Here is a 71,569-nt window from a genome sequence, read left to right as displayed (position 1 = left end):
CAAACTGAGATGGAGCAGGGACCCCCGACTATACATATTGTGTAAAATTGTGTTTTATATTAAATGGGCCTAGTACCGTGTATACCTCTTTATTGTGCATTCAATACGAAGCTATTCAAATAATACACAGGTTGATATATTCATGTTTTTAAACATGTGCAAGGTACAGTGAGTAGGGAGGCCGTGCCACTGACATTCATAAACCTTGTCAGCTGATACCAATGCCAATATCAACATTGTCAATTGCATGATAATCATGCATACAAGCTATTCACATTTATGTTTTTATTTTAAACATAAATGTGGAAATGAAAATGAGTGATGGCCTATTAGTGCCACTGCCATGCAAAATGATTGCACAAGGATTCGTGGGTGAAGCAAATGTCGTTTTTTCTTTCCTTTTTTTTTTTGACGGTATCTTCTTTTCAAATAATATCCTTGTGTCTGGGATTCACTTCTGTGAATGGGACATGCATTTACAGTTTGGAGTAACAGGTGCACACAAGAGATACTCCAAACCGTAAATGCGTGTCCCATCCACAGAACTTTCCTTAAGAACTTCTGGATTATTGTACATCTATAATACCTTATTACTTAATAATACCTTATTATTATTGTTGGAATGCTGTTAAGCATCCTCCCCCCCCCCCCCCCCCCCACACACACACACACACCCCATTTTAAAATAAAAGCCGCACACACATGATTTGTTGCAGCTGTTACGTGTTGCATCTCGGCCAATCAGATATGAGGATTCTGATAAGTTTCCTGATTCGAGTGACATTTACACACACCGCGACACAAGAGGGAGAGACGAGGAAAGACATGTCAGAGCAGGACAACAGTCATGTAAGCTGTAAAAGATAAAACATCGGACAATCTCCAAATGAGAAAGTTTGCCTGCTCTCCCTCTCTCTCATACAGTCATTCAGGTCTTAGGGATCTTTAGAGGTCTTTCCCTCCTCCTCCCCCACACACACACACACACACACACACACACACACACACACACACACACACACACACACACACACACACACACACACACACACACACACACACACACACACACACACACACACACACACACACACACACACGCCATTTTAAAATAAAAGCCCCAGAGAGTGAATTCTAACTGAACTGCCTGTGATGAGCCTGTCATTTAATAACTGGTTTGTGTTTATCTAACATTATGATTATGTCTCCTCTCCCCTTCTCCCCCACACCCCATTTCAAAATACAGTATTTCTCAATTGCTAAAACACTGAAACCCATTGGCTGAACAAAGTTCTCAGTTGCCTGAACTCATTTAGCTAATTGTGTAGTCTGTTGTCAATACCTTAAACTGTGTCACATGGTAAAACACAATTTTCAGATCTCACTTCGACTTTTCAGCAAAACTCTAAACACATTCTCAGTCTCAAAACACATTCTGCACTCTCATGCACATGTCATCCACACTGGTAAACACAAGTGGCAACAATCAAATATAAATAGAGAACACATGTCATTGATTAAACACAATCACTCAAAATTGATTTCACTTGTAGCAAATGATGTGACACAACCAATATAAGCCAGTTCAGAGAGCAAACAGGTGGTTGAAGGTGGGAAGGAGAAAGTCTGAGAATGGATCGAAGAAACAATGTGAGAGGACGAGGACGAGGACGAGGACAAGTGCGTATGCGAGGTGGGCGATGAGGAGGAAGAGGAGGAGGGCAAGAAAGAGGAAGAGGAAGACAAAGAGTGGAAATATCTGATGAAATTCGAGCAACAGTCATCGACCATGTTATAGTCCACGGACTGACAATGAGGGAAGCAGGACTTAGACTGCACCCCAATTTGAGCCGATTTTCTGTGTCCACCACAGTAAGGACATTCAGAGAAGAGAACAGGTACAGTATGCTACTGTATTTTTGTAATTGAAAATGTACTGTACTACACTACAAATGTCTATTGAAACAGCTGCATATAAAGTTCATCACTGTATGTATTGTACTGCATGAATATTATTTGTAACTGCACATCTACTTTTTGTAGAACTGCAAGGCTGCCACATGCAGGTGGAAGGAGAGCTATATTCACTCAGGAGCAAGAGACCGTTATAGTGGGCATGCTCCTTCAAGATAATTTAATACGACTCAGAGAAATCCAGGAACGAGTGATACAAGACAACACACACTTCCAGGGAATCGACAGTGTGAGCATTTCCACAATTGACCGTGTCCTCCAGCGTAACAGGATACGAATGAAACAAGTATACAGAGTACCTTTTGAGCGCAACTCACCAAGGGTGAAAGAAGTGCGAGCTCAGTATGTGCAAGTAAGTGTACATTCAGACACATTTACTGTAATCCAGATTGTCTACAGTACTGCCACATACTATGTGAATGACATTACTCTTCAGTACATACAATGTATGTGAATCAGAAGTGCATACAGTAGGCCTAATTGAACTCTGCAATACAGCACTGTCTCTGTACTACTTACTAAATTCTACATACATTATATTGTATTCCTACACAGACAATATTTGACTTGGAATCCTTGGACAGACCCCATGAGTTCATCTTTGTCGATGAAGCAGGCTTCAATCTGACAAAGAGGAGAAGGAGAGGCTTACTAGAGGCCGAAACGTGATTGGACAGCGGGCCATTGTTGACGTCCCTGGTCAACGAGGTGGCAATGTCACAATCTGTGCTGCTATCAGCAACCATGGTGTTCTACATCACCATGTTACACTCGGGCCATATAACACCCAGCATCTTCTAAGATTTCTGGACAATCTAAGAGATATTTTATTTGAGCAGCAGGGTCAGGCGCTAAATGAGAATCCCATTCCCACCTATGTGATAGTGCTGGACAATGTCAGTTTCCACCGATCTGCTCTGGTAAGGGAATGGTTTAACATCAATGGTCAGTTTATCACCTTGTACCTCCCTCCATACACTCCTTTCCTGAATGCGATTGAGGAGTTTTTCTCCTCATGGAGATGGAAAGTGCATGATAGACAACCCTACACCAGAGTCAATCTGCTGCAAGCCATGGAATTAGCCTGTGGTGATATCGGTGAGGAATCATGTCAGGGCTGGATACGGCACACAAGAGGCTTCTTCCCCCGTTGCCTCAGGAGAGAAAATATTGCTTGTGATGTCGACGAAGTGCTCTGGCCTGACCCAGCCCAAAGACAAGAAGAAGCACATTGATGACATGTTGACTCCTTAGATGTTTGTCCTGTATTGAGTATTGTGTACTGTAGTAGGCCTACAGTGCATTGTAGGCTGTATAATGTACAATAAACTAATTGTATGGCCTTGAACATCGTGCTTTCTATTTATTGGTGTATTGTTTACTGACTGCTTGATAGTGTATATTATTTTGATCACTTTGTTTATGATCTGAGAGCAGTGTTTGATTTTGAGCACAGGTAAAACTGTTTTGAGGCGAAAGTTGCATTTTGCAAGAGGATTCAGAGGTTTTGTAAATAGTGCTTGAAGATGAGGTTTTGTGTTTACAGTTTTGAGAGAATCGGTGACCGTTTCAAGAAATGTGTCTTAGCAATTGTGAAAAACTGTAAAAGCCCCACAGAATGAATCCTAACTGAAATGCTTGTGATGAGCCTGTCATTTAATAACTGGTTTGTGTTTATCTAACATTATGATTCTGTCTCCTCTCCCCTTCTCCCCCACACCCCATTTCAAAATAAAAGCCCCAGAGAGTGAATTCTAACTGAACTGCTTGTGATGAAGCCTGTCATTTAATAACCTCTGTTTATGTGTCAAACATGATGATTATGTCTCCTCTCCCCCTCCCTCCCCCACCCAGTCCCACCCTTTCAAAATAAAAGCCTCATGGATTAACTGTATTTAAACGTTTTGCTCAAAATTAGGCTTTTTTGTTGAAATAATGAATGCTCTTAATAATACTGCGACAACTACTACTACTGCTAATATTTCTAGTATTACCACTACTACTACAACTTTTGCTGTTGCTACTATTACTACTACTGCTACTGCTATTACTGCTACCATAAATATTATTACTACCACTACTGCTGTTACTACCACTACCACTACTGCTATTACTACCACTACCACTACTATTATTACTGATACCACAACTGTTAATACTGCTATTCCTGCTACTACCAGTACTAATAACCAGTACTAATACTACTACAGCTATTAGTACGACTGCTGATACTACTACTTCTACTACTTCTTCTAATTACAAATACTTCGATGACAACTTCTACTACTACTGCTACTACAAATATCACTACTGCTACAACTAGTACTTATTCAAATGCTACTCATACTTATACTGCAAATAATACTTCTACTACTACTACAACAAATATCACTACTGCTGGAATTTTTAAGCTACAGAAACCGTTCGAATATCAAAATGTTCAGCTCTTTCAGGAGAGGGGTGACAACTTCATATTTGTAATCTTTCAACTTTTTGAATTATTCAGCTTTTTGCAATTTTTTTTTAATTGGATATCTATTTTCAGCAATGTTTTGAGATTAATTTCAGCTTTCAGCATTCCAACACATTTTCAGCAGGAAATGCATTTTCTAGTTATTATAGTTATTCTCGAGGTTAACCATGTAAACCATAACCCTGAATGACCTCGACGAATAAAAAATAAAAAAGGGACCCAAATTTGGATTTTAGGTGAAAACAAAATTTGAACCAAGAAGGAAGTGAAGGTGTTTTGACTCTCCGAAGAATGGCGACACATCCTTGAGTCAGTTTAAACTGTGGATTGTGTGGTTAGGACTTAAGTGGAAAGAGGTGGTGACTGTAATGCACGGATGTGACACACACACACACACACACCACAAGTGCACTGCATGCAAGCTTTGCTCTGCATGATGCTCACCACATCGCGCACGCTGACAGGATGCCGTTTACCCCGGATGTACTGAGCACCGGGAGTGTGTTTTTTTTTTGGGGCATACGACACCATTAATGCACATGCACTTATGAAGTTCTTGGTCATCCCACTGGCGACAGGGACTGAGAAACACTGTAGCCATGGTGACTGTAAAGATATCTTAAAGCCTGCGGTATTGATCAGCGGCTCCTTCTTGGCTGAGGCATTTTCACACAGTTCTTCTCGATGCGAGCCATACTTCTGGACTGTGTGACTCGCTAATCGCGACTGGCTGTGTTGGATGTTATCTACCCACTTGTAGATAACATCCATGTTCATTAACATGCTAAAGTTTCAGCTGTAAAACAGAGTGCTCTTTGCATTTTCTAGTTTTGTGAATATTGCAACTCAAATACGTAAAAGGAGTTGGTTTGGGGCTGTTTTTATGGTTTGGTCGAGGCCCCTTAGTGCCAGTTAAAGGAAATGTTAATCCTACAAACAAAGAAACATATTTTAGGCAACTTCCAACTTAGTGGCAATAGTTTGGAGAAGGCCCCTTCCTGTCTCATCCAAAGACTGTATGTAAGAAGTGGACGTAGTCATCATGTGTTACCCATTGGTTTGTGTTCTGCCGTTCTGAAGCAACGAATTTGGCGATTTCGCCATCCCCATCTTTATGGCTGTCGCCATGTTGTTCTTTTGCAACCAATGAACAGAAGTTACCATATTTGGACTGAGGAGTGACGTAGAGACGCCGTATACGTCTCTATTTGACTCTAAATGGATCATAACTTAATAAATGAACATCATGCTGTCTTTTCTCATAGACTTCCATACAATCTAATTTATTTTTGCAACCGGAGGAGTCACACTCTGCTGGTCAGAATGCAAGTTTTAAAACCCTTCCGCATCGGCTTAACTCGGCAGAACCGGAGGTTACCACCTGGTTACTCCACAAACCAGGTGCACAAACCAACCCCAGCAAGAAATACCGGTGGTCTTGCAGTCGGGAAAAACTTGACTGCACGGAGCCCTGACCTCATCCAACACCTCTGGGATGAACTGGAATGCCGACTGCGACCTAAATAAAAACAAGCAAATCCATGACTCTAGGTTTCAAATCTTGTGGAAAGCCTTCCTGGAGGAACGGAGGCTGTTACAGCAGCAGATTAATGCTAATGGTTGTGAAATTAGATGTTCAGCAACTACATATGGGTGTTATTTGCTCTCATCACATACTTTGTTTGGAACTCCACATACATTTGGCCATGTAGTGTACGTAAACACAGCCAAGCCGAACCGAATCATCCGATGATGTTGCGATGTTCAGAGAGGGTCATTCTTTAGACCGAGACTGGTGATAGAAGCGTGCAAACTTTCTACCCAAAATTAAATTTTTTTAAAGTTTGTCCAAGAATTTCTTTTGCTGGAAGAAATCAAACCAGGAACTCTCTGCTGACTTAAATGTAAATACTCCTATTCCTGCAACACCTACTAGCAGCAACGTGTAGCATTCATGCATCCTTGAGTAGTGCACTCTTCAGTATAAAATGTAACGACCGTAATCAAACTGCATCCGTTTCCCCCTTTACACCTGGCATTAAAGTTTGTTTTGGGCAATCGGATCGCACTCGACCACATGAGGTATGCACCCACAATACATTGTGGACAGATTGTTATCTGATCGACCAGAACACCTCTGTCTGTGTTAGTCCGTCATGAATACCTTGAGAGCTTTGGTGGCCACCGTGGCGGCAGTCTTCATCATGCCGTCAGCAATGCCCATCCTGTCGGTGTTCTGGAGGAACGGTGTGACAAGGGTGACAAACTTGGCGCCACACCAAGGCTTTAGCAGATTCATCGCCCAGAGCTCCGTGTCCCCCCCAACGTTATCCAGGATCAGGTCGAATCTTGAGATGGAGAGGGTTTGTGAAAACAAGAGACACATACGTGTGGAGTCACTGGGCATTAAAGACACAGGTAGGTGAGGTAATAATTGGTGATTGATAGGGAGATTGAGTCCGAATGTGATTAAGTTTGTTAGAAAATTGAAGAGCTCCCACACTAATGAGCCACAGCTAGAGGGACTGGGTTGCCTTGGCAACAAGGGCTTTTCGTTGATACATACACACACCGAGTCCAATTAAACACCAACATGAACCAAAAGCGACTGCATGTGTGTGGTCATCTCACTTCTCCAGTGCCCTGAGCGGCTCCTCGACAGCCCCGGCGGTGTAGTCCACCACGTGGTCCGCCCCCAGGCCCCTCACAAACCGCTCTGCATTCTGGGAGCAGGTAACGGTCACGTGGGCTCCCCAAGCCTTCAGCATCTGGACACAAATGATAGTATCAGCCGTTTTGTTGTTGCATCATTTGATGTACGTATGAAACACATTTGGGGTTATTTGTGGCGAACAGAGTGTTACCTAATTGTTTGAGAAGCACACAGAATGTATAAATAATGAGATCAAGTGTTACGCAGTGTCTGTGTAATGGGAGCGACAGTATTCGGGTCACCAGGCAAAGTGTGTGGCACAGTCAGAAACCCAACGGGCCAAACAGACTTTTCATTACACCTCTGTATATTTCATGATCCGTGTATGATTACATGTTTGTATCTAAAGCAGGCTCTTCTGAGCTTGATGCAGTTAATAATTAGCTGGGCATCATCCTCCTCTTCATCCCCTACCTGTATAGCAAATGTTCCCACTCCCCCGGACCCTCCGAGGATCAAAATCCTGCGGAGAAGAGGAAAAAAATAAATAAAAAAAATGCATGATATACATGTGATGACTTTTTTTCTCCACCATTGCTGCACAGACGCTCCCCTCATTAGGGTTTCGTCTCAAATGCGCCTGCGGGCTTTAGCGCCTCAAGTTGTGCTGCCAGAAAGCTGCAGCACATCGCCCACAGGCTCATTACAGGAGGCAGGCTAACGGGGGCTAGGCTTAGAGGGAGCAGAGTAATTGGTTAGATCAAAGACAGGGAGGTTGTGTGTGTGTGTGTGTGTGTGTCAGTGTTTATACATCCCCTCACCGCTTCTTGGCACAGTTGTCCTTACTGAGCCCACCGGTGTTCACCAGTGCCGACCAGGCAGTGGTTGCCACATAGGGAATGGCTGCTGCCTCTACGTGGCTCAGTGACTTTGGTTTGTGGGATACCTGAGCACAACACACATCTGTAATCAGCGTTGGGACATTTACTTTTGAAGTGCAATCGGTAAAAGATGACTTTCAAAAATGTAATAAATACTATTCCAGTATTAATTACTTCATTAAAGTACTTTTCTAACAAATGTTTCAAACTTTATGTGCCATCGTCACAGGTACATACATAAACTGGGTGTATGTAAAAACTTATTTTTCGTATGCTGATGTTAAAAATAAAGATAATCAACAAATAAGGAAACTCAACACACACACAGAAGTGATGCTGATGAAATAATAAACCTCCACAGAGAAAGAGGGAAAGCTCAACAACATCATTAACCAACAATACCTCGTTGGCACTCAGCACCACGAATTCAGCCAAGCTGCCCTGCTTCCACGGTGGGATGGCCGCCCACACCTGATGGAGACACACGGCAACGCGACACTCATCAACCACAGACGCAAACAGCCGTGAGTCCATATTTCTATACGGTTCGTTCACAATAGTTTAGTACATGGGGAGAAATATATCAAATCAAATGTACCACGTGTAACGTCGCACAGTGAGTCACTCTAGTTTGTGTGCGTGGTGGTGACAAAAAAGCAGAATATGACCTCATGAAGTGCTAAATCTGTTTCAAGCCACAGTTCGCCTCCACACAAACATCCAGGTCATTAAGACTAAAGTACCATCCAAACCAAATCCAAGGTGAAAACGAGGTGTTAAACAGAAGCTTGTAAAGTGAAATCGAAATATGACTTAATGGGGGGAAAATGGTTAAGAAAAAGACTAATAATCATAAAGGAACCATGAGGTGTTTGAGGGCAGTTGAGGATGAACTAAAGAACCAACAAGAGCTGAAAATCTGTCAAAACAGTCAAATGTTTGTGTATTAGGGCTGCGTCACACCATTAGCTTCCTTATCAATTAATCCGCCAAGTCATTTCTCAATTAATTAAGCAATCGTTTGTTCCATTTTCTAATGAAAACTGAGAAATGCCCATCACATCAATGTATTCACGTGTGTCTCATCTCCTATCTCCTGTTTCAGGTAATGCTTGTCTCACTATATGCATGTCATGTCTGTCCATGTTAACCCACACGTTACCAACAATAGACATTAAAACCATGAAATAATGGCATTTTTGCTTGAAAAAAAAATGGATAAAGATTTTGTTTGCTTACTTTAATGAAACTAATTTCAGTTTATTTCCAATTGGCTTTTGTCAATCGATTAATCAATACTCTGACTAGAGTGACAGAGAGAGTACACTGTGGCCAGGATCGGATGAGCCAGGTCGGCCGCGGTGCTCATGTTGGCCTCATGTCAGCCGGGGAAAAAACACTCCCACACTGTTACACCTGCTTATGGAAGCCCATTCCCGCCACTGTGAGGAAAAAATGAAGATCCTGTAAGTCATTATAATGAGATACTATCTCACAATAATGACCTCACTGTGTGCAGGGACAAGTTGTTCTGCCTAACGAAGCGGTTACACCTACTACTTTGCGTCATTTACCTCATCCCTCTCTCTGAAGTGTTTCACATCCAGGCCGCACTCCATGATGACCCCGGACGCTTCTCTCCCCAGGATGAGCGGGAACTCGCTGCCCAACTGCTTGATGTTCAGAGGGTCTCTCTTCATAGACATGGTCGCAGCGCCGTAGCCACCTGACAGGGAGAGAGCCTCAGACTGCAGATCATTTTGAGGTCATTTTAGTAAGTGTAGTCAGCTTCAGTGAAGTGAAATCAGATTCAAATGGTTTTACAACATATTGCTGTTGGATTGGTAGCGCCAGCACTCCAACCAGTACTTTTAGGAAGAATGCCAACAGACCGGTTCATACTATAAGATACGAGTTAATGGTAGTCTCCAAACTGGCACTAAGCAACACAGTAATTGTATCCATCATTATGGGTCCCAGAATGAGTCCGAACTCTTGGGGAAAGTCTATCTGGTCAGGGGGTAGAGGAGGCAGGACGTGGGTCTGGCAGTCAACACCTGCTTGGACAATGTTTCAGATGAAACTTGTGAGAACAGGCACTATCTGGAAGTCGTCTTATGACTTCAACGAAACAGGGGTCTGCAGACTTACCTGAGGATCAAGAGCCTATTTTGAATCTAATATCATCCATTCTTCTGCCAAACTATAGAAGTTATTGGTCATATGGTCACATTCAACAGAACTACTAGTCACCAGAAGTCATAAGTGCATCTCCTTCTTTAAACAAGCATCTAAGAGCATAAACCAGAGCAAAAGTACAGAAACAAACTAATATGAATACAATAAGTGCAAAACAATCTGATATGCAATACTCAAAGTGCAATCCTGCTTGTGAAACTTAAATTTCCACTTGAGCGACCTCAAAAATTCTCACTGCTTGTTTGCCCCTCTCTACCCACCCCATCCCACCACACACACACACACAGCAGTATAACTGGAGCTGACTGTGGTGGAAGACTGACGGGCTGCATGATTCATTTTAAGCCACATACAGTATAACCACAGCAAACGTCAGTCTGGGCCTCTGCAGCTTCACTGCTGAGAATGTATTTTCCTCACAAAAAGAAAAAAAACTATATTTATTCTTAACCTCGATAGACTTGGATATGCAGTCACGTGTCATTTGTTGAATTCATTGCCATTGTATTCGCTCTCTGGTGCGACCGTAAGCATGCACACAGGCTTGTCACTCACCTCTCATGCTGACGTCAAGCGGGTTCAGTCCTGCTGAATGCACTCTGACAATGACCTCATTGGGGTAGTTGATGACAGGGAAACTGGCATTTCTAGTGAACCGCAATACATCATTGCTTCCATATTTATCGATGACCCAGGCAGGCATTATAGTCATGCTGATTTTGGTAGTGCTGAACAGTCTGGTCCGACTCCCATGCCAGTAAGCCGATGTGTTCACGCTTGGTAATTTACTGTGGTGAAACAAGCACCTGCTGGACACGAAGTTTCTCAAATAACTCATCTTTCAACTCTTCAAAGCTTGAATACTGTCAGAAAAAATGGTGGAACTGTAAATTAGCAGTCCCTGTTACAGACAGAAATACTCTTAACTGCACGGCCACTATGCTAGATAACAGTACATTGACGTTCTCTATAAGCCACGACTACATTCTGACTTTAAACATTTTGTTCTTACGTAAACATGTCTAACTTGCCATTTCGATCAATGCTGTAAGTCCAAAGTTAATGGCCATGTCAATTCAACGTCCTCTCCCTTAATGTTCCATTTACACGACTGGTGTCTTTTAACACCCCCTCAGCCTTTCCACCAATCACAGCGCGGGTTTCTCAACGGCCGTCCAATCACAAAAGGCGGTGTTAGAAGTTGTTTATCGAAAAAACATGGCGGCCCGCTAGTGCCGCACATCATGCAGAGGTTGTTGTTAATTTGAGAGGTTGTCACAGAATTGCTTTAAATATGCTCAGCCTGACGATAAGGGAGGTGAGTACGACTGTTTGCTTGAGCTCAGTTCTCCGTGTTTATTTCGTGCATTCACTCCGCGTTCCCGACGTGTTTGTGCTGTCAATTCATATCTGACATAACTACATTATGTCATAGGTGAAATAATATCACAGAGTTACTACTTTTGCTCCCTAACTAAAACATAGATAGCTGAAATATATTATCTGTTTATTGTGCTGTCTGCATAGTGAGAGAAATTGTATAATACAGTTGTATGTATGTATGTATGTATGATAATATATAACATTAGCTAACCAAGACAGCTAACGTTAACGTCACTGCCTAACTTTATAAAGCTTCTGTCGAAACATGCTCTTGCACTTAACGTTAAGTTGTCCCGTTAAAAAACTATATCCTGTCTTTCAGAAACAAAATAATGACACAACTTAAATGTCGCTAGCAGATGAATGTAGCCTACTGGTGTCAGTATTTGCAGAATGAGCCTATATATTTATGATTCATATATTATTGGAATATGACGGATGACTTATTTGCGATTCAAATAAATGTAGTGAAGTAAAAAGTAATAATATTGACTTCTGATATCAAGTGGATGAGAAGTATAAAGTAGCGTGAAAAATATATAAGTAGAATATTTCAAAATGATACTTGACTCCAGATAGAAGACATTTTAGGTGTGCTGCTTTCAGGGTCCTGGTGTTGTCCAAGCTGACTCACTGTCACTGTTTACGGGGACATTTGAATAGAGCAGAGACACTGCTCATGTTATCACTTGCATCTGTGCTTTTCCTACTATAACAAGTCAACATGTCTGCTGTGAAAAGGGTCGATTGAGGAACTGAATAACCGAGAGACCCCACTGGTATCACATCATTGTTCTCCAGGTGTCTGCGGCGCTCAGGGAGGGAAGAATCTCCCCGACGGAGCTTTGTAGGAAGTGTCTGAACCGCATCAAAAAAACACAGCATCTTAACGCTTACATCACTGTGACGGAGGAGCTGGCCCTGAAGCAGGCTCGAGAGGCAGAAGCAAGACTGCTGCGAGGTGTGGACGCGTGAGCCTGTATGTCCACACATTCTGTGTTACAGAGTCATAGGTGTTACTGATCTCGTTTTTGTCTTCAGGTGCCCCCAAAGGACCTCTGGATGGAATCCCCTTTGCAGTCAAGGACAACTTCTGCACAGAAAATATCAAGACCACATGTGCTTCCAAGATGCTTAACGGTCTGCTTGAACCTCAGTGAAAGTTACCGCGTCTTAAATATTCCAATGATAACCTACCGTTACTTGTGCTACAGACTACACCCCACCCTACAATGCCACAGTGGTCCAGAAGCTTTTTGACCAAGGGGCTGTCCTCATGGGGAAGGCCAACATGGATGAGTTTGCTATGGGGTAAGGCCGTCGTTATCATTGTCAGAATAATAACAGCAACAGCGAGTCACAAATCCCAGTTTATTTGATAAATTACTTGTTGAAACTGTTTTGGATGTGTACAGAAAGACTTGTTTTTTTAGAATACTGGTTGTCATCGTCTTATTTCTGTATTGGTCTCGCAGTGCGGGCAGTACTGACGGGGCTTTCGGCCCGGTGAGAAACCCCTGGAGCTATGCTGCTCCCTACAGAGAGAGGACTGGGGCAGCGCCTGACTCCCACTGGGTCGTCACCGGAGGAAGTTCAGGAGGAAGTGCTGCCGCTGTGGCCTCGCTCAGCAGCTACCTGTGAGGGGAACACATTCGCTGTTGCTGCAAAACTGTTACAAAGAAACACAAAAGGAAATATTTTATTCAAAATGGCGTTCATAAAATCAAAATGTGCTGTTCTGATAATTACTTGGCAGGGCTTTGGGTTCAGACACCGGTGGTTCAACCCGTAACCCTGGAGCACTGTGTGGTGTTGTGGCCCTGAAGCCCACTTATGGTCTGCTGTCCAGACATGGTCTCATCCCCCTGGTCAACTCCATGGACGTCCCCGGCATTATGACCCGCAGTGTCAGCGATGCAGCCATCGTGTTGGGTAGGAAACGAATGTTGAGCGTCATCCTGGCCCACATAAAAGAAGAAAAAAACAAACGTTTCTTGATTATGATCATTCTACAGCTCTTTCTTTCCAAATCGAGCTTTGAATTCAGTGGGACTTATCTGGTTAAATAAAGGACAAGATAGTCCACATGTTGGTGCCAAGTAATGCACAGTAAATGTCCTTTTATTCTTAATTTATTTATTGGTTTATTTGAACGGGACAGTGCACATTAATAAAAACATTTCTGCAAATGCGCCAGTTAGCCAAAAGGCTATTTTTCATCTGTAGTCCCAAGGCTACATTAGTGGGGCTAATTCAACGAAATATTTCCATACCCAGTAGCCATGCCATCCGGGTTCACATGGAATACTGATATTAAAGGGACCCTGCAGAATTCTGACCACTAGTAGTGCTATAGAGCCGTGGTTCTACCAGTGGGTACAGTTAATGTATGTAGCAAGCACACGGGCGGCACAATTCTCGACCTGCCGTGTAAACGATGCACAATTTAAAATGTTTAAAATAACTATCCGTGTAATTGAAAGAACATGTGACATGTAAATCAGTGTTGCAGTTCCACATTGTTGTGTTCTTCATACTGCGATCAAACGATGGTACTAACCTGTCACACAGGTATCCTCCAAGGCCAGGATATGAGAGACTCAACAACAACTCCTGCTCCCTCATCGCTGACAGAGCTACCTGAACACTTTGATGTCAAGAACATCTGTGTAGGCATCCCAAAGGTGAGTATAGCTCCTTGTTTAAATCATCTTTTCTGTATCATTTCAGCACTTCTCTTTGGTTTTGTAATATACAAATCTCATTTTTTACTTGCATGTAAGCTGTTAATAACTTAAGTTTTGTTGTAAATAGGAAACCCTCAAGCTGTAATATTTTAGCTGTATGAGCGATATTAACAATTCTCAATTTGACTGGAGAAAGGAACTGTTGGTGTTGTGATGCTTTTTGTTATTGATTTTTATCACCAAGACAAATTCTTTGAAGGGGTTATGTTCATACAGATGGGTCTGATAAAAAGATACATGTATATTTATCTCTGTGAACACAAATGCATTCATTTCCTGCGTCTTAATGTATGTCAGGAGTACCACGCCCCGGGGCTGTCTGAGGAGACTTTAGCGCAATGGAGTCGTGTTGCTGACATGTTTGAGAGGGCGGGGGCGCGGGTGAAGCAGGTATCCCTCCCCCACACCCAGCACTCCATCGTGTGCTACCACGTCCTGTGCCACGCGGAGGTGGCGTCTAACATGGCCCGCTTTGATGGCCTAGAATACGGTACGAAACCAGTGCAGAACACGTTAAGGGTGCAGCGTGGAGCATTTCACATGTAGGGTGCCACATAGATCACACGGGGATTTTATTTTGACAGTAGAAAATCCGAAAAGGCAAGCGCCGTTGATTCCCGTCTCTTCTGTCAGTCAGGCCATCGTAGCGAGGTGGACAGCTCGACGGAGGCCATGTACGCCTCGAGCCGCCACGAGGGCTTCAACGATGTAGTGCGAGGGAGGATACTGTCTGGGAACTACTTCCTGCTCAAACAGTAAGACGACAGATCGAAGCTGCTTGCACCCGTCTGATTCATTTCACGAACTACACACCAGTGTGGAGCTGACAGTGTGCCACTCTATCATTTTCACCTTTTTTATGAGCACTGTTGGTCACTTGCCAAATTGTCTTTTATTAAATGTATGAGAGAATAAAACATTTTTTGCTGCCCCCGCCCTCATTTTTCGGCAGGAACTACGAGCACTACTTTGTGAAGGCTCAGAGACTGCGCCGGCTGATCGCAGACGATTTCAAACGCGCGTTCAGCTCAGGCGTCGACGTGCTGCTGACGCCCACTACCCTGGCTGACGCGGCCCGTTACTCCGACTTCACACAGGAAGACAACAGGACGCGCAGCGCGCAGGACGACGTCTTCACCCAACCTGTCAACATGGCAGGTACAGAGAGAAGAAAAGGGAGAGGTGGCCTTTAGGCAGAACTGTTCATGCATGGCATAGGAAGTGTGGGAGGATTCAGGAACTTATATATTCTGCATGCATGAATACACACACACACGCGCACATTTAAATACACCCACACACCAAAAACCTTTCAACCACAACTACTTCAGTTTAGTCAGTGCTTCTTAATTTGCATCCTTTAGAATAGGCTCATTGGATCACAAATGCTGTCGTGAAAATAAAAGAGGAAATGAGTGTTACTTCTCTTGTGGGGGCTGAATCTCACCCCATCGGGAGGAGGCCAGCACACGTGTGTCCAGCTGCTTCCTACAGTGGACGCGCTGCAATAATAAATCTACCAAGACTGGTTTACAATTAAAAGGAATTTAATCCCACTGATGCAAGTACGATTACAGTTTTACAATAGAGTACATTACTCCTATGAAATATTACAATATTACCCCACTTTGGAAAAAACTCACTGGTCCCATGAGACACAGCCGTCTCTCGGAACCACACGCTAAAAGAGGCCAAGAAAAACACTTCCTATCCCCGCCCTCATATCCGTCCGAAACTCCTCCCCTTCCGTTTATCCCAATTCCTATTGGCTAACTTCCAGGAGTGTATTCGCCTGGCTGCCTTTCTGTCCCTGAGTTTACTAACACATTCAATGACTGTCAGTTATTGTTTAATCCCTCTATGATAAACATTCCATATAATAGATAAGACATTTGGCAAACGCTTCATGTCTCAAATTCTCCATCTAGCTACTAATCCTAAAACACTTTATGCTTAATTATGAATTCTTAAATATGAATCATTGAACACTTTTATTATAGCTACTAAACACACAGTTCTATGCTCAAATTTCTTACACTCTTCTTTGCTTTGTTATTCTCTGATGGCAAAGGTAATCATAACCTGGTCAACACATAGTCCATTTCAGCTCCGACAGAAGTGTACTTTAAAGGAGCGTGTTTACATTCAGTTTAACTTTTTTTCGCCTGGTATCACTCTCCTAACTAAGCTTGAGACCCTAATCATTACCCTGCACTCTCCTTCAACTCAGTTTTTTACTTTGCCCCAGGTCTGCCTGCCGTTTCTGTGCCAACTGCTTTATCAAGCCGGGGCCTTCCCATTGGGTTGCAGCTAATAGGCCCCGCCCTCCAGGACAATAAGCTGCTCGGCATCGCCCAATGGATAGAGCAGAGGGTCGGGTTCCCCTCCATCAGTGACTGTGGAGACGAGAGCGGGAATGAAGCGGGAACGGCCAACAGAGAGCAGACTTCAGCTGTATGAAGAGACCTGTGGACACAAGGAACCCCACTGTTGACAGAGTCACACAGAATGGCCTGAAAGTGCCACTCTGATGGACACTCATGGCTTGTTTTATGTCTTTGCAGGACATTGTTTTTATCTCTGTCCACTTGCTCCTTGATGCAATGAAAATAATTACAACAAAGGCTAGACTCCCTGCTCAACAACATGCATTATACTCTTCAGTGCAGGGACATTGTGTTTAATCTGTGACCTGCTGCCATGTGTGTTCATGTCTGAAGGTGGTGCTATTAAATACATGCAAGATGGGTGATCTATTAATTGTGATATTTATTATTCGTCAATGTCCATGTGTAGACAGTTCTTATGTCTTATATTATTATTTAATGTATTATTAAAGGCACCGAAATCGTTTTCAAGCTCAGTCGCCAAATGACCAAAAGACACACACGTGCTGCTGTTCTTTACCTGCATCTGTTTACCTGGTCATGCTAGCGGTGTGGCGGTAGAGATGGCAATGTCAGTCTCTTGGACAGTGTCACCACTTTGGTCCAGACTGAGATATCTCCACCATTGGATGGATTGCTATGACAAGTACATTTATGGTCCTCAGAGGATGAAGTGATTGCCTGACTTTACCTTTTAGATTTTTAGTGAAATTTAAATTTGTCCAATACTTTGTTTTATGACTAAATACCTGCTAAACTGATGACATTCCCATCAGCCTCACCTGCTAAACGTCAGCATGTTAACATTCCGCTAACATGACTGTAAGCTTGTGTATTAAATACTAAAATTAATAATTCTATGTGGTTTTTAAGTACATTTGTACATCAGGTCATAGCAAATGAAGCAAACTTTCTTATGCTTGTGAGGAAATTATACTCCTTTAGTTTCATGACGTATCCTGAATAGGTTTGTGAAGAGGTCGTCCCATATCAAATGCGAAGACACGCTCTTGACTTTCTCTCCACATATCTGCCAATTTCTGCAGACATTTTGTGGAATTTATTAAAAAGCAATTTAGCAAATGCATCTTTTTCTGCAAGTGTATGTGTGACTGAAGAAAGACAAATTGCAGAAGAGTTAGGTAAAGACTGCATGACAAGCACCAGCAGACTCTTCACCATTTTGGCTCCAGCAGATACTTTCCCTGAAATACTTAGACGGTCCACATTAAACAGTTGGAATCAGGTCAAGCGAAATCAATCCAGTCAGCCAATTACAGTACTGGATACTGGCCTAAATTTAGGTGCCACGATGAGTGCTCACAGATTCTCAATTGACTCCAGCTCCGCATAATCCTGACCCATTTCTCTGCTACGTGGAACTTGGGTTGTTACATTCCGGATTAATCCTGATACTGTTATTCAACAGAGTGCACAAGATAGAACATTGTTTTTTTTTTGTGTGTGAATCAACAAGGTCTTCTGCAGAAAAAACGTGTTTGTTAAAAATAGCATGTTCATAATTGGTGGAGCTTTGATGAGTTGATATGACTGCTGCTTTGTTGTTCAGCCGAGAAGTTCACATGCTTAGCTCACGTAACCTTCACTGACAAACTCACCATTGATTATCTTATTTCCCTGTTCACTCCTGTGACCAGATAACGAAAGTTACGGACGTAACTACGGTTCTATGAATCCTGGATGACCGCCAGAGGCAGTGCTTAACACTGAATGTATTCCGTCGCGCGCATGCGCAGGTCGAATATTTATATCAACAAAGTCACGTGTGACCTCGGATGACCACCGTCATCTATAAGTTCCGGTGTCATCCTGAGCTCAGTCCTATGGAATCTTCTCGCGAGTTCACGGGATTCCGAGTGACCAAGAACTCTGGCGGTCATCCAGGATTCATAGAACCGTAGTTACGTCCGTAACTTTCGTTCTATTTCATCCTTACTGACCGCCAGAGGCAGTGCTTAACACTGGATGACTTATACCAAAAGAGTCACGAGGAAGCACAGTAACTACCCCTTATAGCTCCGGCAGAGAAAATTGGCCAAGAACCCTCCCCAGTGGGTGAGGGCCGGCAACGTTAACTCTGTAGTGTTTGGTGAATGTGCTCGGCGATGCCCATGAGGCCGCCGCACATGTATCCCCCACAGGCACACCACTCAGGCTTGCCCTCGGTGTGGAGACACTCTTGGTAGTGACCCTTCACCCCGGATGGCCGAGCGCAGCCGCTCGCCTTGTATGTATCGGCAATGGCCTCCACTATCCAGTGGGACAGGTGCCGTTTTTCCTTTTTTTCCTTAAAAAGGAGCACAGCCCTTCTTAGGCTCACCATAACTGACTATGCAGGCGGTGGCTGCCATATAAGCTCTGAGGGCCCACACTGGGCACAGCAGCCTTGACCTCTCCTCTCCCGATGGGGGAGGGGGGGGGTCAACTTTGCCAGCTGGATAGGCCGGTTTATATGTGAACGTATCCACCCCCTTGGGAGAAACACTGCCTTAGGCCAGAAAGTGACACCCAAGCCATCTGAGTTCCACCTCAGACATGATTCTTCCACTGATAGGGCATGCAGCTCGCCCCCACATTGAGCTGAATTGACAGCAAGGAGAAAACCGTCTTGCTGATAGCCATCTAGGCTCCGCCTGTGCCAGGGGTTCAAAAGGACAAGCATAAGCTGTCCAGTACCAAGGGTAGGTCCCATGCAGGGGAGACCGGCCCTTATCCAGGAGAGACTGTAGAAACTCAGTACAGCAGGCACGGGGCGCTGTACTGGGACCTTGTTCCGAGCCGCACACTAGTCGGAGAACAGATTCCACCTGTTTCTTGTACTGCAGGCAGGTAGACCGCGCACTGGCATTCAGAATAGTCCGTCAGACTGGTTCTATGCAGCCACTCAGCATCCGGTCGGGCCCCCCCGTGACCCCTAATTGAAGACGGCAGGGATTGGAATGCCAAATCCGACCCTCTAGTTGCGACAGGAGATCCCTCCTGTCGGGGAAGAACTCTGACAAGCTTATAGCAAAAGCAGAGGGACTGGTGGAAAGGCATAAAGAAGATCCTCTGGCCACGTGTGAGCCAGGGCATCTTGACCCAGAGGGCTGGTCCTCTCCGTCAGGGAGACCCAGTGGGGGCAGTGGGTCGACACGTCTGGATGCAGCCGCCACTCTCCTGGTGGAGGCTTGTAACAGAACAGGAAAACCACAACCTTGTTCCATTCCCCTGGTGGGTACATTGCCCACAGGCTGGTCAGGCGAGGGGCCTCCCAAGTCAGAAGGCCACGGTGATCCCCGTAGCAACTTCTGCAGATCTGGTGCCCCATCGATAGTTCATGGGAAATCACAGCAGAGGTGCTGTCCACCGGACAAGCACATGCTTTCCCTTCAACATGGAAGGAAGTGCTCGAGCGCTAGCTCTAGAACCTGGACCTGCGGTCTTTCAGCAGACAACTGCCCCCAGGCTGTCCCGTTCTGTCACCCTGCACCCGCCTTGAGAGGCAGGTACCTGTTGTGACAATCTCCTGGTGGAATGGAACCGAGCCCCTGGGGCTCGGTTCCTGGGACACTGTTCGCCAGATATGCACTCCCTCCATGGGGATAGTGAATAGATGAATAGACACTGTTTCGATAATATTATTGCCCTGTATCTGTGCCACTTGGCATCCAAGTGAAGGCTGTTCAGCCATCCGCACTGGGGCGACAGACAGGCCCTCATAGGGCCACCCTAATGAAGGTTATGCTCTGAGAAGGGCTCAGGTAGCTCCTCTCCATGTTCACCTTGAGGCCTACCGGGCCACGTGAGAGAAGGCGAGCAGTGTCCTGTGGCGCCTGAAGCCGGGACGGCACCTAGGTCAGCCAGTCGTCTAAGTACGGCAGTATGTTCACGCCCTGCGATTGCAGGGGGAAAGGACAGCAGTAACACACTGTGGACACCCATGGGGAGATGGGAGAGTCCGAATGGAAGCACCCAGGACTGAAAGTTGTGGTGACGCACCATGGGAACAGGCGTCGATAGACGTGAAGCACTCTCCCTTGGAAATCCGCTGATGGGAGAAAGAACCCTGACAGCCGGCCTGGAGACATCTCCTGGCACCCCTGCCGGGGGGGACGGGGACGTAAGTAGGGTTGTATAGGTAGCGGTCCGGCCTCTCAGCAGGACGCCGAGGCCTGTTGCGCTACTAGGGTAAGCTGGAGGCTGAGAAACGGCCTTGTGGGCCAAAAATGGGACCCCTAGGTCTGGGGGTGCAGGCATGTCCCTGCAAAGACCAGAGAACTGCTGCCAGGTCTGGCTAGCTCTAACAGTCCGCTGAAGCGCCTGTACAGCAGCTGACTCGAACAGCTCACCAGGCTCCACTGGGACAGTATGGAGGGTCCTCCTACATGTCTCAGATAGGGGTGACTGCGCCAGCCAAACCTGGCGGCGAGTCTGAACCAGGGTGGACATCATACATCCACGTTCCCTCGATATGAGCGCAAACGCCTGCAATGAAGCATCACTGAGCAGAAGCGTCGAAGTAGCCCGCTGCAGAGAATCTGCGAGGGAAAGCATGAGGTGGGAGAGGGAGTTGTCGATACGGTGCACAGCGCTGCTGTGTCCTAAGCCCTGGATAGCAGGTCATCTTTGACCCGACATTGGGTCGAGGGCACCTGGCATCGGGCCTCAGAGTCTCCTCAGGGGAAACTGATGGACGCCATAGTCGTCTAACTGGCTGGCATACGTGCAAGGCCAGATTTGCCACCTCCTGCATGGTCTGATGTAAGGCGGGAGAGAGCCCTGGTGTCTCCACCATGCACGCAACTCCCTCAGATATTCCTCGGAGGGAGGAAGAAAAGGTGGTGAGGGCGGGAAGGTGCCTGAAGAAGGCACTCACAGGTGGATGTTCCAGCTGCTGTGTATGCCCGGCGTGCAAGCGCCATACAAATGACCAGGGTAGGTTGGTCTGGATTCAGCTGCCCTGACAGGGGGAGGTAGCCCTCCCGCATCAGGTGTTCCACTTCGGCCAGCCTAGCAGACCTTACTGCTCAAGGCGTGATGCCGCAGGTCCTGCCTGGGTTCTCCCTGCCAGGGCAAGAGGTCAGGGCCGTCCTCCGGCTGAAGAGGAGCTATACAGGTCCTACAGCCGGGAGAGTTTAACATGGCCGCGATTCTGGTGGAACCCTTGTCCCACTAGTTTATGCGGAATTCCAAATCAGTCCGAGCGGGAGCGCTCTGCTGAATGTTAAGAGAACAGGCAGGGGGCAGTCAGTGGCGAGTGATCCTTCGGACACTCTTCCCTTAGCCAGCCGCTGCGGATATTGGTGACCCACCAGTTAGCCTGAGCGAGAGCACTCTGCAACTGTGGAAACAGGTCAGGCAAAGTCCTTATAGTGAGAGGGGCGAGGGCACTCTCTAAGCCCACTCTCTTCACTAAGATAGTTGCTGCAGATATTAGTGTCCCCCCAGTTAGCTTGAGCGAGAGCACTCTGTTACCGTAAAAAACGGACAAAACAGAACACAGTCCGTACAGTGAGAGGGGAGCGAGGCCACTCTTCACTAAGATAGTTTCTGCCGATATTGGTGTCCCACCAGTTAGCTTGAGCGAGAGCACTCTGCCACTGTGGAAACAGGTCAGGCAAAGTCCTTATAGTGAGAGGGGCGAGGACACTCTTCACTAAACTAATTGCTGCAGATATTGGTGTCCCACCAGTTAGCTTGAGCGAGAGCACTCTGCCACTGTGGAAACAGGCCAGGCAAGTCCTTATAGTGAGAGGGGAGCGAGGACACTCTTCACTAAGCTAGTTGCTGCAGATATTGGTGTCCCACCAGTTAGCTTGAGCGAGAGCACTCTGCTACTGTGAAAAACTGACAAAAAGAACACAGTCCTTACAGTGAGAGGGGAGCGAGGACACTCTTCACTAACACAGCTGCTGCAGATATTGGTGTCCCACCAGTTAGCTTGAGCGAGAGCACTCTGCCACTGTGGAACAGGTCAGGAAAACAGTCCTCATAGTGAGAGGGGAGCGAGGACACTCTTCACTCGGATAGTTGCTGCAGATATTGGTGCCCCACCAGTTAGCTTGAGCGAGAGCACTCTGCTACTGTGAAAACGGACAAAAAAAACCACAGTCCTTACAGTGCGAGGACACTCTCCACTTGGACAGGTGCTGTAACTCTTGGTGTGCTACCAGTTAGCCTGAGCGAGGGCACTCTGCTAACTGATATCCGCTACCGATATGTCCATAATGTTTACAACAATCAATGGACCCACCGAGTATTAGCTTAGTCTAGTTAGCCGGAGCGAACTCGACAGCCGTAATGCGTAAAAACCATCAATGGGCACAACCTCGATGTTGATTTAGTCTAACTAGCATTCACCGAGTTAGCCTGAGCGAGCACATTCCGCTAACTGTGATCGTTGTAATGCTACAAAGTTGATGGCCAATACAAAGTTGATGGACGCAGTCCCAGCATCAGCTTTTGTTTAGCTAGTTTCCCACTGAGTTAACCTGAGCGAGGACGCTCTGTTAACTGTGACAGCTGTAAGGATACAAAGTTGATGGCTACAGCCCCAGTATCAGCTGTGTTTAGCTAGTTTTCCACTGAGGTAACCTGAGCGGGGACGCTCTGTTAACTGTGACAGCTGTAAGGATACAAAGTTGATGGCTACAGCCCCAGTATCAGCTCTGTTTAGCTAGTTTCCCACTGAGTTAACCTGAGCGAGGACGCTCTGTTAACTGTGACAGCCGTAAGGATACAAAGTTGATGGACGCAGTCCCAGTATCAGCTTTTGTTTAGCTAGTTTCCCACTGAGTTAACCTGAGCGAGGACGCTCTGTTAACTGTGACAGCTGTAAGGATACAAAGTTGATGGCCACAGCCCCAGTATCAGCTTTGTTTAGCTAGTTTCCACTGAGTTCACCTGAGCGAGGACGCTCTGTTAACTGTGACAGCCGTAAGGATACAAAGTTGATGGACGCAGTCCCAGTATCAGCTTTGTTTAGCTAGTTTCCCACTGAGTTAACCTGAGCGAGGACGCTCTGTTAACTGTGACAGCTCTGTTAACTGTGACAGCCGTAAGGATACAAAGTTGATGGACGCAGTCCCAGTATCAGCTTTTGTTTAGCTAGTTTCCCACTGAGTTAACCTGAGCGAGGACGCTCTGTTAACTGTGACAGCTGTAAGGATACAAAGTTGATGGCTACAGCCCCAGTATCAGCTTTGTTTAGCTAGTTTTCCACTGAGTTAACCTGAGCGAGGACGCTCTGTTAACTGTGACAGCCGTAAGGTTTACAAAGTTGATGGACGCAGTCCCAGCTAGCATCCAAGTTAGCCTGAGTGAAGACACTGCTAACTGCGAATTACGTCAGATGTAAAGATTAAATCTCCATGTACACAACGCCAATGCGGACTAGTGTCTCACAAAGTTTGCCTGAGCAGGAACACTCTGCTAACTGTGATAGCCGTAACACTGTGAAGGGCGGGCCGACAGCGTAATTCTACGCTCTCGTTAGCGCGCCACTCGATTACTAGAGCGGAAGCGCTCTGCCAACCGTGGAACAAACAACTGTTATAGAAAACAATGTTAATCGATCTTACCGATTGCTGTCATCACGACTTAGCTGCCCTTATCAGACTGGTGACGACCGATGATAGGGGCGTCCACCAGTCCGGGGCTTGATGTCCGCACGGCGAACACACCGTTCCCTCCGAAGAGGGACAGCTCGTCGCAGCCTTTGGAGGGCGAGAGAACCGCAACTCCGACCGGTAGTCACAAGGCTACAGCGACGAGCTCTAATATGTCTTGATCGTAGACACATCCTTGTTTAAGCTACCATGGTAGCTAACCTGCGACGCGAGAAGAAAAAAGGACTGAGCTCAGGATGACACCGGAACTTATAGATGACGGTGGTCATCCGAGGTCACACGTGACTTTGTTGATATAAATATTCGACCTGCGCATGCGCGCGACGGAATACATTCAGTGTTAAGCACTGCCTCTGGCGGTCAGTAAGGATGAAATAGAACTTCTTCCTCTTCTTCATCGCTGTAATTTCATGTCATTCCAATTTATTTTAAAATGTGCACTGCAGGTAAATGCAGGATAACTGCCGCTTCACCCTGCTTATAGGTGCTGGAAGTATCAAAAAACGCTCAAACTTGTAGAATAGATAATCTATGCAGAGAAAACTTTCTTTTTTTTAAGCTTTCAGTCTAAAGCAGGGGTCTCAAACTCCCGGCCCCCGGGCCGAATGCGGCCCACCACGTCATTTTATGTGGCCCGCGAATCCGCCAGCAAAAAAAGTAAATAAATAAAAAAAAGTCAAAATGATGAGATACTTAAACACACAGTCATAGAAGCAGCTCTTTGGCTGGTTACTGTATATTTGACATGAAAATGTATTGTGAGTACATTGAAGACTACTTTAAACGTGGCTTTAAAACACATGAAATACTTCATGTGGGATTGTGCAAACGCACCTTGAAAGGATTTTAAGCTTTGAACAAAGTTATTGTAATAAGTTGTTTGATATTTGTCTTTGCTATTTTCTTCAATAGTTTGATAGAGTCGCCGGTCGTGTTCACACCAAACGCCTCAAAATCTCGTAGCGCTGGAGAGGGGGCGTGGTTTATCGTCCTGGAAGCCGTTCACCTGGCCGCCATTTCTTTCCGCTGTCAACCGTGAAAGGAATAAGGACAATTGCTGCTTTGTACGTGTTGTGGAAGTCCCTCAAACATCGGAATGCCAAACGCCGTCATGTCTGGTTCATAACATTGTTCAGAGGAGCTCCGTGGATTGTATCGAGCTGTATTCACTGTCTAGCAAGCCACCGGTCGCTGTTTACTACAGCTGTAGGAACACAAAATAAACTGATTTGGCTGTGATTCAACGGCAATAAACCGACAAAAAGGGACTCCGAAATAACTACGTAATGATACCGATTTGTAGGTTACTGGTCTTCTCAATGGAGCTCTGATGGATCGGTGCTAGGCTATGCTAACATCGTAGCAGCTCCACCAGCACTCAATAACGTCACGTAGACGTAAATACGGCAGCGTCTATTCATTGTTTGTACCGTATGGTTTACACACACACATTTATACACATAGTTTGGTCCGGTCTCTGTTGATATGAGGTATCGTAGAGCTCTGGGTGAACACAGACGGCTACAGGATTTATTTCCTGATTCAACACCGGCAGGAAGTCAGTGATGACAGGGGGAGCAACTCAACGCTGATTGGCCATCGCGCCACAGCATCATGCGATTATGTCGCTGAAGTTGAAAAATTTCAACTCGCGCGTTGGCGATTTTGCGGCGTCCAACGCGTCCACCGCACTGCAATAACGCGTCCAACCGCGATTTTGCGACGCGTTATTGCAGTGCGGTGGACGCGGTGGACGCCGCAAAATCGCCAACACGCGAGTTGAAATTTTTCAACTTCAGCGACATAATCGGGTGACGCTGTGGCGCGATAGCCTATCAGCGTTGAGTTGCTGCCCCCGTCATCAGTGCCGTAGCTCATGCCGGTGCTGAATCGCAAACAACAATGGAGGACAAATTAATAGTGGCAGTTTTGTGGCTTCCCCGAGCTCTACGATACGTCGTCGTATCTCTACCGCGACCGAACTAAAAAGGATATGGCATGGAGGAAAGTAGGTGAGGACGTCGGACAACCTGGTAAGTTATTATTATGTCTTTGTTACTTGATTCTAGCTATCGGTTGTAATTTACTAACTAGCTATATGAACCATGTTAGCATGAAAGCTAGCCCAACCACCGGCTTTCACACTAAATACGTTATGCGTTCCTTGTCAGATGAGATTTGCCGACGGAAGTGGAAGACTCTCAGGGACACCTATTTGAGAAAGAGGAGAGAGGAGACAGAGAGAAAGAGTGGCTCAGGAGCAGGGCCATCAAAGAAGTGGAAGTACTCTGCGGTTATGTCTTTCCTCAACCCCTTCGTGACTCCCAGGGAGAGTAGCGGTAACATGGGGAGGGTCGAGGGAGACAGTACCGCAGAGTACTTCACAGATGCAGGACCAGACCAGGACGACATGTCAGAGGCAGCAACAGGGCCATCTGAGATTGACAGGAGAGGTTTGTTGAAGTGAAGACACAAAAGCACAGCATAGTTAAGTCATACAGAAAATATTACTACAGCTGAAGTAGTAACGACAGGCCAAAGCAGTGCAAGAGGTTTGTTTTTTTCATTTGGCAAAGCCTGGTTCTGTATAGTCTTCATACTTATTAAAAAAAATGTTTCATGAGCAAAAATAAGTTATAATAAAGGAGCTTTGAACCCTGGGCTCCGGATCTTAAACCACTATACTGTCATAGCTTTGAAGGCAAATTACTATTTAATTAAAGCAGCACTTTTGAGTCATAAAATTGTTTTATTGTTCATGTTCAAAGATGAAACAGATTGGTCATCAGAGGACGGTGAGGAAGAACCTCAAGGTGCTGCTGCTCCTCCTCCTCCTGCTGCTCCTCCCGCTCCTGCTCCACCCATGGGTATGTACATCACAAAAGTTGGATTGCATTTTTTTGTATGAATACAATTTATGCATTCATGGTATGTTTTTCACAATTACAAATATTTACTTTACAAGCTATTGTAGTGATGGGATGCAATAGTTTCACGAAATATGTTGTTTCCATGTCATACAGGAAAAAGAAGGGCCCCAAAAAGGCCAAGAGGGATCGAGAAGCAGCAGGAGATAGAGAAGCGCCTTCTGCAGGCATTGGAGAGAGACACCCCTGCTCCACCAGCTCCACCAGCTCTACTACCACAATCTGAGGATGAACTCTTCATGAGGAGCCTGGTTCCTTCCCTGGAAAGATTGCCACGCCAGCAAAAGGAATATATAAAATTGCAATTTCACAAATTAATTTATGATGCCAGCACTGTGGTGCTGAATTTGGAACATTTGGATTAGACATCTGGGGGACAATCTTTCCAGGGAACGAACCAGGAATTAAAAAAAAACAATTAGTTTGTATTTTGTATATGTTTTTCTATACATTTTCAATAAATCAATGCACTTCATTTCATGTTACTTTGTCCATGTTCTTTATTGTAGTTTTACAAGAAAACTTAAGGATACAACTATATATATATATATATATATATATATATATATATATATATATATATATATAGTGAAGGACACACTGCTACAACATATATTAAGTAACATTGCAGGAAGTTTGCTCAGTAGAAATGTGTGGGTGGCTCTTAAAAGAGCTGTTTTGGATGTGCTTGGGCATTACACGGTGTCTTGCCATGGGAAGATCTGGAATTAGCAGGGGCTTTGAGGACAACATGCTTTCCATCCAGTGCTCCACAGCAGAGAGTAAAATTCCACCGCTCCTCAAACTGCACAGCAATTGATCTCCACTCCTCTGTGGTGAGCACAGCCATGAACTCCTCCACAAGGCAGTCCCAAATAGCTGTGGCAACATCTGGGACAATACCGGAGACAGTGGAGACCCCGACACGGAAGCTGTTTGCGATGGTCCTAAAGGAGTCACCAGTAGCAAGATATCTGCAGCACAGAAGAACATTAAATTGAACAGAGTTATTGAACATACTGTAGCTGCTAATAGAAGTCGTTATAGAAGGTGTTTTATTGATATGACTGCACAGCTGCTGTCATGAATAATAAACTTCTTAAATGCTGGTGATTTTCGTAAGATTACGTTATTTTGAGTATTGTCGGACTTCGGATCCATCATGGATCCAAACTCCATTCAGAAAAACTATGTTAAAGTGGCTTCCTTGCCCTGTTGTGGACCGACAAAGCCTGAACTTATTTCATTCTTTCATTAATTCATTTTATGGAACTGCCACTCACCGGAGCTAATGGTTAGCCTCATGTAGCGCTGGAAGCGGCAGTCATCCAGACGTAGTTCCTGGAGAAGTCTGTGAAATTCACCGAGCTGTGTGCGCCTACGGATGCTGTTATGGACCCAGAGACGACGGCGTTTGGCATTCCGACGTTTGAGGGACTTCCACAACACGTACAGAGCAGAAATTGTCCTTATTCCTCCGGTTGACGGCGGAAAACAATGGCGGCCAGATCGAGGCTTCCAGGACGATAAACCACGCCCCCTCTCCGGCGCTTCGAGATTTTGCGGTGTCTGGTGTGAACACGACCGGCGGCGCGTTGGACGCTTTTTTGCAGTGCGTTGGACGCTTTTTTGCAGTGCGTCAAAAAATCAACGCGACCGGTGTGAACGCAGCATTAGAGTAGGGTTTATTAACCCTAAATTAAAAGGATTTAAGTTATAATAACAGAAATGTGCTTAAATATATTTTTACATTAATATAACTGCATGTACAATATTTTTACACTTGAATAAACAATAATCAAATGCAGAGAGTTATTTAACAATATGTCACGAGTAGTTACATTTACACAGTCTTACATTTACAACCGGCCCTTTGTGGGCGACCGTGATGCTGATGTGGCCCGGAGTGAAAATGAGTTTGAGACCCCTGATCTAAAGGACCTTCATCAGAGCATACATGGTTCAGCTGGAATGGCAGGTGTAGAAACAAATAACACCACGTGTGCACTGCAAAAATCTGTTTTCTTGAAATGGTAAAGAATAAGAATTATATATGCATATTTTTTTTATTTTACAAATGTTGCATTGTAAGGGGAGTAGCCGTGGCAGATTTTCTCACTTGTTTTAAGATAAATACAATCGAGAAATCAGTAGGACATGTCACTGTTTCACCCTCTTCCCTCATTTTGTTATAGTGCCCATGAATCCCCCAAGCTAGCATACTTGCTAAATTTAGCACAAAACCTATTCTACATCAGCCAAAGGGAGGACAACTCAAAGCACCTATTTGGGACTCTAGCCAGCCATGGCAGGCCACATTAAGACAATTAGGAATAAGCTTAAGAGGCTAGTTAGAGCTGGTGCCCATGTTTCTGCAGGGGCATTTGCAAATAGTTGACATTTTGGAAACTACTCTTATTCACATATTTTAAATGGAGGCAGAGCCAGGCTAGCTGTTTGTTTCCCTTGCTTCCTGGCTTTATGCTAAGCTGTGCTAATCACCTAGCTGGCTCCCAAAGTGTGGAACCCAATAGCAACCGTTGCTTTGAGGATCCTTCTGCTCCCCTATAACACAAAAGAAAAGCCATGGCCCGAGTCAAAGTCATTCTAGACGGTTACAACAACAAGAAAAAGTTACAACATGGCTTCTAATCCGTCTGTAGCGTTGGTATCTAGATAAGAAACGTGTGGAAACGGACGTGGCCGCTGAAAACGTAGAGTCACTGGAAATGAACATAAAATGCTTCAGAGTGTACAATGCCCTCAGAGAACAGAAGGAAGTGTCATGTCTTGAGGTCTCCGTAATCTTAAATTGAGATATTAGACACCCACGCAACAAAGACTGTCGCCACAGCAGAGAGGGCACCCACACCTGTTCTCTGGTTTGAATGGGGGAATTGAATTGCAAAGAACAAGACGAGTGCTCTATGTTGAAAGAAAAACAAGCAACAACTGTGTGTGTGTGTAACTGTGTGTGTGTGTCGGCTCCTCTTTAAACCAGAGGATTAGCGACACAGCATGGTGTTGCCAGGTGAAGGGATCTCCCAAACACAGAGGTTGGTCCCTTCAGCTTGCTGCACCTTCCACAGATTAACTTCTGGTTGCGTAAACTCAGCATACTTTTAAGACTGGTTTTTGGATGCCTTTCAAGATCTAGCATCACCATGGGTGTCTGAATGTGTAAGCCCTGAGACGGACTTGAGACTTGTCCATGTCCATGCATGCTTGGATATAGCAACCAGGGATGGCTGGCTGTTAATGTAATGTTTTTTTTTGTCGTTCAGTGACATTGGTGTCCATTGCACAGGCCTAACTGCTTTTCCCAGCAGTCAAAGAAAGAGACACATTGTGTGCATATTATTTGGTTACATGGCCTGTAAATCAAAATCAAAATCTCATTTCTGTATAACTCATGTGATGATACGAGGCAAATGTGACGAACTAAACGATTGCATTTAAAGCAGCTGTTCCTGAGCAGACTGAGATGGAACGGGAAAATGGGACAAATGCTCCCTGACGTACAATCTGCATCCTGGACACTGGGCTTTGAACTGGATAGATATAATGTATGTTAGATCAGTGATTCTCAACTGGTGGGTCGCGACCCAAAAGTGGGTCGCGGACCCGTTTCCAGTGGGTCGCGGGCCTTTGCCTGACACAAAAAAAAAAATTATTATTTTATTTTCAAGGGCATTTTTATGCAGCGGAATTATTCCAGTATTTACGGCACTTGTTCAGCGGTGCAGGAAAAACACCCCAATGCGTTGTGAATCACATCACGTGATGAAGCTCAGCCAATCAAATATGAGTATTCTGTCAAGTTTCCTGACTTGAGTGAGATGTACACACATGACACACGGGGAGAGACGAGGATACAGAGAGCAGAGCAGGACTGTTTATTGAGGTGTGAGTCGTGAAAGTCAAATCATAGGACGATCTCCAAAAGAGAGAAATGGCCAGAGAGACCAGAGTCATTAGACTCTGAATAATTCACCTATATGAGTCTGTCAAGTCAAACACTAATTTCTCTTTTTCGAAGATGAGAAAAATATAATATTGTGGCTTTTTCACTTCACCCTGAATGAACTGAATTTAAAGCTGCAGGGTAATTCAGTGAAAATTATTTTGCTAAAATGAATTTCGTTCAGTAATTTATTTTTTAATCCAGCTGTTATTTTACTTGAAATGAGAAGAACATGTATTCATGTATTATTTATAATCCATCCAGTTAAATTTGAAAAATGAGATTAATATTTGTTAAAATATAATTGATGTGTACTTTCTTTATTTGTTTACTACACAGAGACGTTACTACTACTAGACCTCTTCAATATAGATACGCAAATTATATGTATATATATATAATTTGGGTCGTGGGTCCCGGCTTGTCATTAAGGGGTGATGGTGGGTCCCGCAGCCAGACCAGTTGAGAACCAGTGTTAGATGGACACATACTGTAGAATGACATGAGGAACAGAAAAAGAGGATGTGTTGACATCCGCACTCTGACTTGGCCTAAAAACCAAGATGATTCGCAGACAGTTGCTGCAGTAACCAGATAACTGATCCGTTATTAACTGCTGGTATTGCATGTAGTTGATGTTTGCAACTTCACATTATGTTACATTCTAGATGTCAAAAGCGGGAACAGAAAAAGAGGATGTGTTGACATGCAGCACTCTGACTACGAGCAGAAATCTGTGTGCACGGGAATCATCAAATGTTTGGTTCCGCATTTGTACAAGATGTGAAGATAGAGCACAACTCAACTTCCCTGAGGTGACGATGCGTGCCGCGAAGGCTGGTATCGGTGCAGTAAAATGAATAAGTGAAAGGATCTTTTTAATTTTAGGGATAATAAAAGGTTATACAACCTCAGTGTCAAAACATGATTCATGGTTTTATTCCTGTTGCTAAACTGTGCCAAGTCTCTGCCACCTCGACTTGACCGGTGAGGAACACAGGGTCAGCATCAATGTGTTCCTTTAAAGTCATACAAGTCGACATAGTTTCCCTTTGATGTTTTGGATTGCGGTGTGAGTTGCACATACACCGATTTCAACAAGAGCGATGCAGTTTCTTCAAAACACATGTAAGACATCAGAGAGTTGCTTCCTGTCCCTTTCCATGCAGCCGCTGAGCTGAGAGGCTTTGAAATCGTGTGTGCGTGTGTGATCTTACTACTTTTTTTTCTTATTGGTATGGTATCTCTAGGTTTGTCTGTGTCCCATCACTCATTGGGCAGGATGTTGTAGTCCAGTTTGTATTTTGTTCATTATTTTTTTTTATCACATTTAGATAATGTGCCACTTGGCATTGTCCGTTCACCACTAAATAGCATTGATGTTTACTATGGATGCATTTTTATTTGTCGCTCTCCGTTTCTAACAGGTGGTTGCTTCCCTGTCCATTAACAATGACAATAAGGGATAAAAGACTCAAGACAGAATCATCTGTGATATATTCAATAAAAACAGAGGTCGATATGAATGAGTGTTGATGTGAGCTAAATGTTCATGTCTGCATGCTAACATGCTCCCAATGACAGTGCTGACATTCCTAAGTTTAGTAGATATGTTTACCACGTTTGCCGTCTTACTGTAGTTTGTTAGCATGCTAGCGTTTGCTAATTAGCACAATACACAAAGTGCAGCTGAGGCTGATGGGAAAAGCATTAGTTTAGCAGACGATGATGCTAAATGAAAAATGAAAGGCCCTGTGTGTAGGATTTAGGGGGACCCATGACCCTTTGACGTTTTTAAGTTACCTGAAGGCCACCGTGTAGTTCTCCGATACACTTTGAAAGGGAGGAGTGAGCGTAGGGTTGTTCAGTCGGTTGCAATCTGCAACATCACCACTAGATGCCACTAAATCCTACGCACTGCTCCTTTCAGGGATCACAGACTTATCACAATTAATCCTAAATGGGACACGAAAGCTTGCACCAAACCTCGTGGCAAACCATCCAATAGTAGTGGAGACATTTTGGTTAAAGCTACTAATGTGAACCTGCTAGAGCCGGGGTGGGAACCATAACAGACTGTACAAATCAGTCTACTCGATGTTGAGATATTTATCAGCGTAAATGAAATCCTTGATCGCTTGGTGGCACTGGAAGATCGGTTCATTTTTCTGTGGGTATCATACCAAATGTCATGGTTATAGAGGGACACTGCCATGCTGCTAGCATAGCTAAACAAAAACATTTACAGAAATTCTGAGTTGATCTTATTAAATGTACTTTTCCACTCTGTAACATAATCATAACGGCACATCACTGAGAAATTATGTTCTTCACTTCCCCAAAACAGTGACTGACTTCACTGTTCCAGAGTTCTCCCACGGTCCTCATTAAAAAAAATTATTTTTTTTAAATAGACAGCCAGTGTGCAGAAGCTACACAGCAACCCCCTTTTAAGCAGTCAGGTGCTGCGAGTGGTATGCTGGGAAAGGTGTAGCAATATTTCCAGCACATGATAGTTTTGACATATTGATAAGCAAGAACTCCTCTGGGCTGTTTGTGTTGGAGGCACTGTGGTGTGAATTGTCATGGTAATAAAAAGGAAATGCAGATACCAGTTTGGAGAACAGCAAGAGAAGTGTGAGGGGTTGTCCACCCCCAACAACCTTCTCCCTCTTGCGATTTATTTGCACCCTATCTGTGATAGGCCATGCCTGAACTCCGGTTCCTCCTTACCTTTCAGGTGGACTGGAGGAGATTATTATTATTAAAGTTCTTATTAGTCTACTGCTCACTTCCGTCTGAGTCCAGGCGATGCTACTAATGGTTTACTTAACCCTGTGGTTTTACATCAGGGTTGAATGATCAGTTGTCCAGTGTGCCAACGATTGAAGCACTTAGTTATGGCTCTCAATGACAGTGGCCCCCCTGATAGTGTGAATTGGGAGCCAACCATTGTAGCCAACGCATTGGTATTTAAAAAGCACCAATTAAAATGACATGAAGTCAGGGACAAATCGACAAAGTCATGATACATGACAAGTATACTTCGGGCTCATTTCACAAGACGTCTCAGTGTACGAGCAACGGAGGCTCAGAGTTCTCATTTAAAGCTGCAGTTATGTGACAAACTCCAACAGATTACTTTCCCCTCTGCAGATACAGCCAAGTGAAGCGTCAGGCAAGACAGAGTACAGGGGATTTTTAATAGAAAGAGTCAACTCAATAAAAGACAAATTTGGGATGGCAGTCTTTTTTGAGATTAAATGTGATGGGCCTCAAGCACCACAAAGCCATGACAAAGTAATTCAAAGTGGCACGATAGCTATAAGAGGAACATTTAACCAGACACAGATATCAAATGACAAATTTAAGTTTCCAAATTGTAGAGAGTCAGCGTTGAGAAAGTTACCCTGCAATCATACCAGAGTATTTACTGTTTAAAGCAGACCCGATAACACCGGGCGTAGACTTTACATCTGACGTAAACATTTTAATCTCAGCCAAAAAACTAAAAAGCAATGTTCAGGTTCAACCATTTGTCCTAAAAAAATAAATAAAAATTATATATATTAAAAAAAAAAAAAACTACTATATTCCATGCTTTTTATACACTTTCAGCAAGGAGAACGAGAGAAGAAACCAAGCAAGAGTCCATGTAGTCACTTATAAGTAAACGATTTTATTGGACATACAAAAAAAGGTTAAGATCTAAAAATCACATTTACAGTTCCAGAAATTTAACTTTTCTAAACTAGTTTACAATCACTTTTTAGGCCTTTGGAGCCTGGAATCAAGTATCAGAATATGTTTTGTATTTAAAGCCACGAACATTATCTCCCACGCCCATAGACAACGGACCAAACCAAGAAGCCGTGGTTTCCCGGACAAAGGGGAATTTTCATGATAGTGCGTGTAAAAAAAGAAGAAAAAAAAAAGTAAAACTGAGACAGCTCTGAAAGCGCGCGCTCCTTCAAAATGAATTCCAAAAGTGACAGAAAAAAGAAAAGTCCAAATTGTGTTGGAGGAGAGACTTTGGGAGTAACGTTGCATGCCCAGTCCAGCAGTCTTGACAGTGCGCAAGGCGCTAACATCAGTCCGGTCGTTAAGACCACCCGTGGAGCAGAGAGGCCGCGACAGCCAGCGGCAGCAGCAGCGTGAAGCAGTCAGTCGTTCCGGAGCCGCTCGCTTTGGTTGGCGGGTTCCCAGTCCCGTTGGCCATAGTTACGGTCATGGGGGGGCCTGTGGTCTGGGCCTGGACCACCTGCAACATGCAAGACCACAATCATCTGGTTATTTTAACGTGAGCAGGTCTACAGAACACACTAGTCCTTCAAGGGCGTAAGATCACAATATTTCAGCCGGTGGACAAAAGTTATTAAACATTTAAAAAATAAAATTAAAAGAAAATAAATCTCTAAATACCCATTACACACAACCAAAACCTTAGGAGAATGCGCATTAGAGTTTAAAACTGTTTAAAGTTTAACAAATTCATCAACCCCTGACACTAAATCCTCAGAGTTCTGGAAAATAAAGAAGTGTAACTGGACAGTAAAGACAGCTTGGGTCCCAGGGATGAAATTAAAGTTACTTATTCCCTATAACTTGCCGCTTTAAAAAAAAAAAAGAAAAAAAACCCCCGCATGTTTAAATATTTATAATAACCATTTCTGTTTAGAATAAGCCCATTGCCCACAGTGCCACAGACTCACAGCTAAAATAACCTTTAAATTAGAGTTAACAAGAGCACCTGTGACGGAGCGCCTCAGGAAGCCGAGGAGGAAACAAACGACCGGTGTTCGACTAGTTGGGTTCAGCAGCGCGTTTAACCCTTAGCAGGTCAATATCCCGCTGAAGTTAGAGACAAAGCGAGTGAGAAACAGAATAAAAAGCAACGACTGACCTGTGATGAGATGAGATGGAGAGTCAGCAGCAGAGCTCCGAGGTAAGCTACACACATCTTATTCATGTTGGCGTGGAGAGTGTTCGAAGGCTGTGCACGCTGATCCGGTTAAGTCCTCTCGGTTAGTCGATGAATAACACCACGGGGCTGCAGCCGCGAGCTTTATACCCCCGGTGACATCATCAGCCACTCAATACCACCTGCTGTATAGCCTGTGTCGTGTTGCATTCATGCGCCGTCGGGAATATATTGATATCAAATTAAGCGCACGTGAACGACTTTAATTTACACAGTCCAATTCGTTTGATAGGGCTGCTGTTTGTCAGCAGACATTTAGGAATGGAAGGCAACAGCTGGAACAACAGTCCAACACGACACTAGCTCCACAACCACCACAGAATATTTATGACAATGAAAATATTTGTGTGAAATAATCTGTGGCCTGTAAGCATTAGTTTTATTTAGGACTGCAGAGTTTTAGTTAGTCATTGTGTCCACTGCATGCTAAAACGGAAAACGTTATTTTAAATAGACCTACAGGAGACAAAAATCAACTCCCTTTGTCAAGTGAGACGCAATAGCATGATAAATATTCCGGTGGAAACCTTCAAAATAAGACAACCAAACCACACTGCCGCTAATAGTTTTTCCACCCATGTGAGTGTGGGCTCTATTGCGTAAGGACTCGGAGATACTATCAACATAAGTACTGACATGACTATCATTGGAAGCGTATATTAAAACATATAATTTTCGAAATAAAACCACTCAATCAGACAACTCTGGTTTTATTTACCATAATATCACTTTTGTTGTATATGAGCTTACAATTCAATCAAACAGTTCAATCACAATTCATAATATTCAATATTGTTTCCCTCAATGGATTATGTATCTCTTCATTCAGCAACCGCTTGCTTACGTTAGTATAAATACGACCTCATTTCAATTTTGACCGAACGGAGTTCCCGTAGTTGTCCTTGCTTCAATTTCTTCCGGAAGAAACAAAGTATTGCGCAAAGGGCGGAATGTAACAGCGCGATAACTGCACACTGTCACAACTCAGAAACAACCAAACAGTCTTCAGTTTTTTGTGGTTTTGCTTGTCCACAGAGCTACATCGCCTCTCCATGCTGCTGTGCCGGGTTTCGGCAGTAAGCCAGACGCTAGCGAGATGGGGACGGAGGTCACAACGGGGAGGCGGCCTCCTCCACCGTGCTCTCTCCTTCAGCTCCAGCCACTGTCACGGTGTAAGTTCAGGCGAAGCCGGCGCTCAGCCCGCAGAGGCAGGCTCTGCTCAGGGACTGTACCGAGACACAGTGCTCCTTCCCCGGTCTGAGTTCCCAATGAAACTGACTGGACAGAAGCTGCTGGACCGAGAACTCCAGATACAGCAGGTAGGACAAACTATTGAGACTGACCCTCTACTCAAAAACACGTCATGTGAATTCCCCCACTGCTCGCGGTGAACTGGACACATTGTAGCACACGACTGTAATTTTTCTACAACTCTTTAGGGTTTATTCTTCAGGCCGGCATGCATCTGATGCGTCGAGAGGCAGTTACCCCCACCCCTTGTAAAACAGACGGGCACCTTTCTGAATTATGCAGACTGAAAATAATGTCTGACGGCTCACACAGCTGAAGTATTGGATTATGCTCGGCGTCGCATAACTGTGACTTATCACCCTCTTGGTGGGTGGGTGTGCATACTTAGATTTGCACAGCTCAAATCTAACAGTCTATAGTATCTCGATGGTTAAACACTGCTACAGAGAGCTCTATATCAACGATGCATTGTTTTTTGTCACATGAAAAATATGAATTCTCGCCACTTTTGCAGGAGTGTGGGTTTGCAGGTTTGTACTCCTGGCAAAGAGAGAGGAAGGCAAAGAAGGAGTTCTGCCTACACGATGGACCTCCGTATGCCAATGGAGACCCACATGTAGGACATGCGCTCAACAAGGTGATCACATCAAGTTTCAGATATTCCCCTCTGTTATGGTGCATTCTAACTTTTTGACAGCCGTGGACACCTGCGGCACCATTTAGTCGTTGTTGTAAAAGCTCTCAGCTTTTCCTGGACACTGCCGAAATAAACATTCAATTCACTCTGTCTTGTTTTTGGTCTAGATCCTGAAAGATATCCGAAACCGTTTTGAGATGCTGAGGGGGCGGCAGGTCCACTACGTCCCGGGTTGGGACTGCCATGGCCTGCCCATCGAGCTGAAGGCTCTGGGGGAGTTGGGGACCAGCGGTCTCAGTCCCCTGCAGATCAGACAGAAAGGTAAAGATGGACGGAAAGCTGGACGAACGTCACCGCTGTCAGATCTTTGCAGCTGCTGTAATGTTTTTATCCCATCCAGCGCGGGAGTTTGCAGAGGGGGCCATAGCTCGTCAGAAGGCTGCCTTCCAGCGCTGGGGGTTGATGGCTGACTGGGACCAGTGCTACTACACCTATGATGGGGCCTATGAGGCTGCTCAACTGAAAGTCTTCCAAGAGATGCACAGCAAGGTGGCCAATGATGCGCTATTCAGAAAACACTTTTATGACACTGTGAAAAGGCTCAATAACCTAAATAGTGACATAATAGTTATTGCAATAGGGGATTACTGTAGTAAACACATGGATGGGATTAAAACAGAATTTTGCTCTCAGTAGCTTATTAGGCTAATATTTATTTTTTCTTTGTGGTTTTTAGGGGTTCGTCTACCAGGACTACAAGCCAGTCTTCTGGTCCCCTTCATCAAGGTGCCTGAGCTAGTTTGCTTATGCAGAGGTTGCTGCATCGAGGCATCAATATTTCTAAGCTATTCTAGATCAGCACATGATAACTGACTTGGCTACTGTGGTCTGCTTTGATCCGGACTCTGGGCCCTTTGCAGAACGGCCCTGGCAGAGGCAGAGCTGGAGTACAACCCTGAGCATGTGAGCAGAGCCGTCTATGCCACATTCCCCCTGAGCACACTGCCACCTGCGATAGCCTCAGAGGGTAACGCACACACGCACACACACATCCAGTTGATTCATTTATTTTAAAAGATTATACTTTAGTCCTGACCTGGTGAGAGGTGTGTGTGTGTGTGTGACGTACCTCAGCAGGATTGCAAAGTGTCTCTGTGTTGGTGTGGACCACCCAGCCCTGGACCATTCCCGCCAACCAGGCCGTCTGCTACATGCCCAACGCCCAGTGAGTAGCAGCACCACAACATGACGGTTATACAGCGGCCGTTTGAGGGCATCTCTCTGCAGACATGACTCTACTCGCTATTATTTCAACTGTTGAATAATCTTCTTGTTTTCAAGATTGATTTGAAACATTAGAAATGTTTTGTGACCGACCAACAGTCCAAAACCCAAATATATTCCGTTTATTATCATACAACACTAAGGAAGCAAGCTACACATTACAGAGGCTGCAACAATCTCTTTTTTTGCAAAATTTGTTTAAAAATAATCTTAAATGAGCAATCAATTATCTGAATTTGCACATGAATTTCATGCGATATGACCAACTGATTAATTGGCAAAATCATCTCAAGCCCAGGTCTTTTGTCATCTTCAGTCTATTACATCTACTGGTATGCCATTTCCTTACAGCAGTGGTGTCCCTGAAACCTAAACCACATTTCCCATCAACCCGTTGTTCACAGGTACTCGGTGGTGAAGAGGGCGGACAACTCTCAGCTGCTGTTAGTGGCCACTGAACGCACAGCCAGCGTGGCAGCACTGCTGGCCACAGAGCTGGAGAGTGTAGGCACCTTCACAGGTAGTGCTCGCACACGCACACGCGCGCACGCACGCACGCACTCCTGGTGTATCTAGTCATTTACAAACATAACTACGCTCATGTGCCTCTGTTCCAAGGCTCTCAGCTCGAGGGTGGGATCTGCAAACATCCCACAATTCCTGACAAGGAAGTGCCGCTATTGCCGGCCAATCACGTGACTATGGCAAAAGGAACGGGGTTGGTCCACACGGCGCCAGCTCACGGCATGGAGGATTACAGTGTGGCTTCTCAGTTTAAACTTTCCGTGGTACGTTCTGTATTTTATAATGGCAACCTTTGGGAAATCAAGAAAAGCTTCTACCATGCAAGACAGTGACAGTTTTGATCGTTAATTGTTTCAGTCATGCATCAAAGGAAAACGTGTGTGTGTGTGTGTGTGTGTCCAAAGGAGTGCATGGTGGACGAGGACGGGAAGTTCACTGAACTGGCCGGCCCTGAGCTACAGAATCTGTCTGTGATGACAGAAGGCACTGACAAAGGTACAGAACAATGAGTGAAAAGGGGATACACTTACTTAGCCCGTGTGAATTTGTGAGGGCATGTGTTGTTTTTCATCTCGGTCTGTTTATCACATTTGTGGATTGGTCTGGCGGCGTGTGCTAGTGATCGCCATGCTGACGGACGGCGGCGCCCTGGTGAAGGAGGAGCAGTGCGTCCACAGTTACCCGTACGACTGGAGGACGAAGCAGCCCGTCGTCATCAGGCCCAGTAAACAGTGGTTCATCAACACGGCGTCGCTTAAAGACAAGGCCAAGGTGAAGCTGGGAGACATATTTTTACTTTTTGTTTAGCTCTCATTTTATTTGCTGGAAAAATAAATCCAGCCTGTTCCTTGTGCAGATAGAGCGATGCATTGTGCTCTTCCAGGAAGGGACTCTCTTCTTATTCACGGGTTGTTCCAAAGGAAGTAATACCTGTGTTTGTCCAGGAAGCACTGCAGAAGGTGCGTGTTTTGCCAGAGTCGGCGAGGGGCAGCCTGCTGACCATGCTGGACAGACGGACGTACTGGTGCATCTCCAGACAGCGGAGCTGGGGCGTCCCGATCCCAGTCTTCTACCACAGAGAGACCGGAGAGGCTCTCGTCAACAAGTCAGCTCACACACATGCAGACAAACTGGCTTTATACGCGCCAACGCTACTTGCACACTCGCAATTTTTAGAGTTACTGCAGACACTGTGTGTCACACTCGATTACTTTTGGGTATTTTATCTCCTTTTTGGTTTGCTGTAGTTGTCTGATTTTATTATATAGCAGCCCTGAAATGTTTTTGTTTCTGGTTAAATCATGTAAAGCACTTTATAACTCTGTATTATTGTTATTATTATTATTGTTGTTTATTAATGAGCATTCTTCCCATCTCTGCAGGGACACCGTGTCCCATATAGCAAAGCTCTTCAAAGAGAAGGGCAGTGACTGTTGGTGGGAGCTTCCTATTGAGACTTTGCTGCCAGAAAATGTGCTCCAGAAGGTGAGCGTTGTGATGGTGTGTCTGTGAGATAATGAGAATAGGTTTGAACCAGCCTCAGTGGTACATCAGGTGATATTGGCCATGGTAAGGGATATTCCCTCTCTAATATGATGAATATTATAATTACTTTTACTATTGTTGGCGAGAGTAGACACTGATGACTGATGAATTGTTTTTGCTTTCCTCTCTACTGTCCACCTCTCAATAGAAGGCAACAATCGCAAGTTAGCCAGAGCTCAGAAGGATGCATTAAAAATGTTGTTAAAACACGTAATAATACATCTGAAAGGCTGTTAAAAGCAATAGTTTTATATTTGCTTTTGATGATTGAGCTGCTCTAATCATCATATTTCTGCAGCACTGTGGCATTTTTATTCCACATTAGCTCATTGTTTTGGTTAACACATCAGATTTCTCCGTTGTACTCACAGCTACTAGCAGGTGAACAGTAGTGGAACATTTTACAGCTAAAGACAGATATGTTTGAGTTCCATTTCCAGATATTCTGCCCCAGAGTGGCTTTAAAAAGTGATCAATAGAGCTTTGAATATGATTATTAATATTGTCATCTGTTTTCTGTTGGCCAACCAACTAATCACCTTATTGTTGCGCGTCTCTGTAGAGTAAAGCAGGTCCAGTGAGCGACTACGTTCGTGGAGAAGACGTCTTAGACATCTGGTTTGACAGCGGAGCTTCATGGGCTGCTGTACTAGAAGGTACGTCTGAACTGTCCTGCTGTGTACGTCGTACCAAGCAGCTATCTATCTATCTCTCTCTCGCTCTCTCGCTCTCTCGCTCTCTCGCTCTCTCGCTCTCTCTCTCTCTCTCTCTTATTTATATATATATATATATCTCCAGTTTTCATAATCTACATAGACGGGATAATGTTTTCTTCCTCTCTGATGACAGCAGTTGGTTCTCCTGCTCACGTCAATGACTGGCAGCTTTCCAAATGCCTTTAATCAACTCTCCTGTCATTAGTTCTATTGTAGAGAAAGCTACTTACACACTCTCACTGTCCACTCATTAAGTCGCTTTGCAAAGTGTATTGTAAGGAAAAGCTCCACACACGGGGATTACAAGGCAGTGCAGCCTCAGCATACCAGGGTCACCGTGCTCTGTGTCTAGTAGAACAGTCGAAGGTAAACTGTTATACTGCGGACACCCTGTCCAAAATATCCACCGTAGCCCAATCTAGCAGAGAATCTTCAAACTATACAAAAGAATGAGCCTTTTACAGCAGAGACTGGCTCAACAAGTTTGTCTGCTAGCCTTCGTTAACCGAGTTATGTCTTTTTTCAAAAGTGGAAAGTCTCACTAACCCATCTTCTATGTAGGACTAAAAGCTTTCCTGTTCACTTCCAGGTGAGTTTTAATTTCGCCACACAAGGTAAACACGAGCCATATTGTATGTTAGCAAATTATGTAAAACTCACCTGGGAGGAAACGAGCATGTTTTTAGTCCTATTTGGAACAGCCTCTTGTGGCTGAAATGAGTATTACAACAAGAAATACTTTTTCACCTGCCAAAACTTAAAGTTGTTATCAGTGAAAAAAGGGAACTCTGAGATTCTCCTGGCAAAGCCTTTATTCACCTGCTCTGAAGTCATAAACACAGGAGAAGAAACTATTCAGATCACACTTGGAGAATAGATCATCACAATATTGTTGTCTTGAGCTTCCTCTCAGGGCTTCTGTACGTGTGACTCTATGGATGGCAACTAATTATGTCTTCCAACTTGCTTACACATAACACCGAAAATGAATTGGACGAAGATGTCTTTTTGTTTGCTGGCAAAGCAGAATCCAAGACCAGAAGGCTTTTTAAGGGTAGCTGTTAAATGTCGCTGTTGGTTTTGTGTTGTCGTTTTCTAGAGGAGATGGAGGGAGACACTGAGGAGCCTGAGTCACGTCTCAGCTGGCTCCCCGCTCCGCTCCGTGAACCTCTGGTCACAGGTTGTCTGATCCTCCGCCTACCGGCCAACGCAGCTGCCTCTGTCTTCCAATGTGTCTTTGTTTCTCTGTCCTGTCCGTCTGCTTTAAATGTCCTCCAATGCCAGATCGCTCCTCCTCCCTCTGCCTCTGAACAACGCAGCACCTCTGTTGTGCCCAAATACTGAAGATCATTCAATCCCATTCAGTATATATTGGTTAATGCTCGTCATAGCATATTTGAATGTGCTGTGAGGAGTGTTTATGAATACCAAAACGTGGAAGCTTTTTCTCCTCCTCTTTCTCTCTGTGGCAGTTTGTTTCTTTTTCCAGGAACGGCCCAAACTCTTCTTTTTGTGTGTCTTGTCTGTCGGATTGATTCAGGATGGAGATGGACGAGGCTGAAAGTTCTCTGTGCCTGTGATGCCATGGCTGCAACACCTGCCTGTCGGATAGCTGTCTAAATGAAATCTGCTTCTTGAGTCTTTAGCAATGGTCACCCTTGAGTGCACAGGTGCTGAATGGTTGGAGTCCCACACTAACACTGGCTTGTCTCTCGGCTTTTCTAGATGTTTCTCTCCTCTGGGACAGTCTTCCTGTGCACTAACCGTTTTGGTTATCTAGTGTGTGTGTGGGGGGGGGGGGGGGTGTGAGACTAGAATTGAACTGACTTACGCCTCTTTTCTCTGCAACCCGCCCTGCAGAGTCAGACTCCAGGGCAGATGCATATGTTGAAGGGAAGGACCAGATCGGAGGCTGGTTTCAGTCCTCGCTGCTCACCAGCGTCGCCGTCAGGAACAAGGCCCCTTACAAGTGAGTGTCCTGTTTTGCAATCTAGTGGATTCACATTTTTCTAACGTGAATACATGAGTTTAAATGGGGGAAAAACATCTGGTAGACATTGCTTTCACAAGCCTACAAGCAGGTTGTGATTGGTTCATTGGTGAAACTGATAGTGACTCGTATAATCCACCGTTTCTTTTCTAAAATAGTCTACCCTCGCCTCCTAGATGCCACCTCTTTCAAATCCCTTCACTGTGTACTGTCAGCCTTCTGGTGAATATTTGAAGTCTCAAGCCCATGCTCATATAATTCCAATTACATCATCAAACTTGATGAAATCTCCTTAAGAGCCACAGAAGCCATTACACAACCGCTCTCACAGGTGAATGAACCCGAACTTCATGTGTAGAACTAGTGGCGTTCTTTTAAGTAACAGTTGATGACACAAATAATAAACACAAATACCAATTTGTGTTTACAAAAGTATGCTGTACCACGAAAAGTAGTTGAGAACAACATTTCGAGGCCAAAATATGTATTTTTTAAAATTCCATATTTTCAATCACACATGTTGTAGTGGCCATTTGTCGGCTAAATCAAACTTAAACAAATAATAATCAAACGCCACTGATGCACCGTGGTCGGTATCCTTACGCAGCCAGAAGAGTGAAATGTCCAAGCAGGATTCCATTTTTGTGTATTTATTAAATAAAACAAACCAACTAACAAAACTCCTGTCATGCAATGCTGCTGTGCAGCTGGTAAAAACTATACGCCCACCCCGGTGCATGCTGGGCCTATCTTTCTACTCATTTAAATAGCAACAGGTGCCCACAGTAATTACCCAAAAATAATAGAACTAAACAAATTACTATTAAAGAGAAAATAATCTTAATATATGAAACATCTACAATAATTAAACAATACTACTTATGAATGAAATAACAAAATACAATATCAAATAAATAGCTCCAACACATGTAATACATACAATATCCTACTTTTGCGAATATGAGACTGTGGCTTTGTGTGTGCAGGTCTCTGGTGGTCCATGGCTTCGCTGTCACTGAAAAAGGAGAGAAGATGTCCAAGTCTGTGGGCAACGTTGTGGATCCAGATGTAGTTATTAATGGAGGGAAGGTACGGTCAGGGAGAGAAACTGTTCGATACATGCATATAAAGAAAGGAACGGCGTTCTTCAATCATAGAAGGCTGAACCGTCTCTTTGTAGTGTGTAGCTACGCAGATAGTTGTGCTTCTAATTGCCACGGTTTTGATATATCTGGTGCTGAGACCTTAACCACAGCCTAATGATCTGAGTTGAATTGATTTTTTTCATCCATTGGAAGCGTTTAGCAATTCCGATGGTATTTCAAAACCCTGAAGGATAAAACTAAACTGCAATGCAAGACACCTCAAGGAGTAAGTGGTATGTTTCAGTGCTTGGGGTGATCAGTTACTTTTATCAGGGGTCACTAACTGATTCACTAAAGATAAAATGATGTTTGTATTGATGGTGCATCTGTGCTCATGAAGCATTCAGCCATTACTTAATGCAATTACTTTTACTACAGTAAATTCATGTCAATCCAAAAGTCACATTACTGACACACTTTTCTTTCTCACATGTCCCTCCCTCTCCAGGACCCGGGTACGCCAGCCTACGGGGCGGATGTGCTGCGTTGGTGGGTGGCGGAGTCAAACATCTTCACTGAGGTTCAGATTGGACCCACTGCTCTCAACTCAGCCAGAGACAGGATCGGCAAGGTACCAGTGCAGTGAGGACATGGTGCAAGTGGCTGCTTATTGTCCAGTTACTTTTCACATCTGAGCCCCGTTTCTTTCAGCTGAGGAACACTCTGAAGTTCCTGCTCGGCAACCTGCAGGGCTTCGACCCACGTGTGCAGGCTGTGGACCCCAAAGAGATGCACTACATCGATCAGTACATGCTGCACCTGCTCCGCGAGTACAGCATCAAGGTGTGTTCATCTCAGCCACACGGTATGAGGCGCTGACTGAAATGAGTGTACCTGTGGAAGCCAATGACGTGTGTGTGTGTCTCTCTTTCTCTCTCTGTTTCTCTGTGTGTGTGTGTGTGTCTCTCTCTATGTCTCTCTTTCTCTCTCTGTCTCTTTGTTTGTGTGTGTGTCTCTCTTTCTCTCTCTGTCTGTGTGTGTGTGTGTGTGTCTCTCTCTATGTCTCTCTTTCTCTCTCTGTCTCTCTCTGTGTGTGTGTGTGTCTCTCTCTATGTCTCTCTTTCTCTCTCTGTCTCTCTCTGTGTGTGTGTGTGTCTCTCTCTATGTCTCTCTTTCTCTCTCTGTCTCTGTGTGTGTGTGTGTGTGTGTGTGTGTGTGTGTGTCTCTCTTTCTCTGTGTGTGTGTGTGTGTGTGTGTGTGTGTCTCTCTGTGTGTGTGTGTGTGTGTCTCTCTCTCTATGTCTCTCTGTGTGTGTGTGTCTCTCTCTCTATGTCTCTGTGTGTGTGTGTGTGTCTCTCTCTGTCTCTCTGTGTGTGTGTGTGTGTCTCTCTGTGTGTGTGTGTGTGTGTGTGTGTCTCTCTGTGTGTGTGTGTGTCTCTCTGTGTGTGTGTGTGTGTGTGTCTCTATGTCTCTCTGTGTGTGTGTGTGTGTGTCTCTCTTTCTCTCTGTGTGTGTGTGTGTGTGTCTCTCTCTTTCTCTCTGTGTGTGTCTCTCTTTCTCTCTCTGTGTGTGTCTCTCTTTCTCTTTCTGTGTGTGTCTGTCTTTCTCTCTCTATGTCTGTCTGTGTGTGTCTGTGTCTCTCTTTCTCTCTGTGTGTGTGTTTCTCTCTTTCTCTCTGTGTGTGTGTGTGCGTGCAGGTGACAGACGCCTACAGTGAGTTTGATGCCGGTAGGGCCATCCGTGTCCTCCAAGCCTTCATCACCAGAGAGCTCTCCAGCTTCTATTTCAGCATCATCAAAGACCGGTAAAGGCTGAAAACATGAGACCCACCAGTGGTTTAGCTGTGCTGGTGTCCTTCTGATCGCTTTACTTTGCTTTAACACTCGTTCCTCATGAGACATTTTGGGCTTTCTTTATTGTTCTATCATTTTGGCCGTGTTAATACGTATGGCATACATTTTGGAAAGGGTGTGAGCTTTTTCATTTTTTAAATTTTATTTTGGAAGTTGAACTTCAGCTCCTATAATAAGTCTCCAATAAACTGTGTAGCCAAAATACATACCCTCAGACCTTAAGGACAAAAATGATCCACATTGACATCCCACAACTATTACAGTATAAAATCAAGTCAGTGAGAGTGGAAAATGTTCTTCCTATCATTTTTGAAGCAGACATTCTTGTCTTCTGTGGTATAGAGCAACTGTTTTTTTAAACCCACGGGTTAAGTATCTGCGAAACTCTCGTATCTCTTCCTCTGTCCTCGTCTGTTCCTTTTAAATCAGGTTGTACTGTGATCCAGAGGACTCGTTGGGCAGAAGATCATGTCAGACCGTTTTAGAGGAAATTCTAGATGGAGTGACCAGATCTATAGCTCCCATCCTGCCACATCTAGCTGAAGAGGTCTATCTACACGCACCAGGACATGACGGTACGTGTCAGTTGGTTCGTGTTGTTACAACATATCACACCGCATGTGTTTTCAACCACACCGTCTCGCTATACATTTTGTGTTCTCTTGCTACCAAAGAGTATTCATGAACCATAAACGCTTCTGCAGAAGGGGAGACATTATTTCAGAGCGGCTGGATCAAAAGCAGTTCGGTGTGGCGGCGACCAGGATTGGAGGAGGCAGTGGAGGGGGCCTGTGCCATCAGGGACTCCTTCCTGTCTTCCATTCCGGGCAAAAATGCTGCTCAGTACGACCTCACCATTGCCATTGAACCCAGTTTGCTGTTTGAGCTCATGGAGGTAAATAAAATGTTGTGAGCAAGCCACTAGACAGAGAGAGTCCACAAAAGACACTGAGAAGGACTTCACATGTTCAAATGCTGAGGCAATGGGCCAAGATCTAAAGTAGAGTGATTGTTTCCACTTCTTTTTTTTTTTTTGTTAAGTAAAATGTTTCTGCAAAGCTTGAGAACATCGACACATCATGTGTCATCACTTCCAGGCTGCTAGAATCATGCACACATATAATAATAATAATAATAATAATAATAACAAATTAAACTAGAAAATGCATTTCCTGCTGAAGATGCGTTGGAATGCTGAAAACTGAAATGAATCTCAAAAACATTGCTGAAAATAGATATCCAATTTAAAAAAAAAAAAAAAAAAAAAAAAAAAAAAAATTGCAAAAAGCTGAATAATTCAAAAAGTTGAAAGATTACAAATATGAAGTTATGTCACCCCTCTCCTGAAAGAGCTGAACATTTTGATATTCGAACGGTTTCTGTAGCTTTATAGCAGTAGCAGTAGTAGTAATAGTAGCAAAAGTTGTAGTGGTAATACTAGAAATATTAGCAGTAGTAGTAGTTGTCGCAGTATTAGTAAGAGCATTCATTATTTCAACAAAAAAGCCTAATTTTGAGCGAAATGTTTAAATACAGTTAATCCATGAGGCTTTTATTTTGAAAGGGTGGGGGAGGGAGGGGGAGAGGAGACATAATCATAATGTTAGATAAACACAAACCGGTTATTAAATGACAGGCTCATCACAAGCATTTCAGTTAGGATTCATTCTGTGGGGCTTTTATTTTAAAATGGTGTGGGTGGAGGAGGGGGGAAAGACCTCTAAAGATCCCTAAGACCTGAATGACTGTATGAGAGACACAGAGAGAGAGAGGGAGAGGAGAGTATGTGCGCATGTGTGTCTGTGAGTCTGTGTGTTTGTCAACATCACTAATTGGCTCATTCGCAAACAGCTGTGTGCCTGAAGCCATTTCATGGAGATAAAACAGGGAAACACCTCTCAAACAAATCATCAAAACTCCCATAACCGTAGCTCCTATTGCTCCGATATTAATAATTGAGGGGAAGAATGTGTTGAAGAACAGATGGACAGCATTCCAACAGCATTCCAACAACTAAATGTCATCTGTAATATACATAACATGCAACATATAATGTAACACATGTTTACAATACTATCGATTTGTAATCATTAGATAAGAATAAAATATGCTACACACATGTTGGAAATCCCCAATGCTTTTATTTATATATGATCAGTCTATATGAAGGGACATGAACCCATAAGCTTCCTCCTCTCCACTCCCAGTCTCTCCAAGAGGAAGCCACCTCCACCTCCTCCCAGCTGGCTGAGCTGATGACGGTCGCGCGGGTCAACCTGACCAGCGTGCTGCCCCGCGACCTTCCCCCAGACGCCTTGCTGAGCCGCGGCGCCTTCCTCATCAACCTGGAGGGTGAGGAAGGTCCACACTGAGCTAGTCGGTACAACGGTGCAGAGATAAATCAGCCAGGGTTGGGGAAATAGTCGCGTTTTTGCATCATGTCTTAATGGACCTTTTTTCACAGCAGACATTTGCACCCGGCTAACGCTGATGTAATAACATGTCAGGGCCCCGTCTCCAGAGCGGGATACCTCGGGCTCAAACCTCCACCTGGACTCAAGGATGAACTGATTCGAATTTGGAGGTCAGAGGTCACTGTGACCTCACAAAACAAATTTTGGGCCAGAACTGAAGAATTGATATGCTAATTATGGAAATTTCACACAAATGTCTAATAGGATAAAAAAAAATGATGAAGCGATGACATTTTTGGATGTAAACTGATACTTGACTGGTTGATGGAGCTTTACAACCACGAGGTGATCATTTTAGTTCCCACTGTTTCAAACAGCTTCTTATATTTAAATTGTGTGATCATATTGTATATATTTTACCTCGCAGAATATCCTCTACTGCTATAACCAGATCACCATCATCATCATATCATCAACATTTCATAAAACGTCACACTAAATTGCCAACTCATTGTTCTCATGACATTGCTTGTAATAGACTACTCCTCTTTCACATGACTATTGTGACTGATAAAAGCCAGCGTTCCCTGAGCCATGTGATAAGCAGCTCTATGATAGCGGTTATCGGGAAGCTCCGTGAACCCAAAGACAAGTTCAAATGTCTGCAGTGAAAAAGGTCCACACAGTTGTGCACAAAATGTGAATAAGATGACTTCCAACATGCTCAGTACGTCTGTCTGTCCGGTCAGGTGGTGTCATACGAGAGGACAGCGCCTACAGCATAGCAGCAGTGCCCACCACTGCCTCCAGGTGCCCGCGGTGCCGCCGCTACACCACAGACTCGGCAGACTGCCTGTGCCCGCGCTGCCAGACCATCGTTTCACCGGCTCACTGACAAAGCGTCCCGTCACCGTGACGAACATTGACCAGCGGCTGTTTCCTTCCCCTGCATCGGGTGAAGTTCCTCTTGAGGGCTGAATAGAGACCGGCTTTTATAATCCCTGCCGCCATCACCTGAGAGGTGTAAAACTGACTCCCTGTGTTGTTCCATTTTGGCCGCTGCCAGTCAAGAGAGCAGCTTAGCACAGGGCTGTCCTAATAGCAGATAACAAAGCGTAACTGTTTTATGCACTTACAAAACCACAAGGCTGACTGTCCATGAAGCGGGTGTTTTCTGAGCACCAGCGACTTTTGTTTTCAATTAGATGATCTCTGAACTTTCCAGAAAGGGTCCTGTATCGTTACTGTGGCGCACTTTTGTGACTGATAACTCTGCACCAAACGATACAGCATGAGTAAGCTTGCTTACTGTATGTTTCATTGGGAATACTGTTTGAAGTGCGTAACTACAGGGGAAAGGAATGCGTTCCTCTGAGCGTCACCATGTGACTGCAGTAGAGAATGTCTACTGGGTATTGGGGGAACGTTCTTGTAAACGTTTACCGTTCTATAATAGATCCTGTTCCCATAAAGTTGAAGGTATATGGAAAAAAATGTCTCTAAATTATAAATAAATGGATTATGACATTTTCTGACATTCTATACTGACTTTTTTTAATACTATAACAACATGCTCACCGTGACTTTTTTTAACATCCTATATAACTTTTTTTATAACATGCTATGAATTTCTTTATGAGATGCTGACTATATTTCGATATTCTTTTCTCATACTTTATCATGACTTTCATTATGTTTTGTTTTACACACATCTTTTATTTTCATCATGCTAAACGGTCTTTTTATGAAAAACAATTCACGTATTATTCTATGACTTTTCTTAATGACTAATAAATACTTTGACTTTCAACATAATGTACTTTAAATGCCTTAGTATACGATTAATTTCATAAATATTTGACGACTACAGCATACTATGACTCTTAATGATATAGGACTTCTTTATGACATATTTTCAACATGTACTGAGTTTGTTTTTACAGACTACCATGACTTTCATGATTTAGTTTACATCTTATACTTTCACTACTTTTCAACATACTATACTATGATTTTTTTTTCATGCCATGCAAGACTGACATTCTTTCAGATATCTTTTAAATGACATGATATGAGGGCGACTGGCTCAGTGGAGAGCAGGGCCGTCCTTCAGACGATCGGCGGTTCGAGCTTACGTTGTATGAATGATAGAATCTGAAACTAATACATTTTTTATCAACATTGAATAGTAAGATTTTTTTTATCAACATACTGTACTATAACTTTGTTAATGGAAAAAAAGACAAGTCATACAATACTATGACTTTTGTATGACTGTTTCCAAATACTATACTATTATTTTATATGATTTACTATACCATGACATTTTTTCTGCTGGACTAACATTTTTTAGGACAATTTTTTGACATACAATAACATCATTTTTATACAGACATTTTTTCATTATAGTATACTTTGAGTTTTTAATTTACTAAACTTTTAGTTTTTTTGACATACTATACTAATAAGCCTTTTAAATTAATTTCGTTCGACATACTAAACAATTACTTTTGTTGACATACTACACGATACTATTTTTTCTCGACGTAATAAACAATGAATTCTATTCTAAGACTATTTGAAGTTTTTTTTTAACATACTATACTCAGTGTTTTTGTGACTTTTTTCGACATACTATTCAATTAAATTTTCCTCATAGGGCTTTACAATCTGTACACATACGACATCCTCTGTCCTGGGACCCTCTGTTCACATCAGAACAGGAACAACTCTCCCAAAAAACCCTTTAACGGGGAGAAAAAAGGAAGAGACCTTAGGGAGAGCAACAGAGGAGGGATCCCTCTCCCAGGATGGACAGAAGTGTGATAGATGTCATGTGTACAGAATGAACAGCATAACAGAGACCAGGGTCCAGGTATAACCAGGATCCACGGGAACCTGGGAGGGGAGAACGCACAGAGACTGGTGAAGAAGCAAAGTCAGTAATGTGCGTTAATATCTGTAATATAAAATAGTAAAGTGAGTAATAATACAAATTATATTAGCAGTGGGTGTCAGCAGGACCATGGCCAGAGGAAGGACCAGGGTCCAGATGAAACCACGAACCATGGAAACCTGTGAGGAGAGAAAGCACAAAGCCAGCCCTAACTATAAACGTGAACCGGCCCGAACTATAAACGTGAACCGGCCCTAACTATAAATCTGAGTCGGCCCAACTATAAATGTGAACCGGCCCTAACTATAAACCTGAGCCAGCCCTAACTATAAATCTGAGTCGGCCCAACTATAAACGTGAACCGGCCCTAACTATAAACCTGAGCCAGCCCTAACTGTAAACCTGAGCCAGCCCAACTATAAACCTGAGCCGGCCCAACTATAAACGTGAACCGGCCCTAACTATAAACGTGAACCGGCCCTAACTATAAATCTGAGTCGGCTCAACTATAAACCTGAGTCGGCCCAACTATAAACCTGAGCCGGCCCTAACTATAAACGTGAACCGCCCCTAACTATAAATCTGAGTCGGCCCAACTATAAACCTGAGCCAGCCCTAACTATAAACGTGAACCGGCCCTAACTATAAACGTGAACCGCCCCTAACTATAAACCTGAGCCGGCCCTAACTATAAACCTGAACCAGCCCTAACTATAAACCTGAGCCAGCCCTAACTATAAACCTGAGTCAGCCCAACTATAAACCTGAGCCAGCCCTAACTATAAACCTGAGCCAGCCCTAACTATAAACCTGAGCCGGCCCTAACTGTATCACGTGAACCGGCCCTAACTATAAACCTGAGCCGGCCCTAACTATAAACCTGAGCCGGCCCTAACTATAAACCTGAGCCGGCCCTAACTATAAACCTGAGCCGGCCCTAACTATAAACCTGAGCCGGCCCTAACTATAAACCTGAGCCGGCCCTAACTATAAACGTGAACCGGCCCTAACTATAAATCTGAGTCGGCCCAACTATAAACCTGAGCCGGCCCTAACTATAAACGTGAACCGTCCCTAACGATAAACGTGAACCGGCCCTAACTATAAATCTGAGTCGGCCCAACTATAAACCTGAGCCGGCCCTAACTATAAACGTGAACCGGCCCTAACTATAAACGTGAACCGGCCCTAACTAAACCTGAGCCGGCCCTAACTATAAACCTGAACCAGCCCTAACTATAAACCTGAGCCAGCCCTAACTATAAACCTGAGTCAGCCCAACTATAAACCTGAGCCACCCCTAACTATAAACCTGAGCCAGCCCTAACTATAAACCTGAGTCAGCCCAACTATACACCTGAGCCAGCTCTAACTATAAACCTGAGCCGGCCCTAACTATATACCTGAACCGGCCCTAACTATAAACCTGAGCCAGCCCAACTATGAACCTGAGCCAGCCCTAACTATAAACGTGAACCGGCCCTAACTATAAACCTGAGCCAGCCCTAACTATAAACCTGAGCCGGCCCAACTATAAACCTGAGCCAGCCCTAACTATAAACCTGAGTCTGCCCTAACTATAAACCTGAGCCGGCCCTAACTATAAACCTGAGCCGGCCCTAACTATAAACCTGAGCCAGCCCTAACTATAAACCTGAGCCAGCCCTAACTATAAACCTGAGTCAGCCCAACTATAAACCTGAGCCAGCCCTAACTATAAACGTGAAACGGCCCTAACTATAAACCTGAGCCGGCCCTAACTATAAACCTGAGCCAGCCCTAACTATAAACCTGAGTCAGCCCAACTATAAACCTGAGCCAGCCCTAACTATAAACCTGAGCCAGCCCTAACTATAAACCTGAGTCAGCCCAACTATAAACCTGAGCCAGCCCTAACTATAAACGTGAACCGGCCCTAACTATAAACGTGAACCGCCCCTAACTATAAATCTGAGTCGGCCCAACTATAAACTGAGCCGGTCCTAACTATAAACCTGAGTCGGCTCTAACTATAAACCTGAGCCGGCCCTAACTATAAACCTGAGTCGGCCCAACTATAAACCTGAGCCGGCCCTAACTATAAACGTGAACCGGCCCTAACTATAAACCTGAACCGGCCCTAACTATGAACCTGAGCCGGCCCTAACTATGAACGTGAACAGGCCCTAACTATAAACCTGAGCCGGCTCTAACTATAAACGTGAACCGGCCCTAACTATAAACCTGAGCCGGCCCTAACTATAAACGTGAACCGGCCCTAACTATAAACCTGAGCCGGCCCTAACTATAAACCTGAGCCAGCCCTAACTATAAACGTGAACCGGCCCTAACTATAAACCTGAGCCAGCCCTAACTATAAACCTGAACCAGCCCTAACTATAAACTTGAGCCAGCCCTAACTATAAACCTAAGTCAGCCCAACTATAAACCTGAGCCAGCCCTAACTATAAACGTGAACCGGCCCTAACTATAAATCTGAGTCGGCCCAACTATAAACCTGAGCCGGCCCTAACTATAAACGTGAACCGCCCCAAACTATAAATCTGAGTCGGCCCAACTATAAACCTGAGCCAGCCCTAACTATAAACGTGAACCGGCCCTAACTATAAACGTGAACCGGCCCTAACTATAAACCTGAGCCGGCCCTAACTATAAACCTGAACCAGCCCTAACTATAAACCTGAGCCAGCCCTAACTATAAACCTGAGTCAGCCCAACTATAAACCTGAGCCAGCCCTAACTATAAACCTGAGCCAGCCCTAACTATAAACCTGAGTCAGCCCAACTATAAACCTGAGCCAGCCCAACTATAAACGTGAACCGGCCCTAACTATAAACCTGAACCAGCCCAACTATAAACGTGAACCGGCCCTAACTATAAACCTGAGCCGGCCCTAACTGTATCACGTGAACCGGCCCTAACTATAAACCTGAGCCGGCCCTAACTATAAACCTGAGCCGGCCCTAACTATAAACCTGAGCCGGCCCTAACTATAAACCTGAGCCGGCCCTAACTATAAACCTGAGCCGGCCCTAACTATAAACCTGAGCCGGCCCTAACTATAAACGTGAACCGGCCCTAACTATAAATCTGAGTCGGCCCAACTATAAACCTGAGCCGGCCCTAACAATAAACGTGAACCGTCCCTAACGATAAACGTGAACCGGCCCTAACTATAAATCTGAGTCGGCCCAACTATAAACCTGAGCCGGCCCTAACTATAAACGTGAACCGGCCCTAACTATAAATGTGAACCGGCCCTAACTATAAACGTGAACCGGCCCTAACTAAACCTGAGCCGGCCCTAACTATAAACCTGAACCAGCCCTAACTATAAACCTGAGCCAGCCCTAACTATAAACCTGAGTCAGCCCAACTATAAACCTGAGCCAGCCCTAACTATAAACCTGAGCCAGCCCTAACTATAAACCTGAGTCAGCCCAACTATAAACCTGAGCCGGCCCTAACTATAAACCTGAGCCGGCCCTAACTATAAACCTGAACCGGCCCTAACTATAAACCTGAGCCAGCCCAACTATAAACCTGAGTCAGCCCAACTATGAACCTGAGCCAGCCCTAACTATAAACGTGAACCGGCCCTAACTATAAACCTGAGCCAGCCCTAACTATAAACCTGAGCCGACCCAACTATAAACCTGAGCCAGCCCTAACTATAAACCTGAGTCTGCCCTAACTATAAACCTGAGCCGGCCCTAACTATAAACCTGAGCCAGCCCTAACTATAAACCTGAGTCAGCCCAACTATAAACCTGAGCCAGCCCTAACTATAAACGTGAACCGGCCCTAACTATAAACGTGAACCGCCCCTAACTATAAATCTGAGTCGGCCCAACTATAAACTGAGCCGGCCCTAACTATAAACCTGAGTCGGCTCTAACTATAAACCTGAGCCGGCCCTAACTATAAACCTGAGTCGGCCCAACTATAAACCTGAGCCAGCCCTAACTATAAACGTGAACCGGCCCTAACTATAAACCTGAACCGGCCCTAACTATGAACCTGAGCCGGCCCTAACTATGAACGTGAACAGGCCCTAACTATAAACCTGAGCCGGCTCTAACTATAAACGTGAACCGGCCCTAACTATAAACCTGAGCCGGCCCTAACTATAAAGGTGAACCGGCCCTAACTATAAACCTGAGCCGGCCCTAACTATAAACCTGAGCCAGCCCTAACTATAAACGTGAACCGGCCCTAACTATAAACCTGAGCCAGCCCTAACTATAAACCTGAACCAGCCCTAACTATAAACCTGAGCCAGCCCTAACTATAAACCTAAGTCAGCCCAACTATAAACCTGAGCCAGCCCTAACTATAAACGTGAACCGGCCCTAACTATAAATCTGAGTCGGCCCAACTATAAACCTGAGCCGGCCCTAACTATAAACGTGAACCGCCCCAAACTATAAATCTGAGTCGGCCCAACTATAAACCTGAGCCAGCCCTAACTATAAACGTGAACCGGCCCTAACTATAAACGTGAACCGGCCCTAACTATAAACCTGAGCCGGCCCTAACTATAAACCTGAACCAGCCCTAACTATAAACCTGAGCCAGCCCTAACTATAAACCTGAGTCAGCCCAACTATAAACCTGAGCCAGCCCTAACTATAAACCTGAGCCAGCCCTAACTATAAACCTGAGTCAGCCCAACTATAAACCTGAGCCAGCCCAACTATAAACGTGAACCGGCCCTAACTATAAACCTGAACCAGCCCAACTATAAACGTGAACCGGCCCTAACTATAAACCTGAGCCGGCCCTAACTGTATCACGTGAACCGGCCCTAACTATAAACCTGAGCCGGCCCTAACTATAAACCTGAGCCGGCCATAACTATAAACCTGAGCCGGCCCTAACTATAAACCTGAGCCGGCCCTAACTATAAACCTGAGCCGGCCCTAACTATAAACCTGAGCCGGCCCTAACTATAAACGTGAACCGGCCCTAACTATAAATCTGAGTCGGCCCAACTATAAACCTGAGCCGGCCCTAACAATAAACGTGAACCGTCCCTAACGATAAACGTGAACCGGCCCTAACTATAAATCTGAGTCGGCCCAACTATAAACCTGAGCCGGCCCTAACTATAAATGTGAACCGGCCCTAACTATAAATGTGAACCGGCCCTAACTATAAACGTGAACCGGCCCTAACTAAACCTGAGCCGGCCCTAACTATAAACCTGAACCAGCCCTAACTATAAACCTGAGCCAGCCCTAACTATAAACCTGAGTCAGCCCAACTATAAACCTGAGCCAGCCCTAACTATAAACCTGAGCCAGCCCTAACTATAAACCTGAGTCAGCCCAACTATAAACCTGAGCCGGCCCTAACTATAAACCTGAGCGGGCCCTAACTATAAACCTGAACCGGCCCTAACTATAAACCTGAGCCAGCCCAACTATAAACCTGAGTCAGCCCAACTATGAACCTGAGCCAGCCCTAACTATAAATGTGAACCGGCCCTAACTATAAACCTGAGCCAGCCCTAACTATAAACCTGAGCCGACCCAACTATAAACCTGAGCCAGCCCTAACTATAAACCTGAGTCTGCCCTAACTATAAACCTGAGCCGGCCCTAACTATAAACCTGAGCCGGCCGTAACTATAAACCTGAGCCGGCCCTAACTATAAACCTGAACCGGCCCTAACTATAAACCTGAGCCGGCCCTAACTATAAACGTGAACCGGCCCTAACTATAAATCTGAGTCGGCCCAACTATAAACCTGAGCCAGCCCTAACTATAAACGTGAACCGGCCCTAACTATAAACGTGAAACGGCCCTAACTATAAACCTGAGCCAGCCCTAACTATAAACCTGAGCCGGCCCTAACTATAAACCTGAGTCAGCCCAACTATAAACCTGAGCCAGCCCTAACTATAAACCTGAGCCAGCCCTAACTGTAAACCTGAGCCAGCCCTAACTATAAACCTGAGCCGGCCCAACTATAAACGTGAACCGGCTCTAACTATAAACGTGAACCGGCCCTAACTATAAATCTGAGTCGGCCCAACTATAAACCTTAGTCGGCCCTAACTATAAACCTGAGCCAGCCCAACTATAAACCTCCTGAGCCAGGCCTAACTATAAACCTGAGACAGCCCAACTATAAACCTGAGCCAGCCCTAACTATAAACCTGAACCAGCCCTAACTATAAACCTGAGCCAGCCCAACTATAAACCTTAGTCAGCCCAACTATAAACCTGAGCCAGCCCTAACTATAAACGTGAACCGGCCCTAACGATAAACGTGAACCGGCCCTAACTATAAATCTGAGTCGGCCCAACTATAAACCTGAGCCGGCCCTAACTATAAACGTGAACCGCCCCTAACTATAAATCTGAGTCGGCCCAACTATAAACCTGAGCCAGCGCTAACTATAAACGTGAACCGGCCCTAACTATAAACGTGAACCGGCCCTAACTATAAACCTGAGCCGGCCCTAACTATAAACCTGAACCAGCCCTAACTATAAACCTGAGCCAGCCCTAACTATAAACCTGAGTCAGCCCAACTATAAACCTGAGCCAGCCCTAACTATAAAGCTGAGCCAGCCCTAACTATAAACCTGAGTCAGCCCAACTATAAACCTGAGCCGGCCCTAACTATAAACCTGAACCGGCCCTAACTATAAACCTGAGCCAGCCCAACTATAAACCTCAGTCAGCCCAACTATAAACCTGAGCCAGCCCTAACTATAAACGTGAACCGGCCCTAACTATAAATCTGAGTCGGCCCAACTATAAACCTGAGCCGGCCCTAACTATAAACGTGAACCGCCCCTAACTATAAATCTGAGTCGGCCCAACTATAAACCTGAGCCAGCCCTAACTATAAACCTGAGCCAGCCCTAACTATAAACCTGAGTCAGCCCAACTATAAACCTGAGTCAGCCCAACTATAAACCTGAGCCAGCCCTAACTATAAACCTGAACCAGCCCTAACTATAAACCTGAGCCAGCCCTAACTATAAACCTGAGTCAGCCCAACTATAAACCTGAGCCAGCCCTAACTATAAACCTGAGCCAGCCCTAACTATAAACCTGAGTCAGCCCAACTATAAACCTGAGCCAGCCCAACTATAAACGTGAACCGGCCCTAACTATAAACCTGAACCAGCCCAACTATAAACGTGAACCGGCCCTAACTATAAACCTGAGCCGGCCCTAACTGTATCACGTGAACCGGCCCTAACTATAAACCTGAGCCGGCCCTAACTATAAACCTGAGCCGGCCATAACTATAAACCTGAGCCGGCCCTAACTATAAACCTGAGCCGGCCCTAACTATAAACCTGAGCCGGCCCTAACTATAAACCTGAGCCGGCCCTAACTATAAACGTGAACCGGCCCTAACTATAAATCTGAGTCGGCCCAACTATAAACCTGAGCCGGCCCTAACAATAAACGTGAACCGTCCCTAACGATAAACGTGAACCGGCCCTAACTATAAATCTGAGTCGGCCCAACTATAAACCTGAGCCGGCCCTAACTATAAATGTGAACCGGCCCTAACTATAAATGTGAACCGGCCCTAACTATAAACGTGAACCGGCCCTAACTAAACCTGAGCCGGCCCTAACTATAAACCTGAACCAGCCCTAACTATAAACCTGAGCCAGCCCTAACTATAAACCTGAGTCAGCCCAACTATAAACCTGAGCCAGCCCTAACTATAAACCTGAGCCAGCCCTAACTATAAACCTGAGTCAGCCCAACTATAAACCTGAGCCGGCCCTAACTATAAACCTGAGCGGGCCCTAACTATAAACCTGAACCGGCCCTAACTATAAACCTGAGCCAGCCCAACTATAAACCTGAGTCAGCCCAACTATGAACCTGAGCCAGCCCTAACTATAAATGTGAACCGGCCCTAACTATAAACCTGAGCCAGCCCTAACTATAAACCTGAGCCGACCCAACTATAAACCTGAGCCAGCCCTAACTATAAACCTGAGTCTGCCCTAACTATAAACCTGAGCCGGCCCTAACTATAAACCTGAGCCGGCCGTAACTATAAACCTGAGCCGGCCCTAACTATAAACCTGAACCGGCCCTAACTATAAACCTGAGCCGGCCCTAACTATAAACGTGAACCGGCCCTAACTATAAATCTGAGTCGGCCCAACTATAAACCTGAGCCAGCCCTAACTATAAACGTGAACCGGCCCTAACTATAAACGTGAAACGGCCCTAACTATAAACCTGAGCCAGCCCTAACTATAAACCTGAGCCGGCCCTAACTATAAACCTGAGTCAGCCCAACTATAAACCTGAGCCAGCCCTAACTATAAACTTGAGCCAGCCCTAACTGTAAACCTGAGCCAGCCCTAACTATAAACCTGAGCCGGCCCAACTATAAACGTGAACCGGCTCTAACTATGAACGTGAACCGGCCCTAACTATAAATCTGAGTCGGCCCAACTATAAACCTTAGTCGGCCCTAACTATAAACCTGAGCCAGCCCAACTATAAACCTCCTGAGCCAGGCCTAACTATAAACCTGAGACAGCCCAACTATAAACCTGAGCCAGCCCTAACTATAAACCTGAACCAGCCCTAACTATAAACCTGAGCCAGCCCAACTATAAACCTTAGTCAGCCCAACTATAAACCTGAGCCAGCCCTAACTATAAACGTGAACCGGCCCTAACGATAAACGTGAACCGGCCCTAACTATAAATCTGAGTCGGCCCAACTATAAACCTGAGCCGGCCCTAACTATAAACGTGAACCGCCCCTAACTATAAATCTGAGTCGGCCCAACTATAAACCTGAGCCAGCGCTAACTATAAACGTGAACCGGCCCTAACTATAAACGTGAACCGGCCCTAACTATAAACCTGAGCCGGCCCTAACTATAAACCTGAACCAGCCCTAACTATAAACCTGAGCCAGCCCTAACTATAAACCTGAGTCAGCCCAACTATAAACCTGAGCCAGCCCTAACTATAAAGCTGAGCCAGCCCTAACTATAAACCTGAGTCAGCCCAACTATAAACCTGAGCCGGCCCTAACTATAAACCTGAACCGGCCCTAACTATAAACCTGAGCCAGCCCAACTATAAACCTCAGTCAGCCCAACTATAAACCTGAGCCAGCCCTAACTATAAACGTGAACCGGCCCTAACTATAAATCTGAGTCGGCCCAACTATAAACCTGAGCCGGCCCTAACTATAAACGTGAACCGCCCCTAACTATAAATCTGAGTCGGCCCAACTATAAACCTGAGCCGGCCCTAACTATAAACGTGAACCGGCCGTAACTATAAACGTGAACCGGCCTTAACTATAAACGTGAACCGGCCCTAACTATAAACCTGAGCCGGCCCCAGCTATAAACGTGAACCTCCCCTAACTATAAATCTGAGTCGGCCCAACTATAAACCTGAGCCAGCCCTAACTATAAACGTGAACCGGCCCTAACTATAAACCTGAGCCGGCCCTAACTATGAACCTGAGCCGGCCCTAACTATAAACCTGAGCCGGCCCTAACTATGAACGTGAACAGGCCCTAACTATAAACCTGAGCCGGCCCTAACTATAAACGTGAACCGGCCCTAACTATAAATCTGAGCCGGCCCTAACTATAAACCTGAGCCGGCCCTAACTATAAACCTGAGTCAGCCCAACTATAAACCTGAGCCGGCCCTAACTATAAACGTGAACCGGCCCTAACTATAAATCTGAGTCGGCCCAACTATAAACCTGAGCCAGCCCTAACTATAAACGTGAACCGGCCCTAACTATAAACGTGAAATGGCCCTAACTATAAACCTGAGCCAGCCCTAACTATAAACCTGAGCCGGCCCTAACTATAAACCTGAGTCAGCCCAACTATAAACCTGAGCCAGCCCTAACTATAAACCTGAACCAGCCCTAACTATAAACCTGAGCCAGCCCTAACTATAAACCTGAGTCAGCCCAACTATAAACCTGAGACGGCCCAAACTATAAACCTGAGCCGGCCCTAACTATAAACCTGAACCGGCCCTAACTATAAACCTGAGCCAGCCCAACTATAAACCTCAGTCAGCCCAACTATAAACCTGAGCCAGCCCTAACTATAAACGTGAACCGGCCCTAACTATAAACCTGAGCCAGCCCTAACTATAAACCTGAGCCGGCCCTAACTATAAACCTGAGTCAGCCCAACTATAAACCTGAGCCGGCCCAACTATAAACGTGAACCGGCCCTAACTATAAATCTGAGTCGGCCCAACTATAAACCTGAGTCGGCCCTAACTATAAACCTGAGCCAGCCCAACTATAAACCTGAGCCAGCCCTAACTATAAACCTCCTGAGCCAGGCCTAACTATAAACCTGAGACAGCCCAACTATAAACCTGAGCCAGCCCTAACTATAAACCTGAACCAGCCCTAACTATAAACCTGAGCCAGCCCAACTATAAACCTTAGTCAGCCCAACTATAAACCTGAGCCAGCCCTAACTATAAACCTGAGCCAGCCCTAACTATAAACGTGAACCGGCCCTAACGATAAACATGAACCGGCCCTAACTATAAATCTGAGTCGGCCCAACTATAAACCTGAGCCGGCCCTAACTATAAACGTGAACCGCCCCTAACTATAAATCTGAGTCGGCCCAACTATAAACCTGAGCCAGCGCTAACTATAAACGTGAACCGGCCCTAACTATAAACGTGAACCGGCCCTAACTATAAACCTGAGCCGGCCCTAACTATAAACCTGAACCAGCCCTAACTATAAACCTGAGCCAGCCCTAACTATAAACCTGAGTCAGCCCAACTATAAACCTGAGCCAGCCCTAACTATAAACCTGAGCCAGCCCTAACTATAAACCTGAGTCAGCCCAACTATAAACCTGAGCCGGCCCTAACTATAAACCTGAGCCGGCCCTAACTATAAACCTGAACCGGCCCTAACTATAAACCTGAGCCAGCCCAACTATAAACCTCAGTCAGCCCAACTATAAACCTGAGCCAGCCCTAACTATAAACGTGAACCGGCCCTAACTATAAATCTGAGTCGGCCCAACTATAAACCTGAGCCGGCCCTAACTATAAACGTGAACCGCCCCTAACTATAAATCTGAGTCGGCCCAACTATAAACCTGAGCCGGCCCTAACTATAAACGTGAACCGGCCCTAACTATAAACGTGAACCGGCCTTAACTATAAACGTGAACCGGCCCTAACTATAAACCTGAGCCGGCCCCAGCTATAAACGTGAACCTCCCCTAACTATAAATCTGAGTCGGCCCAACTATAAACCTGAGCCAGCCCTAACTATAAACGTGAACCGGCCCTAACTATAAACCTGAGCCGGCCTAACTATGAACCTGAGCCGGCCCTAACTATAAACCTGAGCCGGCCCTAACTATGAACGTGAACAGGCCCTAACTATAAACCTGAGCCGGCCCTAACTATAAACGTGAACCGGCCCTAACTATAAATCTGAGCCGGCCCTAACTATAAACATGAACCGGCCCTAACTATAAACCTGAGCCGGCCCTAACTATAAACCTGAGCCGGCCCTAACTATAAACGTGAACCGGCCCTAACTATAAATCTGAGTCGGCCCAACTATAAACCTGAGCCAGCCCTAACTATAAACGTGAACCGGCCCTAACTATAAACGTGAAATGGCCCTAACTATAAACCTGAGCCAGCCCTAACTATAAACCTGAGCCGGCCCTAACTATAAACCTGAGTCAGCCCAACTATAAACCTGAGCCAGCCCTAACTATAAACCTGAACCAGCCCTAACTATAAACCTGAGCCAGCCCTAACTATAAACCTGAGTCAGCCCAACTATAAACCTGAGACGGCCCTAACTATAAACCTGAGCCGGCCCTAACTATAAACCTGAACCGGCCCTAACTATAAACCTGAGCCAGCCCAACTATAAACCTCAGTCAGCCCAACTATAAACCTGAGCCAGCCCTAACTATAAACGTGAACCGGCCCTAACTATAAATCTGAGTCGGCCCAACTATAAACCTGAGCCGGCCCTAACTATAAACGTGAACCGCCCCTAACTATAAATCTGAGTCGGCCCAACTATAAACCTGAGCCGGCCCTAACTATAAACGTGAACCGGCCCTAACTATAAACGTGAACCGGCCTTAACTATAAACCTGAGCCGGCCCTAACTATGAACCTGAGCCGGCCCTAACTATAAACCTGAGCCGGCCCTAACTATGAACGTGAACAGGCCCTAACTATAAACCTGAGCCGGCCCTAACTATAAACGTGAACCGGCCCTAACTATAAACCTGAGCCGGCCCTAACTATAAACGTGAACCGGCCCTAACTATAAACCTGAGCCGGCCCTAACTATAAACCTGAGCCGGCCCTAACTATAAACGTGAACCGGCCCTAACTATAAATCTGAGTCGGCCCAACTATAAACCTGAGCCAGCCCTAACTATAAACGTGAACCGGCCCTAACTATAAACGTGAAATGGCCCTAACTATAAACCTGAGCCAGCCCTAACTATAAACCTGAGCCGGCCCTAACTATAAACCTGAGTCAGCCCAACTATAAACCTGAGCCAGCCCTAACTATAAACCTGAACCAGCCCTAACTATAAACCTGAGCCAGCCCTAACTATAAACCTGAGTCAGCCCAACTATAAACCTGAGCCAGCCCTAACTATGAACGTGAACCGGCCCTAACTATAAATCTGAGTCGGCCCAACTATAAACCTGAGCCGGCCCTAACTATAAACGTGAACCGCCCCTAACTATAAATCTGAGTCGGCCCAACTATAAACCTGAGCCAGCCCTAACTATAAACGTGAACCGGCCCTAACTATAAACGTGAACCGGCCCTAACTATAAACCTGAGCCGGCCCTAACTATAAACCTGAACCAGCCCTAACTATAAACCTGAACCAGCCCTAACTATAAACCTGAGCCAGCCCTAACTATAAACCTGAGTCAGACCAACTATAAACCTGAGCCAGCCCTAACTATAAACCTGAGCCAGCCCTAACTATAAACCTGAGTCAGCCCAACTATAAACCTGAGCCAGCCCAACTATAAATGTGAACCGGCCCTAACTATAAACCTGAACCGGCCCTAACTATAAACCTGAACCAGCCCAACTATAAACGTGAACCGGCCCTAACTATAAACCTGAGCGGGCCCTAACTATGAACCTGAGCCGGCCCTAACTATAAACCTGAGCCGGCCCTAACTATGAACGTGAACAGGCCCTAACTATAAACCTGAGCCGGCCCTAACTATAAACGTGAACCGGCCCTAACAATAAACCTGAGCCGGCCCTAACTATAAACCTGAGCCGGCCCTAACTATAAACGTGAACCGGCCCTAACTATAAATCTGAGTCGGCCCAACTATAAACCTGAGCCAGCCCTAACTATAAACGTGAACCGGCCCTAACTATAAACGTGAACCGGCCCTAACTATAAACCTGAGCCGGCCCTAACTATAAACCTGAGCCGGCCCTAACTATAAACGTGAACCGGCCCTAACTATAAATCTGAGTCGGCCCAACTATAAACCTGAGCCAGCCCTAACTATAAACGTGAACCGGCCCTAACTATAAACGTGAAACGGCCCTAACTATAAACCTGAGCCAGCCCAACTATAAACCTGAGTCGGCCCTAACTATAAACCTGAGCCAGCCCAACTATAAACCTGAGCCAGCCCTAACTATAAACCTCCTGAGCCAGCCCTAACTATAAACCTGAGACAGCCCAACTATAAACCTGAGCCAGCCCTAACTATAAACCTTAACCAGCCCTAACTATAAACCTGAGCCAGCCCTAACTATAAACCTTAACCAGCCCTAACTATAAACCTGAGCCAGCCCAACTATAAACCTTAGTCAGCCCAACTATAAACCTGAGCCAGCCCCAACTATAAACGTGAACCGGCCCTAACGATAAACGTGAACCGGCCCTAACTATAAATCTGAGTCGGCCCAACTATAAACCTGAGCCGGCCCTAACTATAAACGTGAACCGCCCCTAACTATAAATCTGAGTCGGCCCAACTATAAACCTGAGCCAGCCCTAACTATAAACGTGAACCGGCCCTAACTATAAACGTGAACCGGCCCTAACTATAAACCTGAGCCGGCCCTAACTATAAACCTGAACCAGCCCTAACTATAAACCTGAGCCAGCCCTAACTATAAACCTGAGTCAGCCCAACTATAAACCTGAGCCAGCCCTAACTATAAACCTGAGCCAGCCCTAACTATAAACCTGAGTCAGCCCAACTATAAACCTGAGCCGGCCCTAACTATAAACCTGAGCCGGCCCTAACTATAAACCTGAACCAGCCCTAACTATAAACCTGAGCCAGCCCAACTATAAACCTCAGTCAGCCCAACTATAAACCTGAGCCAGCCCTAACTATAAACGTGAACCGGCCCTAACTATAAATCTGAGTCGGCCCAACTATAAACCTGAGCCGGCCCTAACTATAAACGTGAACCGCCCCTAACTATAAATCTGAGTCGGCCCAACTATAAACCTGAGCCGGCCCTAACTATAAACGTGAACCGGCCCTAACTATAAACGTGAACCGGCCTTAACTATAAACGTGAACCGGCCCTAACTATAAACCTGAGCCGGCCCTAGCTATAAACGTGAACCTCCCCTAACTATAAATCTGAGTCGGCCCAACTATAAACCTGAGCCAGCCCTAACTATAAACGTGAACCGGCCCTAACTATAAACCTGAGCCGGCCCTAACTATGAACTTGAGCCGGCCCTAACTATAAATCTGAGCCGGCCCTAACTATGAACGTGAACAGGCCCTAACTATAAACCTGAGCCGGCCCTAACTATAAACCTGAACCGGCCCTAACTATAAACCTGAACCAGCCCAACTATAAACCTGAACCGGCCCTAACTATAAACCTGAGCCGGCCCTAACTGTATCACGTGAACCGGCCCTAACTATAAACCTGAGCCGGCCCTAACTATAAACCTGAGCCGGCCCTAACTATAAACCTGAGCCGGCCCTAACTATAAACCTGAGCTGGCCCTAACTATGAACGTGAACCCGCCCTAACTATAAACCTGAGCCGGCCCTAGCTATAAACGTGAACCTCCCCTAACTATAAATCTGAGTCGGCCCAACTATAAACCTGAGCCAGCCCTAACTATAAATGTGAACCGGGCCTAACTATAAACCTGAGCCGGCCCTAACTATGAACCTGAGCCGGCCCTAACTATAAACCTGAGCCGGGCCTAACTATGAACGTGAACCGGCCCTAACTATAAACCTGAGCCGGCCCTAACTATAAACCTGAGCCGGCCCTAACTATAAACGTGAACCGGCCCTAACTATAAATCTGAGTCGGCCCAACTATAAACCTGAGCCAGCCCTAACTATAAACGTGAACCGGCCCTAACTATAAACGTGAAACGGCCCTAACTATAAACCTGAGCCAGCCCTAACTATAAACCTGAGCCGGCCCTAACTATAAACCTGAGTCAGCCCAACTATAAACCTGAGCCAGCCCTAACTATAAACCTGAACCAGCCCTAACTATAAACCTGAGCCAGCCCTAACTATAAACCTGAGTCAGCCCAACTATAAACCTGAGCCAGCCCTAACTATAAACGTGAACCGGCCCTAACTATAAATCTGAGTCGGCCCAACTATAAACCTGAGCCGGCTCTAACTATAAACGTGAACCGCCCCTAACTATAAATCTGAGTCGGCCCAACTATAAACCTGAGCCAGCCCTAACTATAAACGTGAACCGGCCCTAACTATAAACGTGAACCGGCCCTAACTATAAACCTGAGCCGGCCCTAACTATAAACCTGAACCAGCCCTAACTATAAACCTGAGCCAGCCCTAACTATAAACCTGAGTCAGCCCAACTATAAACCTGAGCCAGCCCTAACTATAAACCTGAGCCAGCCCTAACTATAAACCTGAGTCAGCCCAACTATAAACCTGAGCCAGCCCAACTATAAACCTGAACCGGCCCTAACTATAAACCTGAACCGGCCCTAACTATAAACCTGAACCAGCCCAACTATAAACCTGAACCGGCCCTAACTATAAACCTGAGCCGGCCCTAACTGTATCACGTGAACCGGCCCTAACTATAAACCTGAGCCGGCCCTAACTATAAACCTGAGCCGGCCCTAACTATAAACCTGAGCCGGCCCTAACTATAAACCTGAGCTGGCCCTAACTATGAACGTGAACCCGCCCTAACTATAAACCTGAGCCGGCCCTAGCTATAAACGTGAACCTCCCCTAACTATAAATCTGAGTCGGCCCAACTATAAACCTGAGCCAGCCCTAACTATAAATGTGAACCGGGCCTAACTATAAACCTGAGCCGGCCCTAACTATGAACCTGAGCCGGCCCTAACTATAAACCTGAGCCGGGCCTAACTATGAACGTGAACAGGCCCTAACTATAAACCTGAGCCGGCCCTAACTATAAACGTGAACCGGCCCTAACTATAAACCTGAGCCGGCCCGAACTATAAACGTGAACTGGCCCTAACTATAAACCTGAGCCAGCCCTAACTATAAACCTGAACCAGCCCTAACTATAAACCTGAGCCAGCTCTAACTATAAGCACGATCAAAAAGGAAAGTCTTAAGCCTACTCTTAAATGTGGTGAGTGTGTCTGCCCCCCGGACTGAAATGGGAAGCTGGTTCCACAGGAGAGGATCTTGATAACTGAAGGCTCTGGCTCCCATCCTACTTTTTAAGACTCTAGGAACCACAAGTAACCCTGAATTTACGGAGCGCAGCTCTCTAGTAGGGCAGTATGGTACTATAAGCTAAGATATGATGGCGCTTGACCAGTTCGGGCTTTGTAGGTGAGGAGAAGCATTTTAAATTGTATTCTAGATGTTACAGGGAGCCAGTGCATATAAGCTAATACAGGAGTAATATGATCTCTTTTCTTAGTTATTGTTGGTACATGAACTGCAGCATTCTGAATCAGCTGGAGAGATTTAATAGATTTATTAGAGCAGCCTGATAATAAGGAATCGCAGTAATCTAGTCTAGAGGTAACAAATGCATGAACTCATTTCTCTGCATCGCTTTGAGACAAGATGTGCCTGATTTTTAAAATATTACGTAGGTGAAAAAAGGCAGTCCTTGAAATAAGTTTTATCGGAGAGTTAAAAGACAAATCCTGATCAAAGGTAACTCTGATATTCATTACGGTGCTGCTGGATGCCAGCGCAATGCCATCTAGAGAAACTATATCATCAGATAACTGATGTCGGAGGTGTTCTGGGCCGAGTAGAATAACTTCAGTTTTGTCTGAGTTTAACATTAGGAAGTTGCAGGTCATCCAGGTTTTTATGTCCTTAAGACATGCTTGAAGTTTAGCGAGCTGGTCGTTTCATCTGGTTTGATCGATACATTACATTTATATTACATTACAGTCATTTAGCAGACGCTTTTATCCAAAGGGACTTACAATTCAGATTCTATCACATAGATATAATTGAGTATCATCTGCATAACAATGAAAGTTTATAGAGTGTTTTCTGATAATATTGCCGAAAGGAAGCAGATATAAGGTGAACAAGAGTGGTCCAAGCACAGAACCTTGTGGAACTCCATGACTAACGTTGGTGTTCATGGAGGTTTCATTGTTTACATACAAACTGTGATCGATCTGATAAATAGGATTTAAACCAGTTCAGTGCGGTCCCTTTGATGCCAATATAATGTTCTAGTCTCTGCAACAGGATGTAATGAATGATCAATGGTGTCGAACGCAGCACTAAGGTGTAACAAGACAAGAACAGAGACGAGTCCTTTGTCTGATGCAATTAGAAGGTCATTAGTTATTTTACCAGAGCTCCCTCTGTGCTGTGATGCTTTCTAAATTCTGACTGACAATCCTCAAATAAACTATTGTTTCGTAGAAAGTCACACAACTGATTTGCAACTGCTTTCTCAAGGATCTCAGAGAGGAAGGGAAGGTTAGAGATCGGTCTATAGTTGGCCAACACCTCTGGATCCAGAGTGGGCTTCTTAAGAAGAGGTTTAATTACAGCTACTCTGAAGGACTGTGGTACATGGCCTGTTAGTAAAGACGTGCTAACTAACGGTAACACTTCTTTAAGCAGTCAAGTCGGTATCGGGTCTAAGAGACAGGTAGAAGGTTCAGACGTAGACATTGTTGAAGTCAATTGGTGATGGTCGATGGGAGTAAAGCATCTAAACATACATCAGGGTTTACAGCTGTTTCTAGGTTACTCTATTTGAGGAAAGATCGGTACTAGTTGAGGGCAGGAGATTATTAATGTTCTCTCTAATAGTTATAATCTTATGATTAAAGAAGCTCATGAAGTCATTGCTACGGAGTACTCAGCTCAATAGAGCTGTGACTCTCTGTCAGCCTGGCTACAGTGCTGAAGAGAAACCTGGCTTGTTCTTATTTGTCTCTATTAATGAGTAATAAGCTGCTCTGGCCTTACAGAGGTCCTTCTTATATATCTTAAGACTGTCTCACCAGACTAACCGAGATTCTTCCAAGTTAGTGGAACGCCATGTTCTTTCAAGTTTTCGCAATGTTTGCTTTACGGCATTGAGGGTTATACCATGGAGCGAACCTCCTTTGTTTTACCATCTTCTGTTTTAGAGGAGCAATAGAGTCTAGTGTCATTCTCAGTGAGCCTGTAGCACTGTCGACAAGATGATCAAGTAGTAGGAATTCAAAAGTTATTAGATAATTGTCCGATAAAAGAGGGTTCTGTGGAAACACTATTAAATCTTCTATTTTAATGCCATAAGTCAGAACCAGGTCGAGGGTTATAACAGTGAGTGGGTTTCTGTACACTCTGACAGAAGCCAATCGAATCTAATAATGAGATAGCGCAGGACTAAGGCTATTATTCTCGACATCCACATGAATATTAAAGTCACCTACAATAATTACTTTATCTGTTTTAAGGACTAGACTTGATAAGAACTCTGAAAATTCCGATTGGAATTCAGAATACGGACCAACTATCACAAATAGAACTATATAATATATTACAATATATATTATATAACTCTTTCAACTTAATGACTTTGTAATGACATTTTATCAACATACTTTCAATATGCTATTCTTTTTACGACATACAATACTATGACATTTTTATAACAAACTGTACCATGACTTATTCATTAGT

At 44.9% G+C, this 71,569-nt stretch overlaps 3 protein-coding genes and 1 long non-coding RNA gene across 10 annotated transcripts in view; 2 read left to right on the top strand and 2 right to left on the bottom strand.

Moving 5' to 3' along the window:
- Positions 1–11,281, bottom strand: part of rtn4ip1 (reticulon 4 interacting protein 1) — a 13,114-nt gene extending 1,833 nt beyond the window's left edge. The window contains exons 1-8 of one of the 2 annotated variants that reach the window (XM_079286486.1): positions 11,212–11,281; positions 10,736–10,986; positions 9,556–9,707; positions 8,384–8,452; positions 7,922–8,046; positions 7,575–7,623; positions 7,079–7,215; positions 6,612–6,795 (exon numbers count right to left, since the gene is read on the bottom strand). In XM_079286486.1, the coding sequence (XP_079142612.1) occupies positions 6,612–6,795; positions 7,079–7,215; positions 7,575–7,623; positions 7,922–8,046; positions 8,384–8,452; positions 9,556–9,707; positions 10,736–10,892 (873 nt within the window). In that variant the 5' untranslated portion in view covers positions 10,893–10,986; positions 11,212–11,281. Of the gene's footprint in view, positions 1–6,611; positions 6,796–7,078; positions 7,216–7,574; positions 7,624–7,921; positions 8,047–8,383; positions 8,453–9,555; positions 9,708–10,735 lie in introns of both variants that reach the window. The other variant, XM_079286485.1, reaches the window with a different exon arrangement.
- Positions 11,282–11,396: 115 nt separating this feature from the next.
- qrsl1 (glutaminyl-tRNA amidotransferase subunit QRSL1) lies at positions 11,397–17,057 on the top strand. 3 transcript variants are annotated; one of them, XM_079286294.1, is made up of 11 exons: positions 11,397–11,498; positions 12,365–12,524; positions 12,605–12,703; positions 12,805–12,874; positions 13,039–13,200; positions 13,320–13,495; positions 14,135–14,247; positions 14,608–14,800; positions 14,948–15,065; positions 15,263–15,468; positions 16,559–17,057. In XM_079286294.1, the coding sequence occupies exons 1-11, from the start codon at positions 11,475–11,477 to the stop codon at positions 16,768–16,770; spliced, it is 1,533 nt and encodes a 510-aa protein (XP_079142420.1). In that variant the 5' UTR covers positions 11,397–11,474; the 3' UTR covers positions 16,771–17,057. The 3 variants fall into 3 exon arrangements, with proteins under 3 accessions (XP_079142420.1, XP_079142419.1, XP_079142421.1); XM_079286293.1 differs by having other exon boundaries at positions 12,778–12,874; XM_079286295.1 differs by lacking the exon at positions 14,608–14,800 and having other exon boundaries at positions 12,778–12,874; positions 14,944–15,065.
- Positions 17,058–34,878: 17,821 nt separating this feature from the next.
- On the bottom strand, positions 34,879–36,250 carry LOC306790192. The gene is made up of 2 exons (XR_013772688.1): positions 36,123–36,250; positions 34,879–35,480 (listed from the first exon to the last, which is right to left on the bottom strand). It is a non-coding gene; the product is annotated as an uncharacterized lncRNA (long non-coding RNA).
- An 879-nt stretch (positions 36,251–37,129) lies between these two features.
- Positions 37,130–51,035, top strand: iars2 (isoleucyl-tRNA synthetase 2, mitochondrial). Of its 4 annotated transcripts, none has more exons than XM_079286388.1 (24): positions 37,130–37,519; positions 37,966–38,088; positions 38,256–38,409; positions 38,489–38,637; positions 38,825–38,874; positions 39,009–39,115; positions 39,226–39,313; positions 39,777–39,892; positions 39,991–40,160; positions 40,302–40,392; positions 40,517–40,668; positions 40,842–41,002; positions 41,280–41,382; positions 42,005–42,098; positions 43,258–43,338; positions 44,019–44,127; positions 45,135–45,237; positions 45,742–45,864; positions 45,945–46,076; positions 46,931–47,037; positions 47,516–47,661; positions 47,791–47,981; positions 49,294–49,438; positions 50,250–51,035. In XM_079286388.1, exons 1-24 carry the CDS (start codon positions 37,253–37,255, stop codon positions 50,393–50,395), a joined length of 3,108 nt encoding a protein of 1,035 aa, XP_079142514.1. In that variant the 5' UTR covers positions 37,130–37,252; the 3' UTR covers positions 50,396–51,035. The 4 variants fall into 4 exon arrangements, with proteins under 4 accessions (XP_079142514.1, XP_079142513.1, XP_079142516.1 ...); XM_079286387.1 differs by having other exon boundaries at positions 39,223–39,313; XM_079286390.1 differs by lacking the exon at positions 43,258–43,338.
- The last annotated feature ends 20,534 nt before the right edge of the window (positions 51,036–71,569 follow it).

Source organism: Melanostigma gelatinosum (assembly GCF_949748355.1).
Source record: "Melanostigma gelatinosum genome assembly, chromosome: 16".
In the NCBI taxonomy this organism is placed as follows: Eukaryota; Metazoa; Chordata; class Actinopteri; order Perciformes; family Zoarcidae; genus Melanostigma; species Melanostigma gelatinosum.
The sequence above is the reverse complement of the archived record's forward strand: the minus strand, read 5'-3'. Positions and strand labels throughout refer to the sequence as shown.

What these genes read in the sequence shown, in the direction of transcription:
- iars2 (XM_079286387.1), top strand. Translation starts at nt 37,253, where the DNA reads ATGCTGCTGTGCCGGGTTTCGGCAGTAAGCCAGACGCTAGCGAGATGG. An exon ending in TAGTTATTAATGGAGGGAAG is followed by an intron (nt 45,238 to 45,741) that starts GTACGGTCAGGG and finishes CTCCCTCTCCAG; the next exon opens with GACCCGGGTACGCCAGCCTA. An exon ending in ACACGCACCAGGACATGACG is followed by an intron (nt 47,662 to 47,790) that starts GTACGTGTCAGT and finishes ACGCTTCTGCAG; the next exon opens with AAGGGGAGACATTATTTCAG.
- qrsl1 (XM_079286293.1), top strand. Translation starts at nt 11,475, where the DNA reads ATGCTCAGCCTGACGATAAGGGAG. An exon ending in TGCTTCCAAGATGCTTAACG is followed by an intron (nt 12,704 to 12,777) that starts GTCTGCTTGAAC and finishes CTTGTGCTACAG; the next exon opens with ACTACACCCCACCCTACAAT. An exon ending in CGATGCAGCCATCGTGTTGG is followed by an intron (nt 13,496 to 14,134) that starts GTAGGAAACGAA and finishes CCTGTCACACAG; the next exon opens with GTATCCTCCAAGGCCAGGAT.